At 47.9% G+C, this 71,200-nt stretch overlaps 2 protein-coding genes across 2 annotated transcripts; both read right to left on the bottom strand.

The window, feature by feature from the left end:
• Positions 1–13,793: 13,793 nt before the first annotated feature.
• On the bottom strand, positions 13,794–33,004 carry LOC144266933 (up-regulator of cell proliferation-like). Its single transcript, XM_077820520.1, has 3 exons — positions 32,680–33,004; positions 24,248–24,319; positions 13,794–21,036 (listed from the first exon to the last, which is right to left on the bottom strand). Exons 1-3 carry the CDS (start codon positions 32,795–32,797, stop codon positions 16,337–16,339), a joined length of 4,890 nt encoding a protein of 1,629 aa, XP_077676646.1. The 5' UTR covers positions 32,798–33,004; the 3' UTR covers positions 13,794–16,336.
• A 6,774-nt stretch (positions 33,005–39,778) lies between these two features.
• Positions 39,779–50,572, bottom strand: LOC144266932 (up-regulator of cell proliferation-like). Its single transcript, XM_077820519.1, has 3 exons — positions 49,961–50,572; positions 47,145–47,216; positions 39,779–44,600 (listed from the first exon to the last, which is right to left on the bottom strand). The coding sequence occupies exons 1-3, from the start codon at positions 50,235–50,237 to the stop codon at positions 39,913–39,915; spliced, it is 5,037 nt and encodes a 1,678-aa protein (XP_077676645.1). The 5' UTR covers positions 50,238–50,572; the 3' UTR covers positions 39,779–39,912.
• Between the last annotated feature and the right edge of the window lie 20,628 nt (positions 50,573–71,200).

Consider the following 71,200-nt stretch of genomic DNA (forward strand, 5'->3'; position numbering starts at 1 on the left):
TGGGGGTGGGGTCCTGGGGGGGGCTGTTAGGGGGTGGGGGTGTGGATAGGGATGGGGGCAGTCAGGGGACAGGGGGTTTGGATAGGGGGTGGGGTCCCAGGAGGGGCGGTCAGGGGACAAGGAGTGGGGGTGTGTGTGTGGATAGATGTGGGAGTCCTGGGGTTGGATACAGGGTGGGATCCCAGAAGGACGTGGTGGTCAGGGGACAAGGAGCAGGGGGGTTGGATAGGGGGTGGGGTCCTGGGGGGGCTGTTAGGGGGTGGGGGTGTGGATAGGGATGGGGGCAGTCAGGGGACAGGGGGTTTGGATAGGGGGTGGGGTCCCAGGAGGGGGTGGTCAGGGGACAAGGAGTTGGGGGTGTGTGTGGATAGATGTGGGAGTCCCGGGGTTGGATACAGGGTGGGATCCCAGAAGGACGTGGTGGTCAGGGGACAAGGAGCAGGGGGGTTGGATAGGGGGTGGGGTCCTGGGGGGGGCTGTTAGGGGGTGGGGGTGTGGATAGGGATGGGGGCAGTCAGGGGACGGGGGGGTTGGATAGGGGGTGGGGTCCCAGGAGGGGGTGGTCAGGGGACAAGGAGTGGGGGTGTGTGTGTGGATAGGTGTGGGAGTCCTGGGGTTGGATACAGGGTGGGATCCCAGAAGGACGTGGTGGTCAGGGGACAAGGAGCAGGGGGGTTGGATAGGGGGTGGGGTCCTGGGGGGGGCTGTTAGGGGGTGGGGGTGTGGATAGGGATGGGGGCAGTCAGGGGACGGGGGGGTTGGATAGGGGGTGGGGTCCCAGGAGGGGGTGGTCAGGGGACAAGGAGTGGGGGTGTGTGTGTGGATAGGTGTGGGAGTCCCGGGGTTGGATACAGGGTGGGATCCCAGAAGGACGTGGTGGTCAGGGGACAAGGAGCAGGGGGGTTGGATAGGGGGTGGGGTCCTGGGGGGGGCTGTTAGGGGGTGGGGGTGTGGATAGGGATGGGGGCAGTCAGGGGACGGGGGGGTTGGATAGGGGGTGGGGTCCCAGGAGGGGGTGGTCAGGGGACAAGGAGTGGGGGTGTGTGTGTGGATAGATGTGGGAGTCCCGGGGTTGGATACAGGGTGGGATCCTGGAAGGGCATGGTGGTCAGGGGATAAGGAGCAGGGGGGTTGGATGGGGGTGGGGTCCTGGGGGGGGCTGTTAGGGGGTGGGGGTGTGGATAGGGATGGGGGCAGTCAGGGGACAGGGGGTTTGGATAGGGGGTGGGGTCCCAGGAGGGGCGGTCAGGGGACAAGGAGTGGGGGTGTGTGTGTGGATAGGTGTGGGAGTCCTGGGGTTGGATACAGGGTGGGATCCCAGAAGGGCGTGGTGGTTAGGGGACAAGGAGCAGGGGGGTTGGATAGGGGGTGGGGTCCTGGGGGGGCTGTTAGGGGGTGGGGGTGTGGATAGGGATGGGGGCAGTCAGGGGACAGGGGGTTTGGATAGGGGGTGGGGTCCCAGGAGGGGGTGGTCAGGGGACAAGGAGTTGGGGGTGTGTGTGGATAGATGTGGGAGTCCCGGGGTTGGATACAGGGTGGGATCCCAGAAGGACGTGGTGGTCAGGGGACAAGGAGCAGGGGGGTTGGATAGGGGGTGGGGTCCTGGGGGGGGCTGTTAGGGGGTGGGGGTGTGGATAGGGATGGGGGCAGTCAGGGGACGGGGGGGTTGGATAGGGGGTGGGGTCCCAGGAGGGGGTGGTCAGGGGACAAGGAGTGGGGGTGTGTGTGTGGATAGGTGTGGGAGTCCTGGGGTTGGATACAGGGTGGGATCCCAGAAGGACGTGGTGGTCAGGGGACAAGGAGCAGGGGGGTTGGATAGGGGGTGGGGTCCTGGAGGGGGCTGTTAGGGGGTGGGGGTGTGGATAGGGATGGGGGCAGTCAGGGGACGGGGGGTTTGGATAGGGGGTGGGGTCCCAGGAGGGGCGGTCAGGGGACAAGGAGTGGGGGTGTGTGTGTGGATAGATGTGGGAGTCCCGGGGTTGGATACAGGGTGGGATCCTGGAAGGGCATGGTGGTCAGGGGACAAGGAGCAGGAGGGTTGGATAGGGGGTGGGGTCCTGGGGGGGCTGTTAGGGGGTGGGGGTGTGGATAGGGATGGGGGCAGTCAGGGGACAGGGGGTTTGGATAGGGGGTGGGGTCCCAGGAGGGGCGGTCAGGGGACAAGGAGTGGGGGGGTGTGTGTGTGTGGATAGGTGTGGGAGTCCTGGGGTTGGATACAGGGTGGGATCCCAGAAGGGCGTGGTGGTCAGGGGACAAGGAGCAGGAGGGTTGGATAGGGGGTGGGGTCCTGGGGGGGCTGTTAGGGGGTGGGGGTGTGGATAGGGATGGGGGCAGTCAGGGGACAGGGGGTTTGGATAGGGGGTGGGGTCCCAGGAGGGGCGGTCAGGGGACAAGGAGTGGGGGGGTGTGTGTGTGTGGATAGGTGTGGGAGTCCTGGGGTTGGATACAGGATGGGATCCCAGAAGGGCGTGGTGGTTAGGGGACAAGGAGCAGGAGGGTTGGATAGGGGGTGGGGTCCTGGGGGGGCTGTTAGGGGGTGGGGGTGTGGATAGGGATGGGGGCAGTCAGGGGACAGGGGGTTTGGATAGGGGGTGGGGTCCCAGGAGGGGCGGTCAGGGGACAAGGAGTGGGGGTGTGTGTGTGTGTGGATAGGTGTGGGAGTCCTGGGGTTGGATACAGGGTGGGATCCCAGAAGGGCGTGGTGGTCAGGGGACAAGGAGCAAGGGGGTTGGATAGGGGGTGGGAGTCCTGGGGGGGCTGTTGGGGGCAGGGGTGTGGATAGGGGGTGGGGCAGTCAGGGGACAAGGAGCAGCGGGGTTGGATAGGGGGTGGGGTCCTGGGGGCGGGGGTCCCGGAAGGGGGCAGCCAGGGGACCAGGAGCAGCGGGGGTTGGATGGGTCAGGGATTCTGAGGGGGGCAGTCAGGGGGCGGGAAGTGGGAGGGGGCGGATAAGGGACGGGGGCCAGGCTGTCTGGGGAGGCCCAGCCTTCCCTGCCCGGCCCTCCATACCGTTTTGGAACCCCGATGTGGCCCTCAGGCCAAAAAGTTTGCCCGCCCCTGCCTTAAACTCTATGAATCTCCAAAAAAATAGATCATCATAGAAGCCGGTCTCCACATCCTAGCTCTGCTTCTGCTCGGCCAGACTCAGTCTGCGGAAGACGTGAGGACAAGTGCAGCGGGCACTCAGGATCTGGCCGAAGAAACGTTTACCCGGAAGGAGGCTCGAGGGTTTACTGAAAAGCAGTACCTACCTCCCAGGGTCTGCGAGAGTCGAGAGAGATCCCACCTCCCAGCGGGGTGTCCGCTGTGCGTTATATGGCAGAAATGCAGAGTCACTCTGGGACAGAGATCCTGTCTTGCAGGGTGGTCTTGGCTCTGTTTCACACAGCAGAAAAGCAGAGTTGCTCTCTAGATCTTGTCTTCCAGGGAGGCATCTGCTCTACTTTCGGTAGCAGAACAGCTGAGTCAAGCAGGTGTTGTGAGCAGGATATGGGAACAAGGGCATGGCTGGCTTCTCTCTGGGCATGTGGGAAATCAGCACAAGAGAAGTCACAAGCCAGAGACACTTTGCATCCTCCTCCTCTCACGTGATGCTTGGCACAGTCCCTGATGCTATTTGTGTCTGGCTGGGGATGAGCCAAGATGAAATGGAGGTGGTGTGATCTAAGGTCATGGCATTCACTGCAGTGCCGGCTTGCCCTTCATCACACAGCATGGCTGGCAGGACAAGACAAGCTGCATGAGATGGAGGGGAGAGGGCAGTTGGTTTCTGCTCCCTCCACCACACATGGGCTGTTTTAGATTGGCTCATTTGGGTGCTGCCACGCTTAACTAGGCACCTGTATACCTCACTTGCACTTCAACACAGTTCACTTTCAGGATCTTGCTCGAGGAGCCTCTTGGCAACTTTAGGCATCTTTAGCATCTGGTCCTAAGTAACAAGTTCCCGGCAGACGGATGGAGAAGTGAGATAAAAAACATCAAACACTCTTGGTGGACGGTTGCAATGAAACACAACTTTTATTCTTAGTGTAATGACCGAAGCCCCCAAATTATGAATGATCACTCTTCTTAGTAAATAAACCAGAGTCCTGTCCACCTTTTTGTTCTTCGGAGGTGAACCAAAGTCCCAGCATGCCTTGCGTTTATAATTTGTTGTATTTCAGATGAACCTAAGCTGAACTTTAGCTGACCTAGTCCAGATACCAAGAAAAGGGTCACTTGTAATTGGTATGTGGCAGGCGTTTCCTGCGGTTAATTAAAATCATCTACTGTAAGATGCGTTTTGCTGATCAGGAATTGCTCTAACCAATGTTTCCTGTCATAATGACTTGGTTACAGAGATCTTTTGCAGCTGATAAAATAATGGATCGTTGAACAGAGGCTGTTAGCTTCTCAGTTGATAAGTTGGAGACAGGTCAGAAAAGAGCCATGAGAATCATAGATTCATAGATACTAAGGTCAGAAGGGACCATTATGATCCTCTAGTCTGACCTCCTGCATAACGCAGGCCACAGAATCTCACCCACCCACTCCTGCGAAAAACCTCTCACCTATATCTGTGCTATTGAAGTCCTCAAATCATGGTTTAAAGACTTCAAGGAGCAGAGAATCCTCCAGCAAGTGACCCATGCCCCATGCTACAGAGGACGGCGAAAAACCTCCAGGACCTCTTCCAATCTGCCCTGGAGGAAAATTCTTTCCCGACCCCAAATATGGTGATTAGCTAAACCTGGAGCATATGGGCAAAATTCACCAGCCAGATACTACAGAAAATTCTTTCCTGGGTAACTCAGATCCCACCCCATCTAACATCCCATCACAGGCCATTGGGCCTATTTACCATGAATATTTAATTACCAAAACCATGTTATCCCATCATACCATCTCCTCCATAAACTTATCGAGTTTAATCTTAAAGCCAGATAGATCTTTTGCCCCCACTGCTTCCCTTGGAAGGCTATTCCAAAACTTCACTCCTCTGATGGTCTAATTTCAAGTCTAAACTTCCTGCTGGCCAGTTTATATACATTATATCATCAAAGGATTAGAAAACCTGCCTTATAGTGAGCAACTGAAAGAGCTCAATTTATTTTGCTTCACAAAGAGAAGGATAAGGGGTGACCTGATCACAGTCTATACCTATCTGAAGGGGAAAAATATTTAATAATGGGCTCTTCAATCTAGCAGAGAAAGGTCTAACACAATCCAATGGCTGGAAGTTGAAGCTAGAAACATTTGGACCGGAAGTCAGGCGTAGATTTTTAACAGTGAGAGTAATTAACCATTGGAACAATTTCCCCAGGGTCGTGGTGGATTCGCCCTCACTGATAATTTCTAAATCAAGACTGGATGTTTCTTCTAAAGATCTGCTCTAGGAATTATTTGGGGGCAATTCTCCGGCCTGTGTTACACAGGAAATCAGACTAGATGATCACAGTGGTACCTTCTGGCCTTGAAATATATGAATCCATTATGTAAATCAGATACCATGAAAAGAGGTTCACAGTCCATAGGTCATTTCCTTTGTCTCTTTTCTGGAAAGCCACATAGTCTATAAAGGGATGCCTGTTTCTATAGAAGTGCGTTGTAATAGACAAAATAGTGTAATGGATAAGGAATATACATAAATGTAGTGTAATTGGTAAGATTCATAATGGACAAAATGGACAAGGAACATCTGGTGTGTAGCAGATGTGTTCTGAAATCAATGTAACAGCTAACCAGTAATCTACTGATTAATGTCTAAGCCTTAAAAGCTAATTGTGATTGCAAATTTTCCCAGTGGTAATTAAGTAATTACAGCTGTCATTGGCTTATTGATTCAAAATCAAATCAAATCATGAGAAAGGATTGTCTTTGTTCTACACCAGTATATAAGGGGACATAATTTTAGGAGCTAGCTGGAAGAATCCAATGCTGCTAAACTGTTGTCCAGACTGATTTAGTATAGTTCTCTGAAAACATCTATCCAGAGTGCAGTGGCAGTCAAAAAAGCTTAACAGAATGTTAGGAACCATTAGGGAAAGGATAGATAATAAAACTGAAAAGAGCGTACTGCCTCTATATAAATCCATGGTACGCCCACACCTTGAATACTTCATGCAGTGCTAGTCACCCCATCCCAAAACATATATTAGAATGGGAAAAGGTCCAGAGAAGAAAAACAAGAATGATTATGGGTATGGAACAGCTTCCATTTGAGGAGAGATTAAAAAGATGAGAATCTTAGAAAAAAGAAGACTAGGAGAATATGGTAGAGGTCTATAAAATCATGACTGGTGTGGAGAAAGTGAATAGCAAAGTGTTATTTATCCCTTCACATAACACAAGTATTAGGGGTCACCCGATCAAATCAATAGGCAGCAGGTTTAAAACAAACTAAAGGAAGTACTTCTTCACACAACGCACAGTCAACCGGTGGAGCTCCTTGCCAGAGGATGTTGTGAAGGCCAAAGTATAACTGGGTTAAAACAAATTAGATAAGTTCACGAAGGATAGGTCCATCAATGGCTATTAGCCAAGATGGTCAGGGATGCAACCCCGTGCTCTGGGTGCCCCTAAGCCTCCAACTGCCAGCAACTGGGACTGGACAACAGGGGATGAATTGCTTGAAATTGCCCTGTTCTGTTCGTTCCCTCTGAAGCGTCTGGCACCGGCCACAGTCAGAAGACAGGATACTAGGCTAGCTGGACCATGGGTCTGACCCAGTATGGCCACTCTTATGTATACTTTTCCTTTGTGTATTCTGCTGTTAATTTTTGACTAATAATCTCTGATTAAATAATCCCAATTGAGCCAATTATTTGACATCTTTCTTAGTTATTGTTGTTATTTAAATTCAAACTGTTTAAGAATTGCTCAGCCATCAAGATCTTCTAGAAAAGGCAGGACAGAGGCCTGAAAGAATCAAAAAAACCCTCAGACGTCTAATTGTGGGGTTTCTTAAGACTTTCTAAATAGCCCGAGGAAAGTCAATATTTGCAGCCTTGCACCAGAATGTACCACTGGTATAAATTGAAGAGACTTCCCTTTTTCCCTGTCTGTGAATGAGTGAATTGAAGTATAGATGTCAAATATTAAAATATTATACTATTTTGCCCGATAGAGTAGAGGGAAAAATAGGGAACTAGATGGAATAAACTTCTGTGATTAAATGAAGTTATATGGGGAAAAGGGAAGTCAACTTTAAGTAGGCTTGGCAGAATTGGAGTTTTTTAAAATCATTTTGATGGATTTTTGGTGATTTTTATCAATTTGAGGTTTCACTATTGCGAGGGTATTTTGGGGGAGGATCAGACAACAGCGGGGGTCAGACAGTGATTATATAAAGACAGTAGATGTTGAGATGCAAAAAGTTAAAGCTTTATAACCATTAAAACAGAAATGGTCAACATCACATGTCACAGTGTGTAAAGTTAATAGCCTTAAATCAAACTCTGGTAAATGCTCGGGCAGGAATTTTCTTACTTTGCCTCTTTGTAAATGTCGATGATTATGGATGGAAATATGTTTCCACCCGTTTGTGCGGGTAGGGTGAAATCGACGTTTACCCACATTTACTGATAATAATCTAGTACTTTCAAACCTATTTATAGCCTGTCTCTGCTTTGGGTTAGGGAAGGGATGGCTGGATGGGGCAATGGCTCCCTCTTGTGTCCCGTAGATGGAGTCTCTCCTCAGTGCTCTAGCCAGGATTTTGGTTAGTTTGGCTTTCTGATATTGTCCTATCGCGCCGTTGAAACGGTTCCTTCCCCTGTGCAATCTCACCCTTTCTGCACTGCATTTCACCAGCCGCCCCGTTACCCAGTTATCTGCATCTTTTAGCCTGGAGCCCTTCACAATCCTCCCACACCAAAATAATTTGGTAGTGTCAGTAAAGTTCCCCTCTCACTCTTCACCCTAAAAGAAAAGGAGTACTTGTGGCACCTTAGAGACTAACCAATTTATTTGAGCATGAGCTTTATATATACACATTATATATATATAATATATATATATTCTCTGTGTATATATAAAGCTCATGCTCAAATAAATTGGTTAGTCTCTAAGGTGCCACAAGTCCTCCTTTTCTTTTTGCGAATACAGGCTAACACGGCTGTTACTCTGAAACAACTCTTCACCCTGTAATCCTAGGCCGTTAATTAAATATTGAACAGTCCTGATCCTATCTGTGATCGCTGGGACCCCTGTTAGCCCACAGCAATTGTTCCCACCCCCACCCCGCCACGCCTACAGCTGTGCCCCTGACAGCACCGAACTCCAGGGCCGACCTCCTGGGCAACTCCTGCGCTCCCCACTAGCCACAGCTCCCCCTGTGTCAGTCAGCACCGCTGCAGCCTGCCTCCCTTGTGCAAGCCCCCCAGCCATGCAGCCCCCCAGCCACCACCTGCATGTCTGCGGTTCCTTGCCTCACAGCTCTCCATCGCCCCTCCCCTCCCCCCACGCAGAGGGATCAGACTCCCCCACAGGGCAGCAACAGGCCCGTGTTCAACCATCCAGTTTTCTAGGGGATCCTTTTAAAATTAACATCCCCTCCCCCCACTGGGAAATAAACAACTAAATCCCTCTCTGTCCCGGGTGGTCTCAACCGTCAGAGCGCCCCGCAGACCCCAGCTCTCCCAGGCCTGTGCCCCCAAACACCAGCTGCAGGATTTCAGCTCTACCCTTGCCCCTCTGGAGGGGATCCAGACGGAAACAGGCCCCCGGCTCAGACTCTAGCCCGCCAAAGACTTGCCCCTTCCCTCCTGCAGACAGACCGCTTCACTGAGGTACGCGGCTGAGGGTTCGGTTGCCCTGAACCCCGCCCTCTGGGCTTCTTGAGGCTGGGCCTGTTGCTCTTCAGTCACACTGCGAGGGGAACCACGTTTAATCCCCCCCCCCGGACCGACAAAATTGAAGTGAGTTTTAATCTGAATGTTTGCCCTGGTGCTGTGGGCGTCCCCCAGGAGGATGAGGGCAGCTCGTTCATGGGAGCAGGGCGGGTCGCAGCCAGTCTCTCCTGCGGTGACAGGTAATTTACTAGTCATAGGAGCAGTGACTTGACCGGGGGGCTCCGACACTGCTGGTCTGTGCTCTCACCAGTACGCTGCTGGCAACTCCGCATTGGCCCTGGCTCAGCCCCTCCTGTTGGAGCTGCTCTGTTTTGTACAAATCATTAAACAGCCGAGGGACGGGAACCTGGTTCTGTCATATCCCAGGTGAATGCGCTAATCGCAGGGCCATGGAGTCTTGCTCCTTCTCAGCCCCAGTGAATATTTCACAGCCTCATCGAATATCAGGGTTGGAAGGGACCTCAGAAGGTCGTCTAGTCCCAGAGGTGAAAGTAAGCCGGTACGCCCCAGTACGGCGTACCATCAAGAGCCAGTGCACCATACCGGGGTGGATCGGCTTCCGCAGGTGCAATTTAAAGGACCTGCAGCTCCCAGCAGGCTCCGGGGACGTTTAAAGGGCCCGGGGCGGTAGTGGTGGCCGGAGCCCCGTCCCCGGAGCCCTGCTGCCGGAGCCCTGGGCAAGCAATGGCAGGGCTCCGGGGATGATTTATTCATGGCGGGGTTGGACGGTAGGAGAGGGTCGAACAATAATTATTTAATGACAGTTGAGGTTAAGGTTCAAAAAGTTAAAACTTTATAACTCTTCAAGCAAAATTATCAACATCTCATGTCAAAACGTACAAAGTAACCAGCCTCAAATCAAGCCCTGATAAGCTTTCATGCAACGTTTGTCTGTAAATTTCAATGACCATCGATGGAAATATATTTTTGTCGGCTTGTGTGCGTATGGCGAAATCGCTGTTTACTGACAGAAGTCTTGTCCTTCCAAGCCTACTCATACCACAGGGGAGTGCCTTAACCCCTTGGACATTCACACCATGTTCCAACCTGCTGTCCTTTGTCCTACCTGTGTGCAGAGAACTCCTGCGGGGCCACGCCAGTCAGGTAGGTAGGGGAATGCCTAGTTTGAGAATCCCTCTTCAGGGTCGTGGGGGCACAGGAGAGGCCTCCAAACTCTGGGTCAGCATCAGCAGCTGAGCGTTGATTTAGTTGGGGGTTGGTCCTGCTTTGAGCAGGGGGTTGGACTAGATGACCTCCTGAGGTCCCTTCCAACCCTGATGTTCTATGATCCTTTTCTGTGATATTCAACATGTGTCTTTCAAACTGGTTTGACAGGATGTCCCTGGTCTCTCTGACAGAGCAGCAGCAGGAACTGAGTTCCTGAGCAGAAAACAATTAGAGTGGTGTGTGAACAAGGGGAAGGAGAGGGAGTGTCTGCTCTGTGGTTTGCCCCATAGATGAACTTTGTTCCTTAGGGGCCACTGAACTTTGCTGTATCAGCTACCAAAAGGGAAGCTTTTTGCTCCTTCCTGACTGCGTTTGCAGCCGTTTTACAACGGCACCAGGAAATGCCCGTGTGCTGTCCCCAGCTGCTCTGGTCCCCAGCTGAACTGTCCTTTCAGAAGGGCTCTTTGTTTTCATGGCCAGAGTTGATTTCTTCCAATACTTCTTGTCCTGTTTGGCTGCAGCTATGAGTCACCCTGGCCAGGCGTCTTCAGCTGTGTGTTGAACTTCCTCCTGTCAGTGAGCGAAAAGGGGAACGGCAAAGTAGAAATTCGCTTTTCTTTGTTCTAAATCATGATCTGTTCAAAAATGGAGCCTGCTACTCCCGATTTTAGCCCCTCTTATTGGCTGTGTAAAAGCATCAGGGTACCCGCAGTGGTGACTGATGTCAGGCGACGGTACCATACTTAGATGTTCCTCCCCTGCCTCAGTTGTTTATGTCCCAACACTCACCCTCCAACCAAAGTGAATTGGAATGTCTACTAAAGTCTCCTTCCATATCTAATGTATTTTGTCCTCTGCACCATCCAAACTTATGGCCTTATGGGTAAATTCCTCCCTCCATTTCCCCATGCATATTTCTCCAGCATCTGGGCCAGCTAACTGTCCTGTGTGCTGCAGACTGGATGTTCTCTGTCCTCTCTTCACTCCCGTCTCCCTTTCCTATTCCCATTGACCTCCATGGGGTCACTCCAGATTTGCACTGGAGTTCCTGAGATCAGAATCTGGCCCTGCTCCACTGGCATGGGTGGAGTCACTCTGGATTTACACCTGGGGTCATGGAAAGGAGAACCTGGTTCCTCATCTCCTGTCTGAAGTTAACCTGGCCAGTCTTTTCCTGTATCCTCATATCTTAGCTGTCCTCTCTCACTTATTTCTCCTCTTCTGCTATAGATAGCCTTGCTCACCCTTTCTACCTTTCCTTTTAAGGGTTGTTCCTGGAACTGGATTTGGGAAGGATCCTCTCTGATGATTTTATTTCCTATTTGAATCAGGGATCCTACCATGGAAACCCTTGTTTGGAGCTAAGGTCACTTAAGTGCAAAACCCGCCCATGCAATTCCAGGGATTAAAAAAGGAAATGTCTAGTTAAAGGACACATAGTTAACTTAACTTACCATACCACCCACACGTCACGTTAAGCTAGTGCCGCCTGGGTGCGCTGCCAGAACAAACTCCCATGAACGATCAACAGATGAAAAGAAGACAATGCGCACATCACATTCTGCTAGCTCGCATTCTAATGCAAAGTCTGAACTCTGTCTCCGGCAATGTTAACACACATTTATTTTTGACACCTCTGCCCTGGTTAGGTGTAGGATATGTTGTGAGAGTCTGGACTTGATGTTTGGAATTAGAAGTGGCTGGGAGTGCTAGGATTCCCTCTGAGATCTTTTTCTACTCGGGTTATCTAGAACACCTCGTCCAGTTCCAGGAGAATGCTCCGTCCAGTTCTCTGGGGTCCAAAAACTCAGTTCGACTCCAGCTTGTCACTGAGCCTACTTTATTAGGCAGCGGGGTTAGGTACAGGGTGATAACATAGTTCCAAATCATGTCTCCACAATTTATTGACGTTTTTGCTAGTTACTACTTCTTGAATCTAGTTGGTTTGGACATCATATTGCTCATGTAAGGACCAGTCACTCTGCAGATGGTGGAAGGACCAACTGCTTGTGTCCTCACCTTGTGACACCTAAGACAGAAAATATCATATTGCCTCATAAAATCCATAGTACGCCCACATCTTGAATATTACATGCAGGTTTGGTTGCCCCATCTCAAAAAAGGTATATTAGACTTGGAAAAGGTTCGGAAAAGGGCAACAAAAATTATTAGGGGTATGGAACGGCTGCTGTCAAGGCTGATTCCCCACTCTGGCACTCCGAGTGCAGAAGGTGGGGGCCCGCAAGGATTCTAAAAATTAATACTGGCTACTCCAGGCTTGTATTAAACTCCCAAGGTTACAGTTTCTCTCTGACCTTGGATGGGTAGATGCTGCCACCACCCAAATGCAAAAACCCCCCTTGAAACCAGAAAGGCGCACTTGGGAATTCCTTCCTGTGGGGTACCCTCAAACCCTTTCACCCCCGCTCCGGGGAAGAGCTGAGAAAGAAAAACAAAGGAAATCAGCTGTTGCCACCAGCTAATGAAACAACATATACACAAACCTCTTCAGAAACCAAAAATCCAATTCTGTTTTTAACAAAGGTAAATTTTATTAAAAAGAAAATACATCTGGAACTTAGGCTTTTTGCTAGATCTTAAAAAAAAGTTACAAAAATTAAGCATCAAGATCGCTCTCTTGAGGCTCAGCTTAAAGGTTACAAGCAAAACAAAAGCATCTGGAGTTAATACAGAGGAGTCCACAATGAAAACTAAAAGAAATAATTCCTAATCACATCTTCCTAGGCATTCCCTGAATTTACTTACATTTCTGGGGTTCAGTTTAGGTAGGATCTGATGGTTTTTCATAGCTGGCTTAAAGCTTCTCAGAGCATAACTGCTCCCTGTTTCCCTCTTTACTGGAGAACCACAACACACAGGCAAAGGGAAGGGTTTTTTTTCCCCATTTTAAAAAGTTCTAGCCCTCCCATTGGCTCTTTTGGTCAGGTGCCCACTATTTTGGTCAGGGCTTGTTAACCCTCTACAGGTAAAGCAAGTAGAGAACAGCTACCAAGAGGAATTTTATAGCTAACTGGCTGGCTGGGTGTCCATAAAAGGGAGCTACCCCCATCCCCCCTCATTTATCACAGCTGCCATATGCGGAGAGATTAATAAGACTGGGACTTTTCAGTTTGGAAAAGAGACGACTAAGGGGGGGATATGATAGAGGTCTATAAAATCATGACTGGTATGGAGAAAGTAAAGAAGGAAGTGTTATTTACTCCTTTTCATAACACAAGAACTAGGGGCCACCAAATGAAATGAATAGGCAGCAGATTTAAAACAAACCAAAGGAAGTATTTCTTCACACAACGCACAGTAAACCTGTGGAATTCTTTGCCAGAGGATGTTGTGAAGGCCAAAACTATAATTGTATTCTAAAGAGAGCTAGATAAGTTAATGGATGATAGGTCCATCAATGGCCTCTGTTTGCCAGGAATGGGCGACGGGATGGATCACTTGATGATTACCTGTTCTGTTCATTCCCTCTGGGGCACCTGGCACTGGCCACTGTTGGAAGACAGGATATTGGGCTAGATGGACCTTTGATCTGACCCAGTGTGGCCGTTCTTATGTATATTTTAAGCATATCTGTTCCGGCTGGTCCCAGTTATCGCAAGTAGCTGGAAAACACCGTCTCCAGCACACAGCCTCTCACACCCTTGTTTACAGTTTAACCTTGTGCTCAAATCAAGCTATCTGCAAGTTTACTCAAGCCTACAATGGGATGTGTGGGGACCATCTCGTATCTCTCCTCCACCCACCCACCCACCCCCGTTCCCACTCATCCCAACTTTCTCACACAGTCACCCAATTTGTACGTGCAATTGCTGATGGCTTCCTATTGCACTCTGCTTGCAGAAACCATGTCCAGCTCTCCATGCCAGGAACGCGTACCTCACTTAAAATCCCTCTGGCACTACACTAAGCATTCCTATTGCACTGTGGGCAGGTCTACACTACCCGCCAGATCAGCGGGAAGCGATCCATCGATCCCCGAGCGCTCTCCTGTCGACTCCAGTATTCCACCGCTGCGAGAGGCGCAAGCGGAGTCGACGGGGGAGCGGCGGCAGTCGACTCAGCGCTGTGAAAACGCTGTGGCAAGTCGACCTAAATACGATAATGTTCTGCCAACGTTCTTAATCCAGCCGGATAGTTAGACGGTGTCTTGTTTTCTTTTGGATTCTGTTCTTAAAAGCGGAAATATTGTTCAGTTTCACTGGGCCCCTGCAGTCACACTCCAGTCTGCCGTATTCCTGGACAGGATCCCATCCTCACCTCCACATTCCGGGCCTTTCGCTCTTTGCACAACGGAAGTCATATAAAGGAACCACAGAGACACCAGATCTATTTAACTATTTAAATGCCCATTCACTCCGTATTATATCCGAAGATTTCAGATTCATCAGCTTGGAAATGACAACAGGGAGTCCACTGAGAATCTGATAGCAGCTCTACAAGTTTATTGAAAGGGAGGCTCCTATACACTACAGTTAGACAACGAACATTGTGAGGGCCAGGGCCCAAGGCTGGAACTCAGGGAAGAGGGTGAATGGAAGTTCTGCTTCGTCTCTGAGGGACCAAGCATATGTGTCGTGGTTACACTCCAAGAGAAGAAGTGGAAGATGAACAGACCCTTCGTGGAGAACCTTGCTTGAGCTGGACTTTTGTTTAGACTTTGGTTTACTTGGACTTTCGTTATCAAGAAAAAAAAAAGGAGGAATTGAGTGAAGTGGCCTACGTTTTTCAAGATTAAGGTAGGACCGTTTCACAGTACACAAGAGACAGCATGCCACACATTTTATTAACTATATTTTAATAAAACCTGTGTATTACAATTGCATTTAACTCATGGCCAAAAGCATTGGACAATCAGGTGAGCAGACCTAGTCAGCTTTGACATCTGTACACTTGTGACTATAGAGAGACTGATCTGTTTTCCTGGTGCTGGCTGACTAAAAAGGGAGAGAAACCCAGAGTTTCAACCCTGCTGAGTATAAGAGCTCTGTCAAACTCCGCTTCACAAACATTCTACGTCTGTGAAGTTTAGTTCTGTCCTGGACCAGAACTTCTATCCTTTGGATTTCTTGAGCCGTTCAGCGCTGCAAATATTAAGTGCTCTGTACTATCAGAATTTATGTCAAAGTTTAGGAGACGCCTCCAATTTGGATAAGCAAGAATGTGTTAGCTAGGATTCGGACAATTAAGATTTGATTACATCTAAAACAGGGAGCTTAGGGGTAGTTGATAAATGCAAAGATCTCCTGTATAAACAGAGTGTAAAAGTGGCACTTTTTTACAGGACTGGCCTGTTCCTTTGGTGTATTGGAGGCTACGTCTGGATGCCAAGCTAGGAGGGTGATTCCCAGCTCAGACACATACTGCTGCCGGCTCGGCAGGGGTATAAATAATTGTGAAGCCGTGGTAGCATTTTTTTTGCTGATGTAGCTATGCTGGCAAAAACCCTTCTTTTGCTTGGGGATCTGGTACAAGCTACACTAGCAAGAGGACTTTCTTAGTGGTATAAACCGAGTACACTAGGAGGCTTGGCCAGTATAGCTATGCTGGTGCAGATGTCTCACAAACCTTTCAAGTGTACACAAGGCCTGCAACCCATTAGAGAATGAGTTGCACAGTTGTAACGAAGGCTTTGGCTACGCTACAGAGCCAATGTCGGCACAGTGTAGACGCACCGTATGCTGATGTTTCCATTTTTCTGCTTGTGTAGGAACGCCACCTCCCTGGACCATGTTAGCCACAACCACAGATGTGCTCTTCTGTTGGCATTGCTGCATCTACACTGGGTTTTTTCCCGGCATAGCTATGTCATATGCGGGTGTGTTTTTTTTAATACCCTTGACCGACACAGTTACGCCAGTATAAGTTTTAAGGGTAGTCCAGGCCTAACTTGTTCTGCAGAATCTTTCCCTGGTGATGAGATGTGAGAAGGGAACAACTCGTAGAGTCCGGGCTGAGGTTTTTCAGGATTGTCAGTTAGACAAAAACAGCTTTTTATTGGCCACTGGAGCATGTTTGATGCTTATCGGGAGACGGTGAACCTTGGGGATGCACAATGCTGTCATGCCTCACCTTGAAAGATGATGTAGCACTCCTATGTTGATGTATCACATAGTTTCGTGATGCAAAATAAAACCAGTTTTCTTGCTTTCAGTCTCCATTTGAAAGCTGCAAATTGTACCAGAGTTTTCCATATTTCCCACAGATTACAAACACACACACTTTTAAAGAATATTAAACAAGTAACAGAAGTTACCGATTGTTGTTCTTCCGAATTGAATACACTGCCATTTACATGGATTTTCTCAGCGTGTTGGTTATTTCATTTTGAATGCTTCCTCCAGGCTCTCCAGAGCCTGCTCTTTGGTTATTTTTTCCCAGTCCCCTGGGAGATCAGCTGGTTCAGCATGATACCTTTCAGCAAATTCTTGATTGAACTCCTTAAAAACAAACTTCCAGTAATCAGAGGCGTTGATGCTGGGGTCCGGCTGGATGCGCCAGTTGGGAAAAATAGTGCGATAATCTTTAAAAGGATGATCCTTCCATTGTGTCTCCGGGCATTGGAATATGCAATTGGAAACCACAGCAGAGGAGCATAATTCATAAACTAGTATGTTTGTTTCAACGCATTGGTATGTCCCTAATCCTTGAGGCCGATGTACCGATGCAAAATGCTCCTTATGATCAGTACCTACTGCCTCACACGGGACTTTACAGAATGGACACTGCTTCCCACAGCCAAACACTCGCTTGAAGATTTCATCCTGGGGCTTCACTGACAGAAGGGAGAGTTTAGACTCTGTTTCCAAATTTTTGAATTCAGCTAAGATTTGTTGCTCCAGTTGAGAAAGGGAAGTCTGAATAAAAGCAGTGAATTTCCCAGTGTTAACTGTGTTTATAAACCGTATCCCCACTAAGCTGTTTTTGGAAATGACCAGATCTTTCTGCAGCACTTTGCAAAAGTTGTCTATAAAGGCCAAGACTGTGTTAGACTTATCTTCGGAGTTTTCCAGAGCACCCCTGACTCTCTCTATTACAGTGGATAGAATCTCTCTCTCCAAATCTTCCAGGCCTTCGTTTTCACTGTAGTGATCAACCAGGTGTCTCTGTATCCAGGTTTTCACAAAATCTTCATAGTTTTCAATATATCTCACATAGTTGTAAAAATTATTTTCCTCCAACAATTTTTTCTGTGTGGTAAATTGGAAAAAGCCTCGACTGGCGTAATCAATGGACTGTCCACTTCTGAGAATGTCATCTGATATTGCTATTCCTAGCCTCTTATTCATATAGTCCACCAGGGCAGGCTTCAGACACTGGTCACAGAAATCCCTGGCTCTCTTGTGACTTACCTCTTTGTCTAGGTAAAGATCTTTCAGGATGGAGAAATACTGAAGTTTAAGTTTCTTCTGACTTTTCTGAGGGTCAGTTTCTTTCATAAAATTATCATGGATTTCTTGAAACACACGAGCAGCTTCTCCCAAAATGTGAAGCTTCAGGTCAACTTCAAAGCAGCCACTCGTGTGAAGTTTTGAAACATCCTCCTGTTGGAGTCTCTCATTGATCATACACAGCAATTCTCTGCAATAGATTTCATCATAGTCTGCTTTGGAATTTGCTTTCTCATCAATGTAAGCAGAGCACTGGTGCATTAAGGATGTAGCAAGTTCCTCTGCTTTATGCCAGTTTTCCTTTGTGAACAGTTCCTTCAAAGTTTCAGACCATGCTAAATCTAAGTGTTCTTTTTTCATTGTGAAAGAACTCATTGAATAATGTAGCAAGCTCCCAGCTTCTTGATGAATCAGTCTCCCTCGAACCTCCAGGTCCTCTTCCAGCAGGCTTTGCATTTCTTGACAAATGGTTCGCTTCATTGAAGAAAATAACATTGACTCGGACAACACCCCTCTCCACATTGCCTGGAATTCCCGCTCCAGTTCCTCATTGTTCAGTTTACGCTCGCGACTCCTGCAGTCTTCCAGAAGCTTGTCAACCTCTTGTTCAATTATTTTCCTGAACTCAGCCTCGCTATTGTAATACCTACCATGGCGCTTTCTATTGTTCTTTGCTCTCTCCAGCTGTTGGTGTGAATAACGGTGAAACGTAGATGTCGTGCTTTTTGTGCTCCTGACGAAATCTTCTTTGATTTCTAACATATGCGTTGCTGTTGCTCCACCTTTTATATATTTTTCCAAACACTCAAAAATCTTGTCTTCTTCATGCTGCAGTTTCTGCTGGGTTTCCCGACTTAACTGGGTGAAGATCTCGCTCTCCAGTTCCTCTGGTGCCTGATTCTGGATGAAAGTTTCTTGTTCGGACAGCCAGAGATGCATCTTCTTTTGGAATTCCCATGCCAGTTCAGAAAACTTGGTAGACAGCTGGTTGTAGGCCTCCGTGGCAAGGGGGTTTCTGAAGCTGAAGCAGAAGTTCTCATGCTTCAGTGCGTTCCACAGGCTCTTCACCCATTCAATAAACTGGGGGATGTTTTTGGGAGGAATCTCAACTGAATGGATCCTTATCAACTGAAACAGGTGTTTCTTCAGCTTCCCCACGCTCTCACTGTATTCCAAGTTCACTGGCGCCATGGGAGGGACTCCGTGCCACAGGCTGGGGAGGTGCCAATCATGTATTTCTGGATCATAGTCCATAATATCTGAGAATGTCACTTCTTTGTGTAGTTTTTCCATCTTTGCTGCAGCTATGGTCATTTCATCCAGCTGCTCCAGGAGGTGCTTCCTGTCCCTCATGTTTTGTCCATGCGCAGACACATCACTGACGTTGTGATGCACAAATAAACACTGGGGTTTTTGCCTGATTTCCTTTATTCTGAGAAAGGCATGGACCATAATTTGCAGAAAATCCTTCATTTCGGTGACTTTCTCCATGGCCATGTTAACAATGGTTATGTCACTCAGTCCAATCACCAGTGTGGCCAGCTCACTGTCATGTTGATAACTATCCTCCAGCTTGGCTGTTTCAGGGGCTTTCAGGCCTTCTGTGTCTATCACCAGGATGAAATCACAGCTCAGGTCCTCCTGAAAGTTCTCTGCCACTTTAATGAGCGACATGAAGGCTCCTTGTGTACTTCGGTCACTGCTCACTGCAAATGGCAGGCCAAACATGGTGTTGAGGAGGGTGGATTTCCCAGTGCTCTGCACTCCCAGCACTGTTAGAACCAGCATTCTGGACTTTTCCCCCAGCTTGACATGGAGCTGGGTCAGAACATCTGTCACCCACTGCAGTGGGATGTTGGAGGCATCTCCATCAATCAGCTCCATGGGAAACCCTTCCAGCATCAGGTCAGCTGCTATGCCTGGGAGACGGGTGAATTGCTTTTCGCTTTCTGCCCTTTTGCCTTCCTTCACCATTGCGTGTTCAGCCTCATACAACTGCCCCAGCTCACGCATGAAATGCTCCACCCCTAGGGAACCGGCAGAGATGAATTCACCCAGTTCTTCTAGCTTTTGTGGGTCACCTGCCAAAGCATTATACTTAGCTTGTAGTCTGGAATGTTCATCCTTAGCAATGTGATCCAGTGTATATTTCAGCCATATGAGGAAGTGATGTTTTTCGACTGCAGTCAGTTGCTCTAGTCCATTGATAAATTTAATCAGCCCATCGTTAAGCTCACAATTATTTTGCTGGGCATGAAGCTCTGACAGTTTTTCTTTCAGCTGCACTTTATAGTCTTCAAGAGGGACAGTCCCTTGTTCTTTCATTCTGCACAGCTCTTTTTCAACTTTAGTCAAGGTATTCCACAGATCTCCTTGGAGTTTCAGCATTTCTGTCTTGCAGTTGGCCACATCTCTCATGTTCATGGTAATTTCTCTAGCCCACTCGCTTCCGCTCTGACATTCCTCACAGTCTTCATCTACCAGGACACCTAATTCATGTGCTGCTGTAGCCATGGCTTCCATATTTACTCTCTTGTTAGAGGAGTTCATTATGCTTCGTATCGTGTGCTGGAGATTTTCTACAAATTCTGTCTCATTTGTGGTGTTGCTTTTCTCCAGCACGTTTAATTTGTTCAGTTTCAGCACTGGGGCTAATTTACTAAGGAAACCCAGAGTTTGACTACATTTCTCAGCCTGGGCACTGAGGATGAAGTAGTATTCGGTGGCTGAGCCCTGCAGAGATGATAACAGTGCATATTGTCTCTCACTGATGCTCTCAGTAACTATGAACACTGCTGAGGAGACCTCTGTTAAAAAGCTGAACTGCAGCCAGTGCGACTCAATGTCTCCGCGCAGATTTGTAACCGCGACGGGTTCTGGGAAAAGATCTGAGCTCTCCTTCCCCGAAGGGAAATACCAGGAAATCTCCACCAGCCCATCTGCAACTTCCCGAGGGACATTCCCAGACTCCATGTCATGATGGATGAAGAAATCATAGTGCTGCTGGGAGGGGCTGAGAACCTTATTGAGGAGTTTGGACTTGGAGAAGCTGCAGCTCCCCATCCGTACAAAGGAAATGGTTGACATTGACGTGAGCACCAGGCTCTCCTCTCTGAACCCTCTGCTCTCTGCCAGGGAGTGCGGCCTCCACTTCCTCACAATGTCCCTCATGGCCCACAGCAGTAGGGTGCACTTGGGGGTGTCGAGGGCGGGTAGCAGCAGAGGGAGGGCAAACTGGCACATGGACATTTTGGACAGGATCTCCTGCTGTAGGAAACTGTCTGAGCAAAGCAGCACGGCACAGAGAACATCGAGGGGGTTCAGAGAAGCTCTAGCATCCATGTTGCTATGATGAAGAACATCGCCACCATCGCCTTGTCCCCCGTTCTCCGCACTGCTGGCTTGGTCACCAGGTGCTCCCTGCCCAAGGCTCGTGTTTCTGGCTGTCCCATTCAAAGCCATGACCTTCCTCATAAAATGCCACGGTAAATCCCCTAATGCCCGAGGAATCCAGTTCTGTAGATTTTCTTGGTTTATTTCTTGGAGATCCCTCAACCCCAGCTTCATGCTTCTGTGCTGCTCCATCTTCAGCGTGACCAGGAGGTTCTGGAGTGCTCTCTTTCTCTCTGCAGAAAGAGGTGAAAGCTTGAGCAAGTTTCAGAACTGATATTTAAAATATAGATTTTTTTTGGCAAGTCTCTTTTGACACTGAACATTGGTGCACACTAGGGGTGGTGAAAACTGTGGTCTTCACTTTCAAGCATGAGCAAAAGAGAGGGAGAAACCACGTAAAAGATTTTGGAGCATGAATGGATGAAGAAATGATCAATGAAGCTAAACTTTTCAGTTCTATTCCATTACCTCTTCTATTCCTTGCAACCTGTTCTGTTCTCTTTGTGCAAATTTAAAGAAACCAACCTACCAACCAACCAACCCAACCCACCAAAGCAAACAACCCCAACCAACCAACCAAAATAAACTCTTTGCCCCAGAATCTTCAAAAATATTTAGGCCCCTAATTTCTATTGATTTTATGCTTTTCTCTCACTGAACATTTGCAATGAGTCATCCCCCACGCTCTTTTCTCCCTCATAAAAGGACAGTCACAGCAGCAAATCCTTTCAGACAGCTCTTTGCAACTTGAGCTGTGAAACCCAAAGCACACAAAACTTGTGCTTAATTCTGCATCATTTAATGCGGGTGTTTCTATTTGGATCCAATTGGTTCCAAGCTGGTGGAGAACCGAGGATGTACAAACAAGGGTGTTTGCTTGCTAAGGTAGTTTCTCCATGCTTAGCTCACTGATTGTTGTTAAACAAGGAAATAAATAAGTTGGCAATTGCTAAATGCATCAAGTTGTGCTAACTTTGAAACTACATCTTTAACAGTTATAAGGATTTTCAAAACCACCTAGGGGATCTAGGCGCACATGTTATCTGGTGCAAGGATCTCACAGCTATGAGATATAATAACAGAAAAAACAATTTGGACCAAAACCTTCCCTGCAGCAAGTGAGGCTTGGAGCAGGGTAGGTTACTTATGGGCTGGGGAGGTAGGAATCCTTTCCCACTAGATGTGATGTTATCTAATTAGAGTATGATCATGCAAACCACTGTTGCTCCCACTGTTATATAATTGTAACAAATTTTATATAAAAAGTGCAACACATGACCAGAAAGGGTTAAGCATCCTGCAGGTTAATTGACCCAGAGTCAGCCTATAGAGACATGTTAGAAATGGTAATTAAGGCCGTTCTATGGTAGATAGGCTAGAACTTTGAAATGCAAACCTATATTGTTAGAAATTAGAGGTAATGCTAATTGTATGTGTGTACTCATCTTGTTAAATGTTAGCCATGTAAACAGTGTGACAAAGCTCTGTCCTTGCCTCCGTGGGTCCCACGTTTCCTGGCGGATTTCGCTAGCCTCAGAGGCTCACTGTGACCCTCCACGTAACCCTTCTCTCTCTGGAGACAAGGGTCACAGTCTCAGGGCCTCCTTCCTTGTGCCTGATATGGTGTGTACTACTCAGTCTCTCCAACAGCACAACTTCCTCCCACAGCTCCTGACACGCACACCCACCTGACTGACTAGGAGGCTTTTAATTAGTTTCAGCCAGCCCCTGATTGGCTTCAGGTGTCCCAATCAACCTAGCGTTCTCCCTGCCTTCTGGAAAGTTCTTAATTGGCCCCAGGTGTCTTAATTGACCTGGAGCAGCTGCCATTTCACTTATCCTGGTACCAGGGATTTGTTTAGCCTGGAGCTAATATATCTATCTCCCACTACTTTTCTATAGCCATCTGGCCTTGCCCTGTCACAACATCTGGCCTTGCCCTGTCTGCCACTATAGCTACTGATTCAAAGATCAAAAGGGAATATTAACATTTAGATGAATCTTGAGTGCAATAATGTCATTGTCTAGATGCCTCTTTAAAGTTTGTGATAAGCTGCTTAATAGATAAATTACCTTATGTTGATCCATGTAGTTAATTACTGGTGAAGTTTAGGAAACAGAAGGTTACTTCAAAAGCCTATTGTTCATCCAGGACTGTGGTCAAGTGGCTTCTAGAACACTATATAAAAGACCCTTGGGTCCTGATCCTATCATCTCAGATCTGCTTAAGCTTCTTCAGGGGAAGTTTGAGTCGCAAGATTGAGATCACAGTCCTAAGCTGGAACACCCTGAATATGATATTGGACATTGGACTATAACCTATGAACTAAATTCTAAAAACTCTTTGCAACTACAAAGCTCACCATCTCTGCTATGAATCTGAATTTCAAGATTGCACTCATGTCTGTACATATATTGATCTTTTAACCTATACACTCTCTTTTCTTTTTAAATAAATTTTAGATTAGTTAATAAGAATTGGCTGTAAGCATGTATTTGGGTAAGATCTGAAATATTCATTAACCTGGTGGGTAATGTGTATGATCCTCTGGGACTGGTAGAACTTTTTTTATATGATGAATAAGATTATCAGTAATCCTCCTCATATTTAACTTGGGTGTCTGGGTGGAAGCCTGAGGCTGGGTTACTTTAAGGGGACTGTGTTGTTGGGTTCTGGGTAACCAGTGAGGTATTATAGAAGCTGTTTTATGCTGGCTTGGTGAATCTAAGCATTGGAATATCCACCAGCTTTGGCGATTGTCTGCCCCGTTCTTTGCAGCTCACACTAATTGAGTGACCTCATCTGGCTTCCCTGGGACTCCGGTCACACTGGGTGGAAGAGAAGAATCACTTCCCAGCTGTTCTTGCAGCCCTGAGGTTGAAGTAGTATGGGGCCCCTCCTGCATTTTCATTCTGCAGAGAGAGAGTCCAGTGCAAGGGGGGACTCTCAGGCTCTGCCTCTGCTCCCTATACAACCTTCCACCTCCTTTCAGTGTCCAGGTGGATTTTTCTAATGTCCAGGGTTTTTGCAGAGCAGATACTGCTGCTCTGAAAGATCCCCGACTGGTCTATTTCCCAACTGGTCCGTCCCTTCCTTGCATCCACTCTTGATTGGTCCATTCCCCTGCAAGCCACAGCTGCCAGACCCTGCCCACCCAGGCCCTGGTTCCCAGCCCTGGGGAGGGGGATCCTGCGGGGGGGGGAGGGAGCTAACTGATGGCTGTTGCTGCATCCTGGGTTTGCGCCAGCTGCCCTGCTACTGTGACAGGGCGTGACACTGCCCCCCACCTCCAGTGAGTACCCCCCACCACAGATGCCCCCTCCAGCACCCCCAACTGTGCCCCCAGCTCTCTCCCTCCCCCCCCAGTTTTCCCCTGCTCTCCCCCTCCCCACTCTGGCAGTATCCTCTTTTTGAGAACCTGGAACGTTCATAAAAGAAAATACCTTTAAGGAGTTCTTCCCCCACCATCTCTGGGTCTTGGTGAGTCTCTGATTCCTGGTCTGGATTTGAACCACCTAGAAAGACATTGTGGGTACTTAAAGATCCTCTTGATTAATTTCTCAAATGCATCTTTTTTCCTAGCCACACAAATAAGCCAATTCCAGGAGTGGGAGTCAGTCTCTAATTTCTGCAAAATAATCTGACAGGTGCAGTGAATTTCTCTTGAATTCTTGGTTCTTAAAGTACATCCCGCACAGTGCAAATCCGGATGTTTTGCAGCATTGACAAAGGACATTCCACATTAATATGTGTGTATTTATGTGGGTGAGACACCTCTGATTTTTCACTCTGCTTTCAAATCCTGTTTTAGATCTTATTGTGACTGAGTAGGGAGTATTAACCTGGTAATGTTGCATGGGAGTTTTACTAGTTTGTCTTCCGCTAACACGGGGCATGCCTCCGTTTCCCTGGGGTACTGCACCAATACTGGATGGGGATGGGAAACAAGGGGGTGACTTCACTGAGGGATGATACTTGACGGCCAGCATGTAAAGGATGGCGGCTGCCCTTCGAAAACTGAGCCCAGGAGGGGGCTGGGGCCAGGTGACACCTTCTGCCTGGCAAATTGGACAAAGGCTGGAGGAGGGGCCGGGATGTGTGGCTGGGCGAGGCAGCAGGACGGGGTTTCAGTTTGGAGCTGGCTGGGGAGACGGGGGGGAGGCCCAGAACCCGGGACCTGACTGAAGGGTCCTGTTTTCTGTACCTACAAGCTCTGTTTTGGACTGTATTCCTGTTGTCTAATACAGTGCTTCTCAAGCGATCTGATGTGGGAGACCGGCAATTTTATTTTCCAGCATGCACGCACACTGGCAGCCGATGGCTCGCGGACCGGCACTGGTCCATGGACCACCACTTTGAGTAGCATTGCTCTAATAAACCTTCTGTTTTACTGGCTGGCTGAGAGTCACGGTGAATTGCAAAAAGAAAAGGAGTACTTGTGGCACCTTAGAGACTAACCAATTTATTTGAGCATGAGCTTTCGTGAGCTACAGCTCACTTCATCGGATGCAACCGAATTGCAGGAAGTGGGGGGTGCAGGGCCCTAACTTCCCCCACACTCTGAGGCACTTATTCATTCCACACTTTCGTAGTTTAGCCCGAGCAACCTAGTCTCACCTTTCTTTGTTTACGCAGACTCTCAGCTTCGCTGGGTCAGTGTAGCCACATCAATGTATTTTTTGCTTTGTACCAAACGTGGCAAGAACAGAAGCTCACTAAGCAGAGGAGACGTTTCTCTTGATGTAAACAAACAGGCGAAAAATCCAAATGTTTTTTTGCTTTTGGTGAAAACCAGTGTTGGGGACACTGGGGCATGGCCACTAGGTAACTCGAGGGGATGGAAGACCACGAGTGTCGATGAAGCCCCCTCGCGCTAGGCCCCGGTGTCCTTGCCCCCCCCTCCTGCCTGGAGGCACTCGCAGCAGCTCTGCGTGCTAGGCCCAAGTGTCCTTGGCCCCCCTGCCTGGAGGCACACACAGCAGTTATGCTGAGAATCTGCAACAATATGTTGCAGAGTCAGACTGCCTGAAACTAGGCAAGGCCAAACAGGGGAGATATGGAAGAACAATGCTGAATAAAGCAGCTTTATGTATAGTTTAACAAATGATACAGAGAACCGGGGAACTAGCTGGGAACTGGATTGGCTGGCTATATGGATACTTGGGGCAGCTTGCTATTGGATAAGTATGCTGGGAAAAAGGATGTATAAAAGCCTGTGTAACTTCCTGCTCTGTTGTGCAGGATTTGAGATTTTATTCTCCCTGTACCTTTTTGCAGCTGCAAATAAACTTTTCTGTTTCTCCACCCCGTTGTGATTATTGGTTGCAGCACACTGGGTAACGAACCAACTCAAGCTGTTGTTCAGCCTCTCAGCACTGGGTGCCGGCAACAGCTTTTGGCGTCCCTGGGTGGGCGACGAGGCTGCAATTTAGCCTTGCCCGGACCCCTCCTGGAGGTCGAGGATTGCGGCGAGAACCGACGCCCAGCATGCACCGGTGAGTTCATCGGGGGCCTCGGAGGACACGCGATTTGATCGACCCCAGAGGGCACAACGGTGCAACGCACTCATATAGTGGAGAAGCAGTTGTGGACGGCGGTGAAGAACCGGTCCCTTAGACATGGGGGAGGAGCAGCTGCAGGCCACGGTGAAGAACCGGTCCCTTGGATAAGGTAGGAACCTTTTAAAATCTGGATTGTATGCTCTGTTGGAACCTGGGGACGCCCAGAGTTACCCTGTAGGTATGGGACAGGGACAGGGCTCAGAGGTTAGGGCACGGTGTACGCCCCTAGAATGCATTCTAGCAAACTGGAAGGTATTTGGTGCGGATCCGATGACTAAGAGCCAATTAAAACGATTCTGTACAGTTGACTGGCCTCAATATCAACTAGAGGACCAGGAATGGTGGCCACTAGGAGGGTCAATTAATTACAACACGATCCTTCAGTTACTCCTGTTCTGTCAGAGAACAAGGAAATGGAATGAACATATGTATGCGCATTTGTTTCTGACTATATGTACTCGACCAGATATTTTACAGCACTGTAATCTGACTCCGACTGGTTCGGTAGCAGCTAATGTTAGTCCCCAGACCCCCACCCCGACTGTAATGGCAGAGCTGGTGTCCCCTTCGGCCCCCACACCCCCACCTTATAAGGGTAGGATGCCTCGGGTTACAGAGATTGCCCCCTCGGTGGGACTCTATCCTTTGCTTACGGAGACTGTTGTGGCTTGCCCAGGGGCAGACGGACGTCAGGCTACCACTATGCAAGTTTACACCCATGTGCCATTCAATCCAATAGACTTAGCAGCTTTTAAAACACAGGCTGGGGAATTCTCAACGAACACAAGCAGGTTTATTTCAGTCTTTGAGGGGTGCCTCAGTAGTCACAAGCCGATTGAGAGGACTGTAATATCCTCCTGAGAACCCTGTTGTCTGAGGTGGAGAGGGATCAGGTTACAGCTAAGGCAAGGGGAGCGTCAGCTTTCAAGCGAAAGAAAGGAAGCTATCTGTCAAGTTCCTCTCCAAATAATTGTAAGCGGCTCAGGGCATTTCCGGGTATGGCAGGCTTTTGCAGGATATGGATCCCAGAGTTTGGACTGTGGGCTAAACCCCTGTACGACTGTGTAAAAGGAGTGGATCATGACCCCTTCTATTGGACCCCAGAGGCTGATAGGGCATTTAAAATCCTGAAAAGAAAATTGATGGAAGCCCCGGCTCTGGGCCTGCCAGATCTCTCTAAGCCATTTCAGTTGTATGTACATGAATGAAGGGGGGTGGCCCTAGGAGTGCTTACACAGCTGTTAGAAGCATGGAGACCTCCCGTGGCTTATTTTTCTAAGCAATTGGATCAGGTTGCAAAGGGTTGGCCAGCATGTTTACGGGCGGTCGCAATTGGATCAGGTTGCAAAGGGTTGGCCAGCATGTTTACGGGCAGTCGCAGCTACTGCCCTATTGCTTGAGGAAGCGAGAAGCTAACATTGGGAGGGGTTATGCAAATCTATACTCCCCATACGGTCCGAGCCTTATTGGATGCAAAGGGAGGGCTTTGGCTCACCCAGGCTCGGATTGCTCGGTACCAGGCTAAGCTGTTAGAGAACTCTGAAGTCACCTTACAGCCTTGCCCCTCCCTTAACCCAGCCACCCTCTTGCCAGAAACAGAGGAACAGAAACATGACTGTTTAGAGATCATAGATGCCCAGTACTCCAGCCGTCCGGATTTAAAGGATGCACCCCTCCCAAATGCAGATTATGAGTGGTACACTGATGGTAGCAGTACTGTAATAGATGGGCAAAGGAGGGCGGGTTATGCTGTTGTGACCCTCCATGACACTGTGGAAGCTGAAGGTTTGCCTGCTGGGACCTCTGCCCAGCTTGCCGAACGAATAGCCCTGACCCGTGCACTTGAACTGTCAAAAGGAAAGCGGGTCAACATTTTTACTGATTGAAAGTATGCTTTTGGTGTGCTGCATGCTCATGCTGGCCTATGGAAGCAAAGGGGAATGCTGACAGCCCAAGGCTCCCCAGTCAAGTACGGGCCCCAAATCCTCCGGCTCCTAGAAGCCGTACAACTCCCCTCGGAAGTGGCAGTGGTACACTGTAAAGCCCATCAAAGGGAAGATCAAGATGTGGCCAGAGGTAACGCCCGGGCAGATAGAGAGGCTAAGCATGCTGCCACCCTGCCATCCCCTCAGACTGAGAATGCCCATATGCATGCCCTTATCCCATCAGTGCGGGAGCTTCTGACCCCTCAGTACTCTGGGGAGGAGAGACAGCTAACTGACAGACTCGGTCTCCGGGAAAAGGAGGGATGGCTCCATTCCCCAGAAGGGAAGGTCCTCTTACCAAAGGGCCTGATCCGGCCAGTGCTGCAGAAACTACATCATAGAATCATAGAATATCAGGGTTGGAAGGGACCCCTGAAGGTCATCTAGTCCAACCCCCTGCTCGAAGCAGGACCAATTCCCAGTTAAATCATCCCAGCCAGGGCTTTGTCAAGCCTGACCTTAAAAACTTCCAAGGAAGGAGATTCCACCACCTCCCTAGGCAACGCATTCCAGTGTTTCACCACCCTCCTAGTGAAAAAGTTTTTCCTAATACCCAATCTAAACCTCCCCCACTGCAACTTGAGGCCATTACTCCTCGTTCTGTCATCTGCTACCATTGAGAACAGTCTAGAGCCATCCTCTTTGGAACCCCCTTTCAGGTAGTTGAAAGCAGCTATCAAATCCCCCCTCATTCTTCTCTTCTGCAGGCTAAACAACTCATCAAACCACTCATGCTGGCAGGGAAGCACTTACCCAGCTAATGGGAAAATACTTTATTACTTCCGGACTCCGACCCCTGGCTGCCCAGGTACAAGCGGACTGTTCCCTGTCTGCCAAAAGAATAACCCCCGACCGGGACATCCTGTGCCACCAGCTGCCCTAGAACCCACTCCGGGCCCCGGACGAGTGTGGCAAATAGACTTTACTGAGTTTCCCCGGACCCCAGGGTTCAAATATCTCCTTATCATAGTGGATTGGTTCAGCGGATGGCCAGAAGCCTTCCCATGCCATAACTGCACTGCCAGAACAGTGGCCCTCAAGTTTGTTAAGGAGATCATTCCTCGCTTTGGACTCCCCCTGTGGATGGAATCTGACAATGGGACACACTTCACGTCAGAAATCATTCAAAGCATCTCACATGCCTTACAGATCCCCTGGAAACTCCACACGCCCTGGAGACTGCAAGCCAGTGGTGTAGTGGAGCGTACCAATCAGACCGTTAAATGGCATCTCTCAAAAGTGTGCCAAGAAGCCTCACTGCGATGGCCTGATGCTTTGCCCCTCATCCTACTCCGTATCCGCGTTCTCCCAAAGGGTAGATTAGGGCTCAGTCCCTTTGAAATTATGTTTGGAAGGGCATGGCCTATGAATGGTACCCCGGTTCTGTCAGGGGAATGGGAGCTGGGTAATGGCTTTTTGTCACAGTATATGTGTTCCCTGTCTGCTGTTCTCTTGTCTCTTCACAGGTATACCAAGGATTCCCAGCCTCTCCCCTAGGACACTCCCGTCCACTCCTTACAGCCTGGTGACTCTGTGCTTGTTCGCACCTGGAGAGACGAGCCTCTCCAGGAAAAGTGGAAAGGACCCTATACCGTCCTGCTGATCTCCCATACAGTGGCAAAGATCGAGGGACACAAGAACTGGATCCATCACTCTTGTCTGAAGGCAGTACCCGCCCCCTCGTCAGCAGGACAGTGGACCGTCCAACCTGCTGACTCCTCATCTAGTGACGATCTCAGGCTAAAGCTACTGTTTAAAAGACATAAATAGCGGGCACCTTAATGCTAAAATGGGCCCACCCAGGTACTGGAGACCCTGGGTTGGGAAGACTCTGGTAATAATTAATTGGGTAACATTGTTATTCTCTGTATTGGTATTTCCAAACTGTGCATATCGGGAGCATAACTCCTTTGTTTTGCTTGCGCACCATGTTGCTAATTTAACAAACCAGACTGATTACTGGGTATGTGCTCCATCCCCCAAAGTATGTGCTCCATCCCCCATGCACTATCCCCCAAAACGGGAATGACCCTTGACATGCTGCCCTTGACCCTAGCAGAATTAGCCACCACCAAAGAGCAGGAAAGAACGGACTCACCGTTCTGGAACAAGACCTCTTTACAGCAAGCCACCTATCAGGACCAGGAGTATTCAGTTGCAGTACTCACTGAGGGAGTGTTATGTTTTACCTGAAACCAATCTGATTACTATGGGCATCCTGTGGGAAAAAGCTCCTGTGTTATTACACAGTGGGCTGATGGGTACTGGATAAAGACCAAAAGGGGAGGCCAGCAGTGTGGGTGTAATGGTTCCTCCCCTTTTAGGGAAACTCTTACAAATAATCTTACCACAAAAAAGAAGGGTTTGGAAATGTAACTTGCCGTCAAGTTAACATCTCCAATGTAGCAAGCCAATGGTGGGTTTGTAGTGGTCCCTATGGCGAGTGTAATTTGAACGGCACAATTAGAAACGCCCCCACTTGTACCCAATCAGGAGGATGGGATGCCCCCTTAGGGGCATATGAACAGTTTGGAAAAGCAGCCAAAGCAGCCTTAAATATCCCAGGAATCCCCTTAAGAAACAGTCCATACTGGGCCCTACAGGGTCACTATTTTGTATGTGGCCGAAAGGCTTACAAGGTGCTGCCAGCCAACTGGACAGGTAGCTGTTATATAGCTCATGGAGTTCCTCATCTTTCCATAACTGCCACACTGCCCAAAGGAAAGATTAGAAATGCCCGAGACACCTCTGTTGAGTGATGAGAAAAGACCCTGCGGCGACTGACTACAGCATTAGAGGGCAATATGAAGAATCCCTTCACAACCGAGAAGCTGGTAGGGTGCTCTGTACTGGGAATAGCGCCACTGTTTACCGGGCCAGCCATGGCAGGCATAGGCCGCTATACTGTAAGGCTGCAGATGGTACTTGAGAAAGTGGCCTTAGAGTTAGAGGACTTGGTTAGTGATTTAGGATCAGCAGTAAAAACATTAAATAAAGAGGTACAGCAGCTCAGGACGTTTTCCCTCCAAAACAGGCTGGCTTTGGACTATCTCTTGGCATCCCAAGGAGGGGTTTGTGCCCTCGTCGGGCCCCGATGTTGTGTATATGTAAATGATAGCAGTTATGAGATCTATGAAAAGGTGGTACAGGCTGAGGCCCATGCCCGAGCCGGAGCACAGGTTGCCTATACTGCCCCCGAGAGCGATTGGTTGCAAACCTTGTTTTCAGGCTGGGGTTTGTCGTCTTGGCTTGGTGGTTTATTTAGCCTGCTATTGAAAATTCTCTTTCCTGTACTGCTTGTATTACTGGTATTATGCTGTGCAGTATCATGTGTCAGGGCCCTTTTGCAAAAGTTAATAAGTCATTCTCTTCAGGGCTATCACAAAGTGCTTATGCAAAGTCATATTGTAAAGAAATAAGTAGCCCAAGTGAGAAAACTCAGAGCCAAGGCTGTTGAGTGTTCTCAAAGGGGGGAGTTGTTGGGGACACTGGGGCATGGCCTCTAGGTAACTTGAGGGGATGGAAGACCACGAGTGTTGATGAAGCCCCCTCGCACTAGGCCCCGGTGTCCTTGCCCCCCCCTCCTGCCTGGAGGCACTCGCAGCAGCTCTGCGTACTAGGCCCAAGTGTCCTTGGCCCCCCCCGCCTGGAGGCACTCACAGCAGTTATGCTGAGAATCTGCAACAATATGTTGCAGAGTCAGACTGCCTGAAACTAAGCAAGGCCAAACAGGGGAGATATGGAAGAACAATGCTGAATAAAGCAGCTTTATGTATAGTTTAACAAATGATACAGAGAACCAGGGAACTAGCTGGGAACTGGATTGGCTGGCTATATGGATACTTGGGGCAGCTTGCTATTGGATAAGTATGCTGGGAAAAAGGATGTATAAAAGCCTGTGTAACTTCCTGCTCTGTTGTGCAGGATTTGAAATTTTATTCTCCCTGTACCTTTTTGCAGCTGCAAATAAACTTTTCTGCTTCTCCACTCCGTTGTGATTATTGGGTGCAGCACACCGGGTAATGAACCAACTCAAGCTGTTGTTCAGCCTCTCGGCACTGGGTGCCGGCAACAACAGGAGAAGGAAAAGAGTAAAACGTGGAGCTGAAGAGGGAGTAAAGATTACCCGAAACGTATACAAATACACCTAAAATCGAAGTACTTTCTGGAACCTTCTTGCATGCCTAAAGTATATGAAGAATTAAATCTATATTTTATCTAGGCTCATGCATGCACACAAATGCAGGACAAAGCAAATGCTACACAGGGAAGTTGCAGAGGAGTGACAGTCAGAGAAGGGGTTTTATCCTTCCAGGTCTTGTTTCTTACCAGATCCCGTTGTTTTTTTCAATCTCTCTGCCAGGTCTTCCTGGTTTATAGCCCTCAGCACCTTCCTAGTCACCTCCACACCATTCTCATCCTCGGAGCAACTGAGCAGCTCCTCCATGAGGGCTCTGGGGTCTGCCACCTGCAGTGTGCTCCAGGGGATGTTTCCAAAGCCTTCTTGCAACTGAATTTCACTCAGTTTGGATTTAAATGTCTCAAACTCTTCTCCCAGGTCTTCCACGGTTCCCAGCAGATGATCTCTCACCGTCTCCTCCGTGCTGCTTCCTCAGAAGACGGACCACAGCCTCAGGAAACTGCTTCTAGGCATGCAAACAGGAAGCTCAACAATGATTTATTCTCAGAGACCAGCCAAAAACGAAACTAAAAACTCTCCAGTGCACGCTGCATGGAACAGCCCCCCTCTCCCCTCCTTCAGAGCTGCTCCATCCAATGTGCACTGGACCAGGGCTGCGCATTTCGCTTTACACCCCAAATTCAGAGCCCCAAACGCTGAGCTGACACTTCTGAACTTAAGGAGCTACTTGTTGGTAGAGAAGTGACAGGTTATTAAGCCTCATTTCACCAAATTCATGCAGCGTCTGGGCTAGACTCATGCCCTCCAGATGGAGTCTTTCTGGTCGGCGGCTTCAGAGAATGACTCCTGTCTAAATGAATACCAGGAATAATGGAGCAGAAGTCACACCTTGTGGAACCACAGACTGTTGCTTTGGCGTAGGGTGAACAGACAGGAAGTGTAAAAAATCAGGACGGGGGTGGGGGTTAGTAGGCTTCTATATAAGAAAAAGCCTCAAAGACCGGGACTGTCCCTATAAAATCGGGACAGCTGGTCACCCTACTTAGGCCCAGTCTACACTTAAAACATAGGTCGACTTCACTCTGTTGCTCAGAGGTGTGAAAAATCACCTCCCTCTGCCTCTATGCCATCCTAACAGCGAGAGGGGATGCATCTAGGTCAGCAGTGCTCAAACTGTGGGTCAGGACCCGAAAGTGGGTCGCGACCCTATTTTAATGGGGCCACCAGGGCTGACATTAGACTTCCCCACCACTTGGGGCCGAAGCCTGAGGGCTTCAGCCCTGGGTGGTGGGGCTCAGGTTACAGGCCCCATCAGGGTCTGAAGCCCTTGGGCTTCATCTTTGCCCCACGCCCCGCACAGGGCGGTGGGGGCTTGGGCAGGCTCAGGCTTCAATCCTCCCTCCTGAGGTCATAGAGTAATTTTTAGTGTCAGAAGTGGGCCACAGTGCAATGGAGTTGGAGAACCACTGATCTCGGTGAATGGAAGAATGCTTCTGTTGCCATAGCTACTGTTCAGGGAGGTGGTGTTGCTATGCCAACAGGAACACCCCTTCCAGCACTGCAGGCTGCATCTACCCTGTGGGATTATGTTGGCATAGCTACAGCGAAGTAGACGTGCTGGAATAAACCACCGTTGTGTAGACAAACACTGAGACCTGGTCTATGCTTAAAAGTTAGGTTGACAAAGCTACGGCACGAATTCGTACCCTTGAGCGCTGTAGCTATGCCAACCTGACTCCTGGTGTGGTGGCAGCCAGGTCGATGGAAGAACTCTTCTATTGACCTCACTGGGGGCAGGTGGATTATCTACAGTGATGGAAAGACCCCTTTCATTGCTGTAGGAAGTATCTACACTATGGCATTATAGCAGCGCAGCTGCACCACCATAGCCGTGCTGCCATAGTACCTGCAGTGTAGACGTGGCCTTAGTCAACGTTACGACCCAGACCCTGGCTTCCATGCTCATTCTCTCTCACTCTCACACACAGATCGAGAGAATCAAGAAACTACCAGTTTCTAGATCACTTGGTAAACTGGGTGCGAGCAAACAATATACATTTTAATACAGCTAAATATAAATGTATACATCTAGGCACAAAGAACGCAGGTCCTCATTACAGAACTTGGGCCTCTATCCTGTGAAGCAGTGACTCTAGGAAAGTCACGGTGGAGAACCAGTTGAACATGAGCTCCCGCTGTGATGCTGTGGCTAAAAGAGCTCATGTGATCCAGGCGAATCCCAAATCGGAGTAGAGAGGTTATTCTACCTCTACATTTGGCAATAGTGCGACTGCTGCTGGAATTCAGTATCCAGCTCTGGTGCCCACAATTCAAGAAGGATGTTGATTAACTGAAGAGGGGTCAGAAAAGAGCCAAGAGAATAATTAATGAATTGGACAACCTGCCTTAGAGGGATAGATCCTAGGAGCTCTATCTATTTAATTTAACAAAGAGAAATTAAAGGGTGACTTCATCCCAGTCTATAAGTACCTACATGGGAACAAATATTTAATAATGGGCTCTTCAATTTAGTAGAGAAAAGTCTAACGTAATCCAATGGCTGGAAACTGAAGCTAGATCAATTCAGACTGGAAAGAAGGTGTATATTTTTAACAGTGAGAGTAATTAACCACTGGAACAACTCACCAAGAATTGGGGTGAATTCTCCGTCACTGACAATTTTTAATTCAAGTTAGGTTGTTTGTTTTACAGATCTGCTCTGGAAATGATTTTGGGGCCGTTCTAGGACCTATGTTATCAAGGTCAGACTAGATAACCGCAATGGTCCCCGCTGGTCTTGGAATCTATGAATCTAGATTAGATTTTTTGCTACTAACCTTTCGGAAGAAGCCAAGGAAAGTAGCAAGGAAGAGAAGAGAGCAGGAAATGGTTCCTGGGGGGTGGCAAAGGCACTGTGTGCATACCTTGGATCCTGGTGTGCCATTGTCACTCCTGTCAGTGAGTCTCTGGGCCCAGACTTTGAACTGTTTATATGGCTTGAACCTGCTTATCTCAAGGTGACTTGATAAGAAGAATGAGCTGAACCGGCAGTATTCAGCGGAGCAAGCTGTTATAATCTCTGCCTATTAAAAAGGTCTCTATTCTAGCAGAGTGGGAGCTCTGCTGTTCTGTCTGTGAGTCCAGATGCACAAAGTATTTATAGCGTTGCAGGGTTTTAAAGATGACGGCTTTACGTGCTCTAAAATCCCCATGCTGACTCAGATTGTTTTGACATTTGCTGTATCGCTGGGGGGGCTCAGAAATGTGCACAGAGCAAAACCATAAAGGTGGAAAATTGAGTACATTTCCAACTGGGGGGGGGAAAGCAATTGCAGCCATCTGTGCTCACTCCCCCCCCCCAAAAAAAAAACCACCTCTCACCCCTCCACGCTGCTCCACCAAGCCAAGGCGACAGGGCTGTGCTTCCATCCGCTGCTCCCCGCTCAGGGGAAGGAACCTAGAACTCCCTGTATTCCCCCAGCTGCCCCCAGCCATGGGAAAGGGGATCCAGGCTCACCCTCCTCCCGATAAAGCTGCTTCTAGGTGGCAAGGAAAGATCACAGCTGGGCAGGGAGAGCAGGTGGGCTCAGCGCTGTGCAGTGGGGGTTATCCATGTCCCACTTTCCTCTCCCCATTTCCGGAATGTCCCCGTTGACTCTGCACTGTTCCTGCATCCTCGCCCCAGCTCCTCACCCGGTGGGTCCTGTGTCAAAGTGACCCTCCCAGAGAAGGCAGCACCGGGTTGTGCTGGACAGACAGAGATGGGAGCCAAGGTGATGTTGAAAGAATTAATGTGCAGCCAGTGGCTTATGGTCCAAACCTGAAACAAACCAGCCTCTTCACTCACCCGTTGTCCTAGGGCTTCACAGCCTCCCCTCCCAGGGGTCTCTGGTGAGCCTGCTTCCTCCAGCATCCTGCTCCCAGCCAGCTCTGCTCCCTTTCTGGAATGCCGGCCCCAGGGTTACCTCCCCGGTCACCTGGCCCCTTGACCCAGGACCCACCAGAGGAGTTAACGCAACTCTATGGCTTCCTCGCCCCTGGCACGGGCTGCCCCAGCAGCTCCCCCAATTCCTGCCCTCTGACAGGTCTTTATGGTTAAGTCTGCGCTGCAAAGAAAAACCCGCAGCGCTGAGTCTCAGCATCCGGGTCAATTGACTCGGGCTCTGGGGCTCGGGTTGCTGGGCTAAAAATAGCCATGTAGACATTCCCGCTTGGGCTGGAGCCCGCGTTCTGAAACTTAGGGAGCGGTCTCAGAGCTGCCTGGGCTCCCACCCGAGCAGGAACGTCTACATGGCTATTTTTAGACCAGGAGCCAGAGCCAGTTGACCTGGGTTGTGTGAGACCTGGTGCCTCAGGGTTTTCTTTGTAATGTAGACATGCCCTATAGCCCCAGATATAGCCCTTTAATTAGCTCAGCTGGGCCCACCTGCTCTGACACGGGGGAGCTTGGCCTGCACGATTTGTTGAAACATTTAGGTTGCTTTCAGGGTGCTTATGGAAAATGGGCCCACCCTGAGAACAAACCTATAGGCCCGCCAAAGATCAGACTTAGCCCGTCCGTGTGGTGTAAAATGATTGTGTTTGGTGTATGTTTCTAAATTTTACAGCAATTCCAGTGTGACTCAAATGATAACATACTTCTTATAATAAAGAACTCTCTATAAAGTTGAAGGACTTATGATAAGGAGAATCATCAGCCTCACCACCATGGCATGAGAGAAATGAGGGCTCAGGAACTGGGATGGATCAAGAAATAAACACTATAGGCTCATTACTAGTGCCTCAGCTTCAGGAGTCATGCGATTACAGCAAAACCTCAGCTTTCATTTTACGCAAAGGTTTTAGCCCTGAAGACAAGTTGGCTGCTGTAGAGAACTGATCAAAAAAGCAAACCAAATATGAGTGTTTATAAAAGTTGTCAGGTTCTTTTCAAAGGATTTCTTAATGTAGTTGATGGGACAGTTTAAAAATGAATCATATTTAAACACATGCAAGTTCCTCATCAAGCTTGCCAGTCATTGGTCATCCTCCTCCACATTCCTATCCAATAGGAGCTAAAGTTTGCTTCCCCTTCTGCCCTTTTCAGCCGCATCCTTAAGGTAGCGAGGGGAGATGGTTTTATCGTTGTTTGAGAGTCATCATATACAAAGGTTAGGAAGAAAGAATTCAGAGGGAAAGAGAGCCAAGGTAAATTTGAAAACAAATGCTATAGAAATCGTATTGCAAGGGGTCATTAAACATGACATGATTTTACTCAGCTTGGAAAAAAAAAATCTCTGTTTTGAACATGTGACCAGCTTGGATCGCATATTGGCTGGGCAGCTGCCTCCAGACAAGAAGTGGATAATTTGTGGCAATGGAGCAGGGGCAGCGCGTGACACCTGGGTTTGGGCGGCATGAGCACCAGGAGCTCCCTAGAAGTCGGGGTGGTGGGGGGCACGAGCACCTGGACCATAGCCCCATCCCCCTGCTCTGCCCTGAGGCCGACACCCACTCGGCCTCCTTCCCCCGAGGCCCCGCCCATGTTCCACCCCACTCTGCCCCATCCCTGGCCCCCCTCCCCCAAGGCTCGGCCCACACACCCACGGCTCGAGCCTCTTTGCCCCCTCCCCCGAGGCCCCCCCTGCCTGCCACTCACGCCTCTTCGCCCCCTCCCCGGTGGCCCTTCCTCGCCCACTGCTTGCGCCTCTACTCCCTGAGCAGCGGGCGAGGAGGGTCCTCGGGAGAAGGGGAAGAGGCGGAGCGGGGACAGGAAGAGGAGCAGTGTGAGTGGGGCCACGGGGGAAGAGGACAGGCAGGACCACGGCAGGGCTACAGTATCAGCGGTTCGAAGGGGGCGGGCTGGCTGTCCTCCAGAGGTTGGTGCTCCACATCTGGTTTTGGGGAGGCTTAGCCTCCTCTGGCCACTTATACCCACCACCCATGCAATGTGGATAGTTTGATCTGGGACTTGAATAAAAACAATTGTCCAAATCCGGAAGGTCCCTACTTAAGTTTTTAACCATTCCTTTCTTACGCAAATTCCCCCTGACTTCAGTGGGAATTCTGCCTGAGTCAGGACAGAGGAAATACTGAGTAAGAACTTGAGCATTAGTCCCAAACTCTCTAATAAATCGTTTTTTATTCTTTCAGACGTTCTCTTGTAATTATCGGATGATATTAGATCTACTACTGCCACAGCAAAATACAGCTGCGAGAACAGGTTTCTGGCTGTAGCCAAGGCTGTGTCATTGCCGGCATAACCCACTTGTATAGATGCAGCCTACGCAGACAGAAGGCGTTTTTCTATTGATGTAGAAATACCACCTCCCCAAATGACATTAGTTGCATCTACCCTGGAGTTTTGTTGGCATGATTATGTCACTAGGGGTTGTGGTTTAATCAGGCCCCTGACCGGCATAGCTATGCTGGCATAAGTTTTAAGTGTAGACCAGGCATAAGCAGATCAAAGGTGATGCTTAAAAATACTAATTCCAGAGCTGCATGTTTGCATATTCCTCATTTCAATTCCATCATAAATCACCATGATGCAAAATGTGCTGGGCGGGGGGGAATCTTTCCCTGTTGACCTTCATTTAGAAGCTCTGAATTTGGTTACAGAATCTGCTGCCATGTGTCGGGCCCTTCAGCGGCCTCTGTGATCACAACATCAGGCTTGCTACAAAGCTGTGGATCTACAGAACCATACTTGTGGCAACTCAGTTGTGCGGCAGTGAACATGGGGGCTGAGGGACACCGGACTGAAGTTTTCAGTTCTCATCCTCAGCTGCTCCATATCCAGTGGCAGGACCTGATTGGCAATGAGACTCTGTGAAGTTGAACCCAGCAACTACCTGCATCGACATGACTTAGGGGGGAGGGATAGCTCACAGGGGAAGGGATAGCTCAGTGGTTTGAGCATTGGCCTGCTAACCCCAGGGTTGTGAGCTCAATTCTTGAGGGGGCAATTTAGGGATCTGGGGCAAAAATTGGGGATTGGTCCTGCTTTGAGCAGGGGGTTGGACTAGATGGCCTCCTGAGGTCCCTTCCAACCCTGATATTCTATGAGTCTATGACTGCAGGTTCGGTGGCCTTGTTGGCACGGATGTAGTGTTAGGATGGAAGACCAACAAATTCCGAAAGTTATTTACCAGGGAATGTTGCTACATAGCTGGTGATCTCATGGGCTCCACAACATCACCAGTGATGAACAGAAACTGAATAGCCAGCTGAACATCACCTGAAGGATGTAGCCAGAGATCTGTCCGGGTGGTGCTCGGTCTGCAACTAGGCCACATCTCTTTAGGATTTCCCATAATCACAATTTTAATGAGCTAAAGAAATATGTGCATAAGAAGTGATATTTTTGCATGCAATTAACAAACAAACAAACCCTGTTTTTTTGCATATGTCCATCCTACTTAAAAAGACTCTGAGGTGGTTTATTTTTTTATGTTAAATGCTTCCTCTAGGCTTTGTAGTGCCTGTTCTTTGGTTATTTTTTCCCAAACCTCTGGTAGATTTGCTGGCTTAGCATTGTACTTCTTAGCAAACTTATAGTTGAACCTGTTAAAAATGAACTTCCAATAGTCTGAAGTGTCGATGCTGAGATCGGGCTGGATGCGCCAGTCTGGGTAATATCGTCGATAATCTTTATAGGGATGAAATTTCTCTTCCGTTTCTGAATTTTTAAATAAAGCGTTGGAAACCACATCAGAAGAACACAAAGAGTACTCAAGCATTCCTGTCCGTTTGTTTTTGCACTGCCCTAATCCCTGAGGCCGATGGACTGTAGCAAAATGTTCTGTATGATCCATGCCTCCTGCTTCACAGGGGACTTTACAAAATGGGCACTGCTCCCCGCAGCCAAACACGCAGTTGAAGATTTCATCCTGGGGCTTCATGGACAGTTTGGAGAGTTTGGATTCAAATGTCAACTCATTAAATTCAGCTAAGATTTCTTTTTCCAGTTCGGGAAGGATGGCCTGAACATCAGCAGAAAACTGCATAGGATTTGCCGTGTTTTTAAACCGCACCACTGCTAGACGGTCCTTGGAAATCACCAAGTCATTCTGTAACGCTCCACAAAATGCATCTAAAAAGTCACAGACCGTGTTGGTGCTTTTGTCACTGGGAGACTCCAGAGCAGTCCTGACTTTCTTTATTACTGAGGACAGAATCTCTTTCTCCAGGTGTTGCAACCGTGCTGTCCGGCTGTAGAAATCTAGCAGGTGTCCCTCTACCCAGATTTTGACAAAATGTTCATAGTTATTAATGTATATGATATAGGTGTCAAAGTTTTCATATTTCAACAGCTTCTTCAGGGCAGTGAACTGGAAAAGGCTTCGGTTTGTATATTCATCAAACTGTCCACTGCTGAGAATGTCATCGACTATTTCTAACCCAAGTCTGTTGTTCACATATTCCACCAAGACAGGTTTAAGACACCAATGACACAAATCCCTGGCCCTTGTTTGGCAGGAATCCTTCCCCAAACAAAGATCTCTGAATGTGGAGAGATACTGAGGTTTTAGTTTCTCCAGATAAAGTTCAGGATCATTTTCTTTCATGAAGCTTACTTGCATCTTCTCTAATAAAGGAGCCACTTCCCCTAAAATGTGAAGCTTCAGGTCAACTTTAAAGCAAGTGCTCGTGTGAAGTTTCTGAACGTCTGCCTCTTGAAGCCTCTCATTGATCATCCTCAACAGATTTCTGCTGTAAATTTCATCATAGTCTGCTTTAGTATCTGCTACATTTTTAATATAATCTTTGCACTGTTCCATTAATGATTTAACAAGTTCTTCTGTTTTATGCCAGCATTCCTGCGTGAACCATTCATTCAGGGTCTTAATCCATGGTAAATCTAAGTATTCCTTTTTCATAATGAAAGATTTTGTTCCATAATTCAATAAGTTGCTGTTTTCCTGTAGTTTTAGACTGGATGAATTCTCTTGCTTAGCCAGGTCCTCTCTCAGCAGCAACTCAATATCTTGATAAATTTGCTTTTCATCCAAACAGCCCAGCCGTATTTTTGACACGGTCTCACTCCACATTTCTTCAAACTCCATTTCCAGTTCCTTGTTGTCTGCTTTGTTCTCTCTCATTTTACAGTATTCCAAAAGCAAGTCCATTTCACCTTCGATTGTTTTTATGCACATACCCTGAATAGTGTTCTTCTTTCGCCATCCTTCGCTGGCAGTCACCAGATTGGAACAAATGACATGTGAATAACTTGAACTTTGAAGAGATAGTGGAACTGAATTCCTAACAAAATATCCCATGTTCTTTACAGCGGAAACTGCCAGTTTTGCTGTTGCACTTTGAAACCACTCCAAAATCCTGTGTGATTCATGGCTCAGTTTCTGCTCAGTCTCACTTGTTAGGTTGGTCAGGATACAAGCATCTAATTTAGCTGGTGGTTGATTCTGGAAGAAAGTTTGTTTTTCAGTTACCCACAGATTCATCTCCTTGCGGAATGCCCATTCCCACCCTACAGACTTTGCAGATATCTTGGTGTAGGCTTCAGTTGTGAAGGGGTTTCTAAAGCTGAAGAGGAAGTCGTCATGTCTCAGAGCATTCCACAGACTCTTCACCCATTCGATAAATTGGGGAAGGTCTTTGGGAACGCTGTTAAGTGAATGTTGTCTTACAAATTCAAACAAACATTTCTTTAGCCCACACACACTCTCACTGTACCCAATATTCACTGGTGCCATTGGAGGGTCCCCATGCCACAGGCTGGGGATGTACCAATTGTGTTTCTCTGGATCATAGTCCATAATGTCAGAAACCGTAATTTCTTTCTGTAGTTTTTCCATCTTTGCTGCAGCTATGGTCATTTCATTCAGTTGCTCCACAAGATATTTCCTGTCTCTCATTTTTTGTTCATAGGCAGCCACATCACTGATGTTCTGATGCACAAATTGGCAGCTGGGCATGTGCCCCATTTCCTCCATTCTGAGAAAGGCATGGACCACAATTTGCAGAACATCCTGCATTTCGGTGGCGTTCTCCATAGCCAGGTTAACGATGGTTATGTCACTCAGTCCAACCACCAGGGTAGCTAGCTCATTGTCATATTGATAACTATCCTCCAGCCTGGCCAGTTCAGGGGCTTTCAGTCCTTCTGTGTCTATCACCAGGATGAAATCACAGCCCAGGTCCTCCCGAAAGTTCTCTGCCACTTTAATGAGTGACATGAAGGCTCCTCGCGTACGTCGGCCACTGCTCACTGAAAACTGCAGGCTGAACATGGTGTTGAGGAGGGTGGATTTTCCAGTGCTCTGCCCTCCCAGCACCGTCAGAACCAGCATTCTGGACCTTCCCCCCAGCTTGGCATGGAGCTCAGTCAGAACATCTGTCATCCATTGCAGTGGGATGTTGGAGGCATCTCCATCAATCAGCTCCATGGGAAATCCTTCCAGCATCAAATCAGCTGCTAACCTCGGGAAATGAATGAATTTCCTTTGAATTTTTGCCATTTTGCCTATCTTCACCATTGTGTGTTCAGCCTCGTAGAACTGCCCCAACTCACGCAGGAAATGCTCCACTCCTAGAGAACTGACAGAGATGGATTCATCCAGTTCTGGTAGCTTTTGTTGGTTAGGTTGCAAGTTAGGATGGTTCCCCTTAGCAATGCCATCTAAATTAAATTTCATGCATTTCACAAAGTAGCATATTTCCATTTGAGATAGTGTTCCTATTCCATTGATAAATTTAGTCAAACCGTCAGTAAGGTCACATTTATTCTGCTGTGTACGTAACTCCAACAATTTCTCTTTCAGCCTAGATTTATATTCTTCTGTGGGGACATCCCCTTGTCCTTTCAATCTGCACATTTCTCTTTCCACGTTGCTTAAGCTCTTCCACAGGTCCTCTTGCAGTTGCAGTATTTGCCTCTTGTAATTTCCAACATCTTTTATTTCTGCCGTGATTTCTTTAACGCGGTTCTTTGCTCTCTGACATTCCTCACAGTCCTCATCCAGCTGGATTCCCAGTTCACGTGCGGTCACAGCCATGCCTTCCATATTCATGTCCTTGTGATGATCGTTCATTATACTTCCTATAGCAGAGCACAACTTTTCCATGAATTCCTCTTTCTCGGTCCCAATTTCTTTCTCTAGGACATGTTGTTTACTCAGTTTCAGCACTGGTGCTAATTTGTTAAGGAATTCCTGAGTTTCACTCCGTTTGCCAGACTCGTAATTGAGGATGAAGTTGTATTTAGTGGCTGATCCCTGCAGAGATGATAACAGCGCGTATTGTCTCTCGTTGATGCTCTCAGTAACTATGAACACTGCTGAGGAGACCTCTGTTAAAAAGCTGAACTGCAGCCAGTGCGACTCAATGTCTCCCCGCAGATTTGTAACTGCGACGGGCTCTGGGAAAAGATCTGAATCCTCGATTCCAGCAGGGAAATACCAGGAAATCTCCACCAGCCCATCTGCGATTTCCCGAGGGACATTCCCGGACTCCATGTCCCGATGGATAAAGAAATCGTTGTGCTGTTGGGAGGGGCTGAGAACCTCATTGAGGAGTTTGGACTTGGAGAAGCTGCAGCTCCCCATCCGCACAAAGGAAACGGTTGGTATTTTGGTGAGTACCAGGCTCTCCTCTCTGAATCCTCTGCTCTCTGACAGGGAGTGCGGCCTCCACTTCCTCACAATGTCCCTCATGGCCCACAGCAGTAGGGTGCCCTTGGGGGTGTCAAGGGCAGGTAACAGCAGAGGGAGGGCAAACTGGCACATGGACATTTTGGACAGGATCTCCTGCTGTAGGAAACTGTCTGAGCAAAGCAGCACGGCACAGAGAACATCGAGGGGGTGCAGAGAAGCTCTCGTGTCCATGTTGCTATGATGAAGAACATTACTACCATTGCCTTGTCCCCCGTTCTCCTCACTGCTGGCTTGGTCACCAGGTGCTCCCTGCCCAAGGCTCGTGTTTCTGGCTGTCCCATTCAAAGCTATGACCTTCCTCATAAAATGCCATGGTAAATCCTCTAATGCCTGAGGAGTCCAGTTCTGTAGACTTTCTGGATTGATTTCCTGGAGATCTCTCAACGCCAGCTTTGTGCTTCTGTGCTGCTCCATCTTCAGAGTGGACAGGAGATCCTGGAGTGCTCTCCTTCTCTCTGCAGAAAGAGGTTAAAGCATGAGCAGGTTTCAGAATCCATCTGGTATTAAATATGCCTGTTTTGAATGTGTTTATTCAGACATGTATCAGTCAAGTGGTGGGAATTATCTGTTTGCAATCCCTGCTAACGCAGTCTGGCTCTTTTTCCTACACTAGGACCTGGAACACATATGGAAGTTTGGGTCTGCTATAGCCTCCAGGCTGTGGAAACTAGGTTCTTTTGCATAGCCAATGGAGAGTCATACTTTTAAATCAAAGGTCCCAGGTTAAAGCTCTGCTAACAATGACCCAACCTTGGGTGGTGTTCTGAGTGCACTTTCTGTCTTTATTTTAAATCTCCCCTTTCTTTATTTTTCTTGGGAAGGGGTGTTCGGAGCAAAAAGATGCATTTCTTGCCTGTGTTTCTTAGGCTATGTCTGCACTACCGGCTAAATCGATACAGCGGTGTTGATTTAGTGGGTCTAGTGAAGACACAGTAAATCAATGGCAGAGTGCTCTCCCGTCAACATCTGTATTCCACCTCCCCGAGGGGCAGAAGCTATGTCAACGAGACAGGATCTCCCGTCGACATAGCCTGGGATAGAAACCACTGTAAATCGACCTAAGTTACATCAACTTCAGTTACGTAACGTACGTAACTGAAGTAGCATAACTTAGATCAACTTTCAGCATTCGTGTAGACCAGCCCTTAGTATGTGAACATACGTTCCCCCTTACATGAACACTCTAAGAAACTGGCAATTGACATACCAAAGCCTTCCTTTTCACAATTTCATTCTATTCAAATTATTGACAGAAGTACTGTTTATCTAGTGCTTCAAAAGGCATTACACTGACTCTTACTGTTACACGATTTTTCCATTAAAATAAGAAACATTCAGATGTATTTGGTCTCCATGCTAGAAAATGGTTCCTGAGCAATTAAACCACAATCCAGTAGCTGATATGCTCAAAACAGCTTAAAAACAGGAAAAAAACCCTAATTTCTGCTTTACGCTACAGTTTGCTTCCCAAAATACACTTACAACAGACAGCCACCACTGCTGCTAACCCAAAGCAAAACACACTGAGTTCCTCTTCTAGGCCTAGACCTTTTCCATTCACGTGCACACAGAAGCGGGTGGAGAAAGGGAAGACAGTTGCCTTCATGTGACATGCTCTATTTTACTTCACATTCATGACACCTTATGCAAAGCACATAGATATGATCATACAGTCAAAGCGAATGTGATGAGGGTCACATCTTCAATTAAGGAGTGATGCGTATTCATACCTTGAATAAGGGTAGAGAAATTTGTGATGCTGTCTCTCAAACTGACCCACATCTGGGGTCTCATGCCCTCTTTTTTTGTTTCCTTTTTACCAGTAGAGAGCGCTTTTTGTGATGAACTAGGGGGAAATTTTTGTCATGAAAGCAAAACAAAAGAAAAGTCTGAATTCAAATCAGTTGGGTCTTGCCCTAACTTTTTCTGGCCCTGAGATGCTTCCAATGAAACACGCAGTTGGAAATTTTGCTCTCTATCCTCTCATTCCAACCCTGAGGATCCATGGGCCTTGAAGGCTGTTCCCCAGGTGACCTTCGCATCCTGGCTATCATCCGGCAACTTGTTAGTAAGTGATGAGCTGAGAATGACTAATGGAACTTTAGCCCCACCAGAGGCACTGCCCATGGGATTTGTGACTGGAGGAGAGGCTGGCCGCACCGATTGGTCTGGCTGAGCTATTTAAGCCAGAAGGAGACTCAGGAAGTTGTCTGTGCAACTAGGTGAACTCCTGGCTAGCTTCTATGTTGGTCTCTGTCTTCTCGCCGAGCCCCTGCACCCAGCTTCCCTGCCTTGCTCCTGATTCCTGCCTTCCAACCTTGTTCCTGATACCTGCCCCTGGTCTATGACTCTGATGCCAGCCTGACCCTTGGCTTGACTCCCGACTCCAGCTCTGACCACTAGGTCTGACTGTCCAAGTCCTAGTTGTGATGCCAACCATGAAATCTCTTCCCAGTTTCTCTCCTAAGTTCCAGAACTATAGAAATGGCCGTGTTTAGCCTGGAAGAGCTAGGTGCTCACCAGATTTCACATGGGGGACTAAGTCACCTAACTTTTAGTTTAGGTTCCTACAACCAACCTTTTAGCACACCGGCATTCACAGAACCTCTGCTCAGCTGCTGCCTTATGCTGTAGGTCCCTAAAATCCCCGAGGTGCCCAAGTTTCCATCAGTAAAGTCCCTGAGGCAGCTAAGTTTCGGCAGCTGGGCCCGCGCGCAGACATCTACATCTTGATGCTGCCCGGCAGCTTTGTGCCTGATTCACAGACTCAGCATTCCCCTGCCTAGCTCGCCCAGTTTGGTCAATATGCTAAAGCATATCTACTGGATCAAACCTCTTGTTATATCTAATATCCTAGTAGTTAGCTCACTCTCTTAAGATATAAAAGACCTGAGTTCAATCCCCGCTCTGCCACATGCCTTATTGGCTAAAATAGTTGGGAATCAACTAATACTGAAAGTCATTCCATAAATGTGTTTAACTACAGAGGAATTACCTACCTTCAAGAAGAGCTTTCTCCTCCAGCTCTGGACCTTGCTGAGTGTCTGATTCCTGCTTGGAGTTTAAAGCATCTAGCAAAAAAAAAAAAAAAAGAAAAATCAGAGAGACAAACACATATTAGTACTATGTTTATATAATTTTTGTGCATTTTCTCTACTGACCTATGTGTATCTGTGCATTTTCTCCCACCTTTGGTTTTATTAGGAAAAATCTGAGCATGATGAGGAACTGTTTTAAAGTCCATGAAAATAATCAGACACAAACAGGTCACAATAGGGAGGTGGAAACTGCTCGTAGAAGACCACACCATTAACTTTTGGTAAGCCAAAGTTGGAAACAAGCCACACGATGACTCAATTGAAATGGAAACTATTATTTTTAAAAAGCATTGTCTAAAAGTGCAGTAAGTTTCAGATAATAGGCAAGAAAAGCAAAATGAAAATAAGAAAAATATGCATGTTACATTGGAAGGTCAGGATAGTTGTTTCCATTTTACAGATGGGGAAACTGAGGCACAGAGCTGGGACGTGATGGCAGAGCTGCGAGTAGAACCCAGACAGTCGTGATCCCATGTCTAGGTCTCTTTCTGGTTCCTCCCACAATGAAAAATTGCTCAAGTGCACAGGGAATCACCTGTGATTGATTAGTTTAAATGAACCCTTTTAGGCCCACCTCCTGGCCCTGTAAATTCAGCAGCACAAAATGATTCCATCTGAAGTTTCTCACACATGGACTTTATTCTGAGGAGACAAGCCTGGAGGAAACCAGAGAAAATGTTCATAAAATATTCCCTAACAAAATTCTGCTGTTTTTTTCTTTTTGAAAAGTCACGAGCCAGATCCTCACATCTGGCTGCTTGGCTGGACCTCTAGATATAAGAAGGCAAAGGTGATGTAATTTCACCTTTACCCTACCATATTCCAGTAGCCACTTCAGTCCCTGGTGTAAATGAGAGGAGCCTTTAGTCTGCTCTAACTTGTGCCAATTTATAGCTGTCCCTAAGGGTCCTTTATTGTGGGATTAGAGTTCAGGAAAACGGATGTGTCCCTGGCTTTACACCCTTTAGATACTAGTGCTAGTCTAACGTTTTCATCTGAGTTTAATTTAATTGTTTCTCTGAGATAAATAGAACCTTGTCATGTCTATAAAAGAAGCACCAATATATTTTGACAGATCTAGAGTAAGTGGGAGTTTGGATTTGCCACCTGGTTCACAAAAATCCAGTTTTATGCTGGTGCCGCTCCATAGATTTCAGTCGTGAATCAAACACAAGGTCTCTACATTCCCTTCAGTGTCCAGGAGACTTAAGGAAACAACGTCTAAAGCAGGGGTGGGCAAACTACAGCCCAGGGGCTGCATCCGGTCTTTCATACATTTTAATCCGGCCCTTGAGCTCCTGCCGGGGAACGGGGTCAGGGGCTTGCCCAGCGTGTGCCAGGGCTCTGCGTGGATCCCAGAAGCAGCAGCATGTCCCCCCTCTGGCTCTTTTGCGCAGGGGCAGTCAAGGGGCTCCACACGCTGCCCCGCCCCAAGCGCCACCCCCGCAGCTCCTATTGGCCACAAACCACGGCCAACGGGAGCTGCAGGGGCAGCACCTGTGGACGAGGCAGGGCACAGAGCCACCTGGCCACGCCTCCATGTAGGAGCCGGAGGGGGGACATCTTGCTGCTTCTGGGAACTCCTTGAGGTAAGCGCCTCCCGGAGCCTGCACCCCTGCCCCCTTCTGTGCCCCAATCCCCTGCCCCAGCCCTGATCCCCCTCCCACACTTCAACCCCCTTGGTCCCAGCCTTGAACACCCTCCTGCACCTCCAACTCCTCATCCTCAGCCCCACCCCAGAGCCCACACTCCCCGCTGGAGCCCTCACCCCCCCCCCACACACCCCAACCCCCAATTTCATGAGCATTCATCGCCCACCATACAATTTCCATACCCAGATGTGGCTCTTGGGCCAAAAAGTTTGCCCGCCCCTGATCTAAAGTGCTGTTCTCTGCTTGAGAGATGAAAAAGAGAAAGAGAGAGAGAGAACTGGGTGTGCTGAATGCATCAGAATTGCCTTGTTAATCAGGGAATATCAGGCCTCGGGAACCGTGGCTACATTACAGTTCCCACCATAGCAAGCACAAGTTGGAAATGAAACCTCTGTTGGTTAGATAATGACCCAGGCACCCGGGGAAGCCTGGATGAGCTCCTGGACCGAGAACCAGTGAAAGGAAAGAGCTGCACCCATGGGTGCTGACTCCATGGGTGTGCAGCAGCTCAAGCACCCATGGGGGGGAAAAAACTGTGGGTGCTCAGCACCCGTCAGCCACAGCTGTTCCGCAGTGCCACCAATCAGCTGTTTGATGGGGCTGCCGCTCAGCTGTTTGGTGGCTGGGGGAAGCACTAGAGGGAGGGCAGAGAGCAGCCAGTGGCGGGCAGGTGGGGTCCTCGCGGGAGGGGTTGGAGCGGGGCCAGGAGCAGGCAGAGTGAGGGAAGGGTCTCAGGGGAAGGGGTGGAGTGGAGTCAGGGCCTCGTGGTGGAGCAGGGGTGCAGCACCCCCAGGGAAGACTAAAAGTCAGCGCCTATGGCTGTAACGAAAGTCAAGAGAGCGTTTGAGGCACAAAGAGGTCAGAGGGGATATTTCTCCCGCTTGAAGAGCTTTACACAGACTTGTCAAGGGGAAACCATTAGAAAGGAAAGAAACTGCAGCCCAGATGTGGCCTGGCAGGAAGCTCTCTGTTCTGGAGCCAGTGGGGAGTGAGAAAGGAAAGCAAATCCAGAAGTGAAGAAATATTCAGGGATGGGGGCTGATTTTTCCTGGGGTTGCCACTTACCATTTCCTGTTGCCTTGGCGAGTTGCTCTGCTAAATCCCTCTTGTTTATTGATTTCAGCGCCTCCACGGTCACCTCCACCGCGTAATCTCCTTCGTAGCAGCTGATCAGCTTGTCAGCGAGGTCGATGACATCCACTTTCTTCAGTGTCCCGCGGCCGATATGTTCATATCCCTCCTTCAGTGGCATTTCGTGCAGTTTGAACTTGAATTTCTTCAGTTCATCTTCCTCCAGTTCCTCCAGGGTCTTCAGCAGATGATCTCTCAGGGTCTTCGCCATGCTGCCTCCTTGGAGGAGAGCTGTGCACCCTGCCAGGCCAGGGCAGAGAGAGTCAGGAAACAGCTGCACGGCTGCAAAGGGAAAGTTTCTTCCTGAAGCTCCGGAGAGCTGAGAGGTTGTTTGATTAGAGACCAAAAAAAAAAAAAAAAAAAAAAGGCTGAGAGTGCAAAACCGAAACTAGAACTGTACGGCACTAGGCTGACAGCAACCCCCGTCCTTTCCCTTCTCCAGCTCCCCCGCCACAACCAGCTCTGTGTGTTTGATTAATATCCCCTATGCAGATTCCAAAACAAGAGCCTGGTCCCTTGTCTCCAATTCTGCTGGCAACGTCTTGCACCAGCATAATAACTGCTTTCCTATTCTTACACACGCCCCCTTTCCTTTTGCTCTCTGTGGTAGATAAAGACACTGACGATTCGAAACCAGCTTTGTCTCTCTCATATGTGTTTGATTAATATCCCCTATGCAGATTCCAAAACAAGAGCCTGGTCCCTTGTCTCCAATTCTGCTGGCAACGTCTTGCACCAGCATAATAACTGCTTTCCTATTCTTACACACGCCCCCTTTCCTTTTGCTCTCTGTGGTAGATAAAGGCACTGACGATTCGAAACCAGCTTTGTCTCTCTCATATGCAAGTGACATTATTCCTGATTGATGTCAGTGCGATGGAGAGGAGAATCAGGCTCAAGGAAAGTTTGGAAGCTGGTGAATGTTTTAGATCAATGCTCTGGACCAAAAATCCAACAGAAGGGAATGGAAATGGAAAACAAAGGATAGGATTGAGTCTAAGTCCAGGTTTTGAAGCTTAGCCAAGATGTGAGGCTGTTTGTCTCAGTACAGTTTGATAAGAAGCAGGGTCTGTGACTGCTTCCTGTTCGGAACCTGCGGAAGGAAGATGTTGGGAAATCAACAGGGGATGGTCACCAGTCAAGGTGTGCAGGGCCGTTAAAGTGGGTCCTACCGTCAAGGTGGGCAAGGTGCAATGAAACAGGTTAAGTCAACGACCCGGGCTTCCCTCGCTGTGCTGGGGTGATTAATGGGGTGCCTATCTTCCTTCTGTTCCCCCACAGACCCAACCTTGCCTGTGAGTGCACACACCAAAATTGCTACTTAGTGATTGTTATGCAGGCCTGGGTGGATCACTGTGGACAATTTACCAACGAGAACATTGGCTGGTCAGGAAAAATCCCACGATGCTCTGCTTTTTAGACACAGAGGACATTTCGACAGGGTGAAAGCCTCTCTGAATAATTCATAAATTCCAAGGCCAGAAAGGACCATTGTGATCATCTAGTCTGATCCCCTGTGTAACACAGGCCAGTAACACAGGCCGATGAAGTGAGCTGTAGCTCACGAAAGCTCATGCTCAAATAAATTGGTTAGTCTCTAAGGTGCCACAAGTACTCCCTTTCTTTTTGCGAATACAGACTAACACGGCTGTTACTCTGAAACAGGCCAGAGACCTGCCCCAAAATAAATCCTAGAGCAGATCTTCTAGAAAAACATCCAACCTTTAAAAATAGCCAGTGATGGAGAATCCACCACAACACTTGGATCAGTTGTTCCGATGATTAATTACTCTCACCTTTTTTAAAATTTGTGCCTTATTTCCAGTCTGAATTTGTTTAGCTTCCAGCCATTGCACATATACTGCAAATATGTTCTTAAAGTCTGCACCTGTGTGTTGGTCTCCAGCAAAGGTGAAAACCAGAGTTTCTGTCACACAGGAGATATTTATCCATCTGTCTGCTGACATATTGTTACATTGCACTCCATATTTTTATGGAAATATGCTTATGAATATGACATAACTGGAATACACTTTATGCAAAATGAGTCAGTAAGATAGCCTTGGAAAAGTTATCATCTACTGAATGTGTTCATCCTATTTGCATGCATATATCATTCTTATGTCTGAAGTTCGAAATATGAAGTGTAAATCATGTTATTAATGTAGTTATGCCAAGTGAGGGCCATTAATGATACTTCAGGAACTTGATGACTCTTAAGCAAGAAACAATTGGCTGCGAATGGATTTGTTTCCCTGTAAGTCTGTGGGACGCCTGTGAAGAGGAGGGGCAATGGGGGTCCCTGTGAAGATGTGTCTGTGTCACCTGATGCTGGAATCCATCTTGGATTTTATTTTTTTCCATGAGGCATGGAAGGAGGAGGCCTGGAGGGTCTAACTCAGCAAGACAAAGTTAAGGGGTGCCCATTTTGGCAGAAGGGCTAGACTCAGTGGTATTTCAGCCCATCAAGTGACAGTCCCAAGGGGGTCCTGACGAGAGAACCTGTCACACATGTAAATTGAATATTGTCTCATTCACAGTGGGTCCCTTATTACCAGTCTGAACTGAATGAAAATGAAGGATTGTGAGGACATCAAAGAAGAGAATTCTAACAGGAAAAGACAAGGAGCGGGGAAGGAAAAACCCTATCCGGAAGAATACTTCAAAGGTTTGCTCCACTATATCTGGGAGACAAAGATGACAAGTTGGCACCCTTCATGGAGAAAGAAAACGGACAGTACTTTTGCTTGACTGAAAACACTGAGGAGACCTTTGGGTGAGAGAAACTTACTTACTAGTTAAGTTTAGTCTCTAGATAGTGCGTTGTGATTTTGTTGTATATGTACCATTTATTTCCAACATTCTTACTCATTATTACTTGAATTTCTATATCTTTGATAACAGTCATTCCTGTTGTCACTATAAACAGATCTCAGTGCTGTGTTGTTAAGCAAAGTGCTGGTCCTGAGTTGAATCTTCCAAGCTGGTGTGTTCAGTTCCTGTGGGAACAGCAGGCCGGGTAATTCTGTTCAGTGGATAAGGGGCTGGACACTGCAGGGAACGCTCCGAGGATTTGGGGGTTGGTGTCTGCCTATCTCCAGCCATACAGAGAGCAAGGCCTGTGGAGGCTTGGAAGGCAGTGCTGGTTGTGCCAGAGGCTGGTGGTTTCGGGGAGCTGATCCCCCAGCAGACAGACAAGACTGCTTCATGCTAAGGGCGGGCAATGGAAAGTGGGGACCCTTGGGGAGCGTCACACATGATCTCTTTGGCCTTTCCTACTGGCTGGCTAAGGCGGCTTCTCTTCTCAGTTTGCTGGGTTTTGTGCATCTCATGCATAGCACCTAGCTCTCCCCATGCATTGCAGAGGTAGGGTCGGCGCCTAACTCAGCATTGTCAAGTCCGGTGGCCAGGTGGCTAAACGTTAGGTCTTGCAACACTACAGTCCCTTTGTAGATCTAGCCCATAGATCCTTTGGCTCTCAGGCCATGCCTACACTACAAAATTAAGTTGACCTAACTTAATGTCTGCATACAACCACTTTAGTAATTACGTCGCTTGTGTGCGTCTACACTTGGCTCCTTGTGTCGGTGGTGCACGTCCTCACCAGGAGCACTTGTACCGATTGCACTGTCAGTGTGGGGCATTGTGGGATGGCTTCTAAAGGCAGTAACAGTCGATGTAAGCAATGCAGTGTCTCTCTGCTGACACTGCGTCAGTATAATGTTGTCGACCTTGTCCCCACGCCGCTCGTGGAGGTGGAGTTATTAAGGCGGGGCAGTGGGGCAGTTACGTCGGCGGGAGCAAAATGTAAGTGTAGACATTTCCATAGCTAGATTGGCGTAGGCTGCCATGCGTCAGCCTAACTCTGTCGTGTCGACCAGTCCTCAGCCAGACCCTTCCTGCATTATCCTCCAGGCAACTTAATCTGTGTCTCTGGGCTGACCAGCTCAATGTACATCCTACACTAGCCCAGGTCCTTGTGGGCCCAGGAGTCTCCATGCCACAGGTAGCTGCATATGTATGTTATCCCTGCCTCGCTCTCTGTTGGAGATGGAGGAGGAGTGAGGGTAGCAGGGTAAGGCACCCCTGTTTCTTAGGTCTGTGTGTTAACTTCAGTGGAATAAATGGGCCCCAGAGTCAAAGGTGTTAACAAGTGACCCTGTCATTGTCCAATGCTAAACAGTTAAACATCGTCCGGGGTTTCCATGTTGGGTGAAAGAGAAATTAGCTGAGCTGGAGCTGCTGCTCTTGCTGTTAAAATCCAGTCCTGTTTCCTTTAAGACAAACAGACGCAACAGGGGAGAGAAAAGAACAGCCAAGATAGAAAATGCAGCTTCTGTATCTGGTGTTGACTCTCACGTCAACCTCACTACTAGAAAAACCCAGGCCTGGCACACGGTCCAGCCACTCTGATATCTGGCACACTCACACGAGTGTTGGGCCGTTTAAGGTATTGCTTTTAGCTGCCTCTCTGCTCACGGGCTCACAAAGAGTGCCGCAAAAGATACAGTCTTGGCCAGCTAAGCCAGACTCTTATTAAAGAGGAAGCAAAAAGGGAGAATGAGAGGAGAGAGAGGAAGGAGGAGATCAGGTGAAAGAGGAGGAGCAGGAAGAGGAACTCAAGTGTCACATCCCAGGTGGAGTTTGGGATTTAGCTGGTGGAGGTGGCAATGTCATTTGGGTCCCTCTGCCTGGCCTGGTCTAGTCAGGGCATCCATCAGGACCAGGACGATGAAGGTCCATGGGTGTCATGGTGGATCTTGGGAGCCCAGAGATGCTGGGGGTTGGTAGCCATGATGGTAAAGTTTGCTTCTTCCAGTTCACTCGCCTTTACCATTTTGATACCCCGCTCCTGAAGCCTCTTTTGAAAGTACCCGAACAAGGGGTGATGGATGAAATAACCCCTCCCCTCATTGTTTGTTCATCACTTAGGCCTAATTTCCAACACACCAATTTTGGCTCATTCATTTCTGATTCTAGTCTCCTCTTGTTTATTCGTCATGGTCTCACCACAGCCCTTAAGGACATAAATCCACACCATGTAGAGGTCAAGCACAGGAGTTTATTACGTACAGCACTGACGGAGTGTCATCTTGCTTATTAGGCTCAGAGACACTGTCAATCAATCGATTACAATGGAATATATGGATTTTCCATGGGTGGGGGAAAGTGATGGAGTAGGCAGTCCCGCTTCCCTGGATAGGTCTAGCAGCAAGACATGATAGCACAGTAGCCAATGGTCAAAGATTGCATAATGTTTCCGCCCATGGTCTCAAGTTGACAAATTAACATTTAATTAGTACTTTAATAAATGTATTAGTATAAAATATATGTTGAATTTTGATTTGGGGTCCATAGGAATGAAGTAGCTCCTTTGATTGTCCAACAGATACATATCTAGGGGTAAAAGCAAAGAAACAGTGAAAGTATATGGCAATAAAGATTGTCTTTCAAGTTGTTGATTTGTGTTTTAAGGCAGGCATTGGTCCCTGGGAAAGGGAGGTGGGAGGAGGCCATATCTTATACTGACATGCTTGAAACTTTCATAAACTCAAGGTTGGGTGTGTGGGAAGAACATCTCCCTACAGAAGAAACTAACACAACAGAAACAGGGCTTCTTTGTTCTATTTGCAACTTTTAGATAAGACACAATTATTGCCCCCACCATCTGGTGTTTTGCTGACCAGGCAAAAGCAAGGTTATCTTTGGTTATTCTGCTTTCTCTTAGCTATTGCTAGGACTCTGATCTCTTGACCAAACTCTGGACTTTGGGCCTGTACACAAATCCATATTCCAGGTTATTACATCAGCAATGGATTTTAACCCTTCATGTTTGGACTAATTTAGGCTTTTTGTCTTTAACTGCTGGTGATTTTTATAGACAATTTGATGTAACAGGCTGAGATGAACTGTTGTTACCGTAGACAACTAAGAATACAGGTCTCTGTGCAACAAAATGGAGCAGCAGAGAAGATAAGGCAAGAAAGGAGAAGAGAAACTACGTGGAAAAATTCCTAGGGAGATGGTGGCTACCATAGTGTATAATGGATTACCTGCAGTGCAGCTGGGGATTGTGATAAAGGGGCTGCTATAGTGTACGATGAATTGCTCCTGAAAGACACCCTGCGGTCTTTCAAGGCGCTGGGTGGAAATTCTGAACGGGTGCATGGGCTATTTCGTAAGCAGGATGGGCCTGCCACATTTTGCTAAAGAAGCAACATCTTTAAACACAGAATTAGGGCTGCATGCGAGTGATATTTTTGGAAAGATACATGCTGTGAAGCTTGTTCAAAATGACTTGCAATAATGGGAAAACATATATAAACAAAGTGATGTGCAAAGCATTCCTGTCATGATGATTTATTTACTGCAGAGCTCTATCACAGAGAAGAATATTGCAGAGAGGCAGGCCGGCCGGCTTTGTGGCATAGGACTTGTGTGACCTTAAGTAAGTCGTTGAATCCCTTTTCCCCCTCTGTGTGGATAAGACTTCTTCCTGTGTCCGTTGTGTCGATTTGGATCATAAGCCCTCAGGGCAAGTCTTGTCTCTTACCGTTTATGTGCAGCACCTGACAAAAAGTGTCCCCAAGGCACTACTGTAATATAAATAATGATATCTAGCCTGATCTTCCCTGCTTCTATTGGAGCAGCCAGAGAAGTGGGTTTGAATAGGCCAAAGCCCTGAACTGGAAGGGTGATATGGCATTGGAATCTTTCCCAAAGAGAGTTTTTCTCCTAACTCTCTGTCAGGCATTTGAGTTAAATATGGATGCACAAAAAGCAATCAAAGAGCAGTTTAAAACAGCCTAGGGTGACCAGATAGCAAATGTAAAAATCGTGACGGGGGTGGGGGGGTAATAGGTGCCTATATAAAAAAAAACCCCAAAATCGGGATTGTCCCTATAAAATTGGGACATCTGGTCACCCTAAAACAGCTTGACTTAAAAATCACTTCCCTCTTTACCTCCACTCCCACGGTTCTTGAGATGTCATCATTCTACTAATTTCCCAGTCACCAGTAGTATCTTCCAAGGTAAACAAGGCCTACATTTTTAATGCAAAAAACAAGAGTAATGAATAAAATCACCCATGCATCCCACAGGAAACATGCTCTCCCTGCCCACTGAACGCACACACTCTAAAAACACATATACTTTTGAGCCTTTTTTGTTTATTAAAAAGGACACAAATGCATTTCCTTTCTTTTGTGGGTCACCTTTCAGTTACTTGTCTTTCTGTCCCCTGAGCTTGTGTTTCAAAGCTACATGCTGAATCTTCACATTCTACCACAGCACAGAACCTGCACCAGCAGATGGATTAAATGTTTGTATCCCGGCTGCTTGGAGGGTTAGGATTGCTGCCCTCAGACAGATTCCTCAGGAACCAGAATGAATGACAATAGCTCCACCTCTTTTCATTTGCAACTAGAATCTTTGCTGTTTCCTGTGAGATTAGGGGGCCTGATTAGTGGAACTCCAGTTTGTGTGTGTGCATCTACTGCCCCCTATTGGCTGAGACTGTATGTGTGCATGCTAATGACTGATGGTGATGCATATAAAAAACAAAACCCAAAGCAAATTTCCCTACTGGAAATGAGATGTGTGGGGAATATTGTAAGGAAATTAATTAACAGAGCCCTCCCAAAGTATTACGCTGAGAAGGGAAAAATCAAATGCACAACTACAAAATGGGGAATAACTGGCCAGATGGTCATGCTGCTAAAAAGGATCTGGTGGTGATAGTGACTCACAAATTGAATTTGAGTCAAGAATGTGATGCAGTTGCGAAAACGGCTAATATCATTCTGCGCTGTATTAACAGGAGCGTCGTATGTAAGACAGGGTAAGTAACTGTCCCGCTCTGCTCAGCACTGGTGAGCCTCTGCTGTAATATTTCAGAGTAACAGCCGTGTTAGTCTGTATTCGCAAAAAGAAAAGGAGTACTTGTGGCACCTTAGAGACTAACCAATTTATTTGAGCATGAGCTTTCGTGAGCTACAGCTCACTTCATCAGATGCATACCGTGGAAACTGCAGCAGACTTTATATATACACAGAGAATATGAAACAATACCTCCTCCCACCCCACTGTCCTGCTGGTAATAGCTTATCTAAAGTAATCATCAGGTTAGGCCATTTCCAGCACAAATCCAGGTTTTCTCACCCTCCACCCCCCCACACAAATTCACTCTCCTGCTGGTGATAGCCCATCCAAAGTGACAACTCTTTACACAATGTGCATGATAATCAAGTTAGGCCATTTCCTGCACAAATCCAGGTTCTCTCACTCCCTCACCCCCCTCCAAAAACCCACCCCCATACACACACAAACTCACTCTCCTGCTGGTAATAGCTCATCCAAACTGACCACTCTCCAAGTTTAAATCCAAGTTAAACCAGTTAATCCAAGTTAAACTATCCAACTATACTCTCAGCCCAGCAGAAGCAGCTGTTCTATCTCGGGGCCTCTCCTTCTGCCCCTCCACCCCCACGAACATGATACAGTTCTGTGGTGACCTAGAATCCTATTTTCGACGTCTCTGACTCAAGGAATATTTCCAAAATACCTCTGAACAACATACTAATCCACAGAGGTCTCCCTACCAACACTACAGAAAGAAGGATTCTAGGTGGACTCCTCCTGAAGGTCGAAACAGCAGACTGGACTTCTACATAGAGTGCTTCCGCCGACGTGCACGGGCTGAAATTGTGGAAAAGCAGCATCACTTGCCCCATAACCTCAGCCATGCGGAACGCAATGCCATCCACAGCCTCAGAAACAACTCTGACATCATAATCAAAAAGGCTGACAAAGGAGGTGCTGTTGTCATCATGAATAGGTCGGAATATGAACAAGAGGCTGCTCGGCAGCTCTCCAACACGAGTTTCTACAAGCCATTACCCTATGATCCCACTGAGAGTTACCAAAAGCAACTACAGCATTTGCTCAAGAAACTTCCTGAAAAAGCACAAGATCAAATCCGCACAGACACACCCCTGGAACCCCGACCTGGGATATTCTATCTACTACCCAAGATCCATAAACCTGGAACTCCTGGGCGCCCCATCATCTCAGGCATTGGCACCCTGACAGCAGGACTGTCTGGCTATGTAGACTCCCTGCTCAGGCCCTACGCTACCAGCACTCCCAGCTGCCTTCGAGACACCACTGACTTCCTGAGGAAACTTCAATCCATCGGTGATCTTCCTGATAACACCATCCTGGCCACTATGGATGTAGAAGCCCTCTACACCAACATTCCACACAAAGATGGACTACAAGCCGTCAGGAACACTATCCCCGATAATGTCACGGCTAACCTGGTGGCTGAACTTTGTGACTTTGTCCTTACCCATAACTATTTCACATTTGGGGACAATGTATACCTTCAGATCAGCGGCACTGCTATGGGTACCCGCATGGCCCCACAGTATGCCAACATTTTTATGGCTGATTTAGAACAACGCTTCCTCAGCTCTCGTCCCCTAAAGCCCCTACTCTACTTGCGCTATATTGATGACATCTTCATCATCTGGACCCATGGAAAAGAAGCCCTTGAGGAATTCCACCATGATTTCAACAATTTCCATCCCACCACCAACCTCAGCCTGGTCCAGTCCACACAAGAGATCCACTTCCTGGACACTACAGTGCTAATAAACAATGGTCACATAAACACCACCCTATACCGGAAACCTACTGACCGCTATTCCTACCTGCATGCCTCCAGCTTTCACCCTGACCACACCAAACGATCCATCGTCTACAGCCAAGCTCTGCGATACAACCGCATTTGCTCCAACCCCTCAGACAGAGACAAACACCTACAAGATCTCTGTCAAGCTTTCTTACAACTACAATACCCACCTGCGGAAGTAAAGAAACAGATTGATAGAGCCAGAAGAGTTCCCAGAAGTTACCTACTACAGGACAGGCCTAACAAAGAAAATAACAGAACGCCACTAGCCGTCACCTTCAGCCCCCAACTAAAACCCCTCCAACGCATTATTAAGGATCTACAACCTATCCTAAAGGATGACCCAACACTCTCACAAATCTTGGGAGACAGGCCAGTCCTTGCCTACAGACAGCCCCGCAACCTGAAGCAAATACTCACCAACAACCACATACCACACAACAGAACCACTAACCCAGGAACTTATCCTTGCAACAAAGCCCGTTGCCAATTGTGCCCACATATCTATTCAGGGGACACCATCACAGGGCCTAATAACATCAGCCACACTATCAGAGGCTCGTTCACCTGCACATCCACCAATGTGATTTATGCCATCATGTGCCAGCAATGCCCCTCTGCCATGTACATTGGTCAAACTGGACAGTCTCTACGTAAAAGAATAAATGGACACAAATCAGATGTCAAGAATTATAACATTCATAAACCAGTCGGAGAACACTTCAATCTCTCTGGTCACGCAATCACAGACATGAAGGTCGCTATCTTAAAACAAAAAAACTTCAAATCCAGACTCCAGCGAGAAACTGCTGAATTGGAATTCATTTGCAAATTGGATACTATTAATTTAGGCTTAAATAGAGACTGGGAGTGGCTAAGTCATTATGCAAGGTAGCCTATTTCCTCTTGTTTTTTCCTAACCCCCCCCCCGATGTTCTGGTTTAACTTGGATTTAAACTTGGAGAGTGGTCAGTTTGGATGAGCTATTACCAGCAGGAGAGTGAGTTTGTGTGTGTATGGGGGTGGGTTTTTGGAGGGGGGTGAGGGAGTGAGAGAACCTGGATTTGTGCAGGAAATGGCCTAACTTGATTATCATGCACATTGTGTAAAGAGTTGTCACTTTGGATGGGCTATCACCAGCAGGAGAGTGAATTTGTGTGGGGGGGTGGAGGGTGAGAAAACCTGGATTTGTGCTGGAAATGGCCTAACCTGATGATTACTTTAGATAAGCTATTACCAGCAGGACAGTGGGGTGGGAGGAGGTATTGTTTCATATTCTCTGTGTATATATAAAGTCTGCTGCAGTTTCCACGGTATGCATCTGATGAAGTGAGCTGTAGCTCACGAAAGCTCATGCTCAAATAAATTGGTTAGTCTCTAAGGTGCCACAAGTACTCCTTTTCTTTTTGCTGTAATATTGTGTCCAGTTTTGAGTGCCACACTTTAAGAAAGGTGTGGAGAAAGGCCAGAGGAGAGCAACAAAAATGAGAACAGGTTTCGAGAACCTGACATATAAGGAAAGGTTAAAAAAATGGGGAATGTTCAGGGTAGAGAAAAGAAGACTGAGGGGAGATCTGATAAGTCTTCATCTGTGTTAAGTGCTGGTATAAAGAGGACAGTAGTCAATTGTTCTGTATGTCTGCTGAAGGTAGGACAAGAAATAATTGTCTTAATCTGAAGCAAGGGAGACTTAGGTTAGATATTAGGAAAAACCTTTCTAACTATATGGATAATTAAATGCTGGAACAGGCTTCCAAGGGAGGTAGTGAAGTCCACATCACTGGAGGTTTCTAAGAACAGGTTGGACAAACATCTGTCAGGTGGGTCTAACTTTACTTGGTCCTGCCTCAGTGCAGGGGGCTGGACTTGGTGACTTCTCATGGTCTCTTCCATCCCTACATTTCTATGATTCTATGAATGGACCAGATGTTAGGGAACAAACGAAAGAAACTGGCTAAAGCAGGGACTATGAGCCATCTAAGCATAGAAATAGGCTGAATTCAAGAACGGGGACTGGTGTCTCTGGGACTCATTCCTTTCCCATTCTCCCAGAGAAGCTGATGGTAAACTGCCCTTTGATTTCAGTGGCACAGGCCTTCTTGTCCATAGTTTCTGGGTAGGAAGGAAGCGGGTAATAATATCTTGCATAGGTGCCGACTCCGGTGGTGCTCCAGCCCTGGAGCACCCATGGAGAAAAATTAGTGGGTGCTTTGCACCCACCAGCAGCCACGCTCCCCACACTCCCTCCCACCTGTGGTCCCCGCCAATCAGCTCCTCCCCTCCCTCCCAGCGCCTCCCGCCCACCGCAGAACAGGGCTCAGCTCCTTCCCTCCACGGGCAGCGTCCTGCTGCCACTCGCACTGGAATCCCCTGATTCCCCTGAGGTGATGCTCCTTGTGCAAACAGGGCTGGCTTAGCCCAGGAGCAAGCCACCCTGATCCCAAATTACCAGCCCTTCCTGAACCCCCAGACCCTGAGCTCATCCCTTCCTAATTGGAGAGGGGCGGGTCCCTCTCCAATCCCCCAAGCCTGAACTCCCTTGCTTGTCCTCAGGGGGGTCAGCTGTGTCAGTTTAACTGTCACTCCAGGGACATGCCCAGCTCCCCTCTCTCTTCGGAGCCGCCTGGGCCCTCGTTAGCCTCAAGTCACGTGGGCAGGGAGATCGTTTGCATAAAGGAATGCTGGAGAAGCCAATCAGGAACCAGAGAGAGGTTTTAGGGACACTCCCCAGGGGTCCTGTGGCTGGAGACATGTCTATGGCCGCCAAGCCTGTGATGCAAGGAGTCAGGGCAAGGAGCATTGGGGTCTGGGCCCAGCCCCATGGCAGAGAGGGGCACTGGGAAATGGACCAGGAAACAAAATTGCATCCAAGAAATGAGGGCTCAGATTGGGACAAATGAAAAAGGGGTGGTGCCCTCCCAACCTCTGCCTCCAAGCCAAGCTATGCCCACTGGAGACACAAAAATGAGATACAGCCGATTGCACATGGGTTAAAATGTGATCACACAAGCTCTGCAAGTCTTTAGTTTATTATAAGAAGCTCTTGGGTCTTGTGACACATGAGACAGCCCAGTGTTTCCACCTCCATCTGTCTAATGCCATGTTTCTCACTCCATTATCTGTCTCCATGGCAGCAAAATCTTTCTTAATGGTTTTCTTATATGTCCTCTGTTGTCCTCCTCTTTTCTGTTTTCCTCCAGGTGGACTCTAGCCAAGGGCTTATCTAGGAATGCTGTTTTCTGACATCCATAAATTTGCCCAAACCAATTCCTCCTTCTTTCTCCAATCATTGTCTCTACAGTCTGTTGACCAGTTCTTTGTTACACATCAGCCTTGGTTACATTGTCCCACCAGGGGAAACAGAGAATTCTTTGCAAGCATCTCTGATGGCATGCGTCAAGTTTCCTGTTGTGGGCTTCTAGCATTTTCCAGGTTTCACGAGCATGTAGCAATGTGTGGGCCACAAGACTATTGCAAGACTATCTTGGTTCTTCCTATTTTTCCAGATATTTTCCAATCTCAAAAAAGTACCACTTGCCTTCCCAGTTCTTGCTTCCACCTCCTTATGGGGTTGGCCACCAGCATTGGGTATGCTTCCTAGATACACAAAGTCGCTAATCATGCCGTATTCTTTACTATCAATCACATGCATGCCATCATGGTTGACTCCTCTTTCGACTATCATGACTTTCATTTTCTTTTGGCTAACTCTACGTTGGCGTCCTCACATCTGACATTGACAGGAGCTTTTTTCATGGCATCTTCATCTGGGTCCCTCAGAGCAATGTCACCCGAGCGATACACGTTTGGGCAGGCTGGGTTGAGGCTGCACGGGGAGGGGAAGGAGCTGAGGGTGAGCTTTCGGAATGAGAGAAGGGACCAGAGCTTGGGGCAGAGCTAGGCCTTCACTGGGGTTGGTGCTCACTTTTATTACAGGAACTTATCATGTCTGCACCAGAGTGAGCACAGTGGTCTGGCTGAGACTCCAGCTGGGGAGGAGGTTGTGAAGTTGTGATGTGAAGCTTGTTTAGGTTGTGTGTGTTGGGGTGAAGGGGACTGTATTCTGTATGTTTCTTACTGTTTGGTGAAAATTTTGCTGGTGGGATGGGGAAATCTGTGTAATGGCCCCCACACAGCAGGAGTTCTCCTCTTGGTTTGTTCCTCGGGTACAGATATAGGGATTGTTCTACTGTAGCATAGTGTCTAGTCCAGCGGTTTGACTCTCCCTCTTAGGAGGGTGGGTGCATGCTGTTGTATTAATTTAGATGGAATATATGGGCTAAAGGTGTCAGCATAACCCTGCCAATTGTCTGACATTTAAACATGTTAAACAAGGCCTGGGGTTTGGTAGACAGAGACTTCAGCCTGATTTGTACCATGGCAAACACACAACAAAATTCATGGCAAAGGTGAGAAATGTATTCACTGAAACACACACAAGGAGAAGAATCAAAAGGCGGTAAAGAGCAGTGAAAATGAAATGGATTGTGTACGTAAAACAAACAATCAAAACCTATCCAATTCTCTTTTTGGGGACTGGATACTGGTTAAAGGCTCTTATTCAGTCAGAGAGTCTTTCTTGTTGGGGGAGAAAGGGTTGGTTCTGTTGTTCAGTTTTGAATCATGAATGAAAGTCACTTTCTTGCTTTAAACAAAACAGACCAACACAGAATGGGGAGAAGAGCTAGGAAAGTAAAGATGAGGGAAATTCGGGTTTTGTTGATGTTCTCAGGACACAGGGCAGCTGGTCAGTCATGGATGGAGGCTTTGGGCTGGCATGTTGGCCATGGCACCTGTTGCTCTGGAGTCTCCTGTTCACCTCCCCCATCAAGTACATCATCTGTTGGTCTGGTCAGGTCCCTCTCTTTCATTGGTCCTTCACAGTCTGGACAGAGTGAGAGAGACCATTTCATCTCATCGTGCTGGTGCCATGCACTGCAGTTGATTTCACAATCAGATGAAAAGCCCAGAGGGAGCGACAGGACAGGAGAAAGGTGGGGGGAGGGGAGGGGGAAGGGCAGAAAGGAGCAGACGAAGGAAGGGAAGACAGAGCAGGATCTCCCATATATGAGGTTGGGGTTCTCTCTGGTACAGCAACGTCATGGGTCCCCACTGTAGCACCAAGGTCTGGTGTCCCAGCAACAATCATTGTGTCGCGGTAGTGGTGATGGTAAAAGTAAAGTGGTTCTTTTGTTCTCCCTCTAAGTCTCTTTTTAAGAGCTCCAAACAGGTGGTTGGCAGAATAATCCATTCTCATTATTTCATCCACCCATTAGGCCTAATTTCTGACACACCAATTTCAGTTCATTGATTTCCAGTCCTCTGCTCCTCTTGGTTACCACTCAGAATCTTAACACAGTCCTGGAATGGTGTCAGTAGACCCTCTGTTTACATGAAGACAATCTTTCTGTTCCCCCTCTCATCTTTTCTTAAACAGTTTGATATCACAGATCATTGTGGCAATGCATGAACCTTTACATGCTTTTCACTATGTCGGCTAATAATTAAGGTAGACCCTGCTAGGCCCCAATTATTACAGCAGGGCTCCTGTAGAGGTTACTCCCAGTGGGATTCTGAGTGACTGAAGAAAATGCAGAAAACATCAGGGAAGCCGCACAAGGGATGGGGGATGGCCACGGATGCAGTTTTTTGGCGGGGATTGCTCCCCCCCAAACAGAGGTGAGGCATGCGGGGGCTCATGGGTTATGTCCTGCTGCTCCCCATCGTTTCTGCAAGTGCCCAGCTGAAGGAGGCTGTCTTGGCTCTGCTGACTTGGCGGATGAATGCCACCGCCTGGGTCCGAGTGCAAGTCGTGCTCCCCTTCTGCGTGCTGGGAGCCTTCCTGTTTTCTGTGGAACTGTGACTGCCTGCCGTTGTGCTGGGTAAGGGGGTGTGGAGGAAATGAGGGAAGGGAGACTGAGGAGGTGGAGGGAAGAGGTAGTGGGGAAGGAAGGGGGTGGAATAGGGCAGGGGGAGGGGAATGTGGCAGTGTGGGGAGGGGGATGGAGAAGAAAAGGGGATAGGGGAATCGCGGGAGAAGTCGGAGCCCAGCATGAAGCATCCCCTCAGTAGCAAATGGGGCTCTCCCATTAAGCAGGCCCATCAAACCCTCACCCTGACAAGCCCTACTCCTGTGCACCGGGACCCCTTTGACAAGCCCCCCTCACCCAGACCTCCACCCCACCAAGCCCCAACCAGCTGCACCTGGACCCCCACCCCATCAAGCCCCACTCCCCTGGCTCCCAGACCCTCCACTGAGCCCCCTTCACCCAGACTCCCCCGCTAAGTCCCATCTCCCCACATCCAGATCCGCCTGCTGAACCCTGATCACCTTCACCTGGATCCCCTGCAGAGTCTCATTGTCCCTGCACCCAGAATCCCCACTCCCCAATGAGCCCCTGGGCATCCAGATCTCCCACTCAGCTGCCCGCACCCAGATTGCCCCGCACAGAAACCACTCACACCACACCTGGATCCCCTCACACTAAGCCCCTCCACATTTGGATCCTGCTAGGCTGAATCTGTCTGCCCACACCTGCTGCATCTGGTGCAGAGAGGCAGGGCCCTGGGGTATTTCTGGGGCAGGCCTGGCCCTTGCATTGTGGCAGGGTCAGGGGCAGCATCACTGTCAAGTTCCCGTACCAGGGAAGGTGGAGGCTGCAGTGTGATCTGCCACCTCAATTCAGCCAGTGGCCTGTGCTCCCCACTGCCATGCTGGAGCCACATTTATGTATTGACAAATAAAATGTGCATAATTTTAAAATATTGTGCACTGACTTTTAACTTTTTTGGCGCAGAATTCCCTCAGGAGTCGAGGTGCATGAATGTGTACTTGGGACCCACTTCCCCAACTCTGGGCCTCCCCCGCCTGACAAGAGGCATCAGCAACAGGATTTGAGGAGTTTCAGTAGGGACAGTTGGAGCCCTCTGTCTTCTCTTCTGCTACATTTCATCCTAATAGATGAAGGACACTTGGGCTTCTTAACCTGCTCCCCCTGCTCTTCCTCCAGCTGCAGCAGAGTAAGGCAGGGATCATACAACCCAGGCAAGTACCTGTGGAATGGAGACTTCTCTGAGTCCAGAAGGATCTGGGTGAGTGTTTAGGGCAGGGGTCTCAAACTCAATTTACCATAGGGCCAGTGCCAGGCCTCAGATCCTCCCAGCGGGGCCAATAATGTCACTGAAGATGGTGTTCAGAAAAGAAAATGTTTATATTGTATTTTTTGTTTCAAATTTATTCGAAATAATAAAACTGTCATACAACTTTATACAATTCTTCGCCTGCCAGAGAGTTTTCAGCATTTGCCAGACACCGGGCAACGCTTCCGTTCTGTCTGTTTGTTGATGTTTGGCCTCTGTGACTGAGCAGTTGAAACCTTCAGGATTGCAGCAAGGTGGCCGTCAGCGAGTTGTGTTCGGTATTTTGACTTGTTTATAGTCATTGTGGGAAAAAAGTGATTCTGCCCAGTGACTAGTGATGGTAGCTCTGTCCTTCTCCCCCAGCCAATGGGAGCTGAGTGGGGGGGTGGCGCCTGTAGCAAACATTGCCGGCAATGTGGCTGAATGTGTCTCTCCTCCGCCGGCCGCAGTGGGGAGGTTCTCTGGCCACAGATAGCGCACGGGCCGGGACTTTGAGACCCCTGGTTAGGGTCTTGCCTTTGGGACTGTGAACTGAACTGCCCAGGCCCGAAGCAGAGATGTAAATTTCACGGGGATGGCTGTAAGCCAAAGACCCTAGAGTTTTAGTTTCAATTTTGTTTCCTGAACTTGTTCTCAATTTGCAAAGATTTTTTTTCCCCCAGCCAAGTCTCTGGCTCTGGGGGCCAGTTTGTGGCTCCTTCTTGTGCAGCCCTATGGCTTGTGGCATGGAGAAGACTGTGACCGATCTCCTGCTGGAGACCCTGGAAGAGCTGGGGAAAGATGACCTCAAGCGATTCAAGTGGAAGCTGAAGGAAATCAAGGTGGAAAACCAGTATAACAACATCCCCTGGGGCAAGCTGGAGACAGCACGTCCTGTGGATGTCGCCAAGGAATTGCTCAACTACTATGGGGAGCATTACAGGGTGGAGGTGACCATTCAAGTGCTGAGATCCATCCACCGGAGAGACCTGGCAGACAGACTCACCAAGGCAACAAAAGCTGGTAAGGGAGTGACCAAGTTCCTTCTCCATACGCAGGCTCCCATGGGCTTTGGGATTCTGCTGCAGGATCTAAGCATCGTTGTTGCAAAAATATCACAGATCTAGCCTTTATAATTGCTTAAAAATATGAACTGTGTGTGGCAATGTCTGCCCGAGTCTTCAGACAACCTGGAACAAGAGCATTGAGGTTCATCTCACAGCTGCTAGTGAACCCTGATGTCTGAACCCTAATGACAGAATGCCAACATTGTTAACTCTTTAGGTGCTGATAATTTTAGGAGAAACATACAGCGAATCCCACAATCCTTCATTACCTCTTACCACCGTAGAAGCCCCGAGTGCCCCTTTCCCAGCTGCCGAAATCTGCAACAGCATCTGCAGTGCAGCTGTGTGATTTCAAGGCAAAGTTATGCGGCATATTGAAAACGAACACTTATAGGGCAGGGTGAAATGCACTGAATTCAATATCAAATGAAACAGCACAGGAGTGACAGTATTGATTGTGTTGTGCATTTATGCATTTAAGTCAATTAAACTCCTCTGTTTTTAAGATGCCATTGGATTGCTAGTTTGCAATACCAGAGGACCACAGAACTTGAGGGACCTTGCTGCAGAATTTAGGCCACAGAGTATAAGGGACCCTGACTCACAACTAGACACCCAGCTGCACCTTCTCTGCAGTTTTACAAGCTATTTTCAGCTGCTTCTTAACTACTGTACTAGCAGCTGAAAGCCAGATGGGCCAAGTAATCCACCATCTGTGCAGTCTCCTCCACACAGCCAATGAAATTGTTGTATGCAGATTAGCTGTAGAGTAAGGGTGTTGATTGGCTGAGTTACCTCTGACATCACAACTGCCTAAAACTTTGGGCACGGCATAGATACATGCCTTGCTTTTGCTCAGGTGTAATTTGTAAAGTCAAAATGGTTGTGACTTAAAAATTGGACAGTACCAATCCGTGAAACCCAGGGGTGATTGGTAATATTCTGAACAGAAAGCGCTCTCAGCCGTGCTTGTAGCTCTTTCCATCACTTCACACTGACTCAACAGACATTCTAGGCTTCAGAGTGATGCACAGAGACACAATCCTGGAATCTTATCATATAGATCAGCAGTTCTCAACCAGGGGTCAGGGGCCTCCTGAGTGGGGGGAGGGCTGCGAGCAGGTTTCAGGGGGTCCACCAAGCAGAGCCAGTGGGGGCCCAGGGAAGAGAGCCAAAGCCCCATTGCATGGGGCTGAAACCCAGGGCCCTGAGCCCTGCAACCCAGGGTTGAAGCCGAAGCCCGAGCAACATAGATTTGTGGGGGGTCCTGTTACATGGGACCCCAAGCAATTGCCCTGCTTGCTACCCCCTAATGCCAGCCCTGGCTGTTATATGCAGAAAACCAGTTGTGGCACAGGTGGGCCATGGAGTTTTTATAGCATATTGGGGTGGGGTGGACTTCAGAAAGAAAAAGGTTGAGATCCCCGGATATAGATAATCCTATCTTTAAAAGTAACTCACAAAGGAATAAAAGTGGGCATGTGCCCTTTCTTTTTGGTGCTTTAAAAGCCTTGTTTTTAATGCAAGTCTTGTCATCTCTGGAGGACTGTGTGTGAGAAGAAAACTAGTAGGATTATGACACCACAGGTACTGTCGTGCTTTAGCAAATCACAAGTCCGTCCTAAACAGCAGGTGTTTAATAAACACAGCAACTACAAACTATAGGTAAAGAAACATGCTTCTGTACAGATTGTTTCAACTTTTTCTCGCTTGTTTACCACGGGCTCCACACTGTCGGGGACTCCATTCAGCACAAGAGACCTCTAACAGCTGAATAATGTACTGCAAGTAAACATTTCTTTACAGATACTAAAGTGTAACCTGGTTAACTGAGGGGGACAGGATTGTTATTCAAATTTTTTAAAACTTTGTTTTTTGTTAACGCATTTTTAACTGAAATGCCTAGTGCTGAGATTTGCAAGAGTGACTAGTGATTTGGGGGGCCCATTTTGAGGTTTATTAACGAGGTTTAAAATTGCTAGGCACCACCCCTTTGAAAAGTCCTCTTGAAGGCATCTCACATTGGGCACCTAAAAACTGGAGGCATCCAAAATCATTAATCACATCTGAAAATCTTAGTTTGTGTGTCAGCTATTTCCTCCAAGCTAATGGACTTGGTCTTTTAGCCCAGACAGGTATTAACTAAAAGATGTAACCAATTGTTTGACTACACTTGTGGTTGGTTCTTAAAAAATGTTCAAGGGACCAAATAACCAAATTTAACCAAATTTATTGTCCAGAGACAAAGCGGTAACATTCCAAAAAGAAGACATACATGCCCTCCTTCTGGGAAGCAATTCCTATCTCATAGCTGTTAAGGTTCCTTCCCCACTCTGAACTTTAGGGTACAGATGTGGGGACATGCATGAAAGATCCCCTAAGCTTATTTTTACCAGCTTAGGTTAAAAACTTCCCCAAGGTACAAACTTTGCCTTGTTCTTGAACCGTAAGGCTGCATTCCTGATCTGTTCCCGGCAAAAGCATCAAACAGACAGACAAACCCTTTGTTCTCTCCCCCCCCCGCTCCAGATTTGAAAGTATTTTGTCCCCTCATTGGTTATTTTGGGTTAGGTGTCAGCGAGGTTATGTTAGCTTTTTAACCCTTTACAGGTAAAAGGGTTTTGCCTCGGGCCAGGAGGGATTTTATAGCGTGGTCTACAAAAAGGTGGTTACCCTTCTCTTTATATTTATAACAATTGCACGTTCACCTTACATAGAAGGTGTGCTTCAGAGACATCCAGCTCAGCTAGCAGTGTTTATAGTATGATTTTACAAGTTACACAACTCTTTACATGTCACTAAAATCCAAACCACCACTTCATTACAGTTCCTTAACCCGTTGAGGTATGCTTTACTTTTCTTAGCTTAGATTTAAGTACTACATTCCAAAGCAGTTGGGCATGGAGGTACATCCCATCCTGTGCTAGGACACACCTTTCATATAGCTTGGCTTTGACAGGCTTCCTATTTTCTAATGTCAAAGCACAATCAGTGTGCTGGCTTTTTGGCAAGCCACACATATACATGTTTTGGGCAGGCCAGCACGCAGCCTCATTAAAATACGTTTTGGGGCTGGAATGAGGGGCAGGAAATAAGAATATCGTGACAACAGTGTGTGAGGTGTAGTGAGCTGGTCAGGCCAGCTACGATTTATGGTTACATACCAGGAGCCCCTTGCCATCTGATATTAGTCTTTTTTGCAACTGCACCATATTTGCTGACTCATATTCAATTTGTGATCCTCCCTAACCCCCAGATCCTTTTCTGCAATACTGCTGCCGAGCCAGTTATT

This window comes from Eretmochelys imbricata, chromosome 6, assembly GCF_965152235.1.
Source record: "Eretmochelys imbricata isolate rEreImb1 chromosome 6, rEreImb1.hap1, whole genome shotgun sequence".
Taxonomy (NCBI): Eukaryota; Metazoa; Chordata; order Testudines; family Cheloniidae; genus Eretmochelys; species Eretmochelys imbricata.

Coding starts and splice junctions, on each gene's coding strand:
- LOC144266933 (XM_077820520.1), bottom strand. CDS start 32,797: ATGGAGGAGCTGCTCAGTTGCTCCGAGGATGAGAATGGTGTGGAGGTG. Junction 24,320..32,679: donor GAAAAAAACAACGGGATCTG/GTAAGAAACAAG, acceptor ATGTCTTTCTAG/GTGGTTCAAATCCAGACCAG. Junction 21,037..24,247: donor GGGGGAAGAACTCCTTAAAG/GTATTTTCTTTT, acceptor CTCTTTCTGCAG/AGAGAAAGAGAGCACTCCAG.
- LOC144266932 (XM_077820519.1), bottom strand. CDS start 50,237: ATGGCGAAGACCCTGAGAGATCATCTGCTGAAGACCCTGGAGGAACTG. Junction 47,217..49,960: donor CGCCAAGGCAACAGGAAATG/GTAAGTGGCAAC, acceptor TTTTTTTGCTAG/ATGCTTTAAACTCCAAGCAG. Junction 44,601..47,144: donor GGAGAAAGCTCTTCTTGAAG/GTAGGTAATTCC, acceptor CTCTTTCTGCAG/AGAGAAGGAGAGCACTCCAG.